Below are 63,077 nucleotides of genomic sequence, written 5' to 3'. Positions count from 1 at the left end.
CTCTCTCTCATTTTTTGTCCCAAATCAAACGGATCTTGAACCAAGCAAAGATTTAAAGAAGTTTTCAACGTCAAGAGAAGGATTCGAGGTAGGATTACTGAAAGAACCTCTCTTGAATCTTACGTTTTCGGATTTCAAAACCCATTTTTGGTTCAAACCGGATTTTGATGGTTTTTGAGTAAAACTAGAGTAGAAATTAGAGATCTTTGGTTCTTTGGACTTGTTTTAGGACTTAGAACTCAGATCTAGTGGTTTCCCTTTGAAAAATCTTGATTTGGGACTGGATTTGCAGGTTTTGGATTGATTTCCGCGAGCTTCTCTCACGCAGCTGATTCCACCGGTCGACCAGTGCGGTCGACCGGATCACATGGAAGGCGGTCAACCAATGCGGTCGACCAGACTGTAAGGCTGACCGGTCGACCGGTGTGCACACTACCGGTTGACTGGTAGTGTTGCACTGCTCTGTCACCGGTCGACCGGTTGACACGGGGTTTGACCTTGTTTGGCCTGAAATTGCTGTTTTGACCCCTGTTTTCAGGGAGAACCAAAATTAGCTTCATTTGGGGACTTGAGATAGATGGATTAGCATTGTTAATCCTTGTTTTGAGATTGAAAACCCTTGGAATGATATTTTGAAACATGAAAATGGATTAGGGCACACTAATAGGAAATCTTGGTTGGAAATTGAGATTTAGATTACTTTAGGAATGAGAATTAATCCTAAAATGTTGTCTTGCATCAGTGATCGCTGAGGATTCAGACTGAAGGGGCTTAAGGAAGCGGAAGTCGAAAAAGGCAACGCTAGTCCCAGGTTTGATAGTGCGAGGTAGGATTTCTATTCCTTTTCCTTGTGAGCCTGTTTTCAAAAAATGATTTTGGCCTTGAAATGTTTTAAAGAAAGGGATTGGTTTGCAAAAGAAAAACTCTTTGAAAACCATGACTTGTTTAGTCATGGAACCTCATGGCTTGTCCAGTCATGGGGCCCGCGGCTTGAGTAGTTCGTGGGGTCGTATTAACGATTTCAAAATGTTAATGAATGATTTCTTAAGCAAAGAGATATTGTGAATTGGTAATAGAGTCTATTGCTGTAAGCCTAGATAGGATGCGGAGAGTGCATCCTCGGGGGCAGAACCTGAAACTCGGTCCGGGTAGGCGAGGCACTTGGTTAGGTAAGTAATTTGTACTAATTACTTGCTGAAGCCTGTAAAACGATTATTTACAGTTACATTTCCTTTGAGAAAAATGATGTGAAGTTCCGGCTGTTTAGTCGGGACTGAATGTCTTATTTTATTTACTTATTTATTTATGTATTCCCTCGCACATTTATTATAACGTTTATTTCAAATTATATCCTACTGGGCCTTTCGCTCAGTTTTATGTTTTAAATGTACTAAACCCCTCCCAGGAGATTCTAGGAGCGGTGCACAGTAGCTGGATATTTGCTACGGAGCAGCTGAGTTATGCTGCTGTTGGAATCGAGTGAGGATCGTGGACATCCTCTTAGACAAATGTAAGGAATTTGAGAAATTCTGTAGACTTATATAATATTTGGATTTACTAGACTGTGGTTGATGTCTGTTGTAATGATTAATTACATGAGCATGTATATACGATACTGTATGTCCTGTGGGGTGGAGCCCTGTGTGTTAGAGGCTCCGGGATTCTGTAATTTATTTATATTTTAATGCAGTTAAGTGTGGGGCCCGGTCTGAGAATCTGCTTTATTAATTTCTAATCGAGCTCCACGTCACCCACCCCGCTTGGGGGGCGTGACAGTTATTAATATAATTTTGATATTATTTGTTACAACATTACTATTACATTATATTATATTATTATATTATTATATCATTGTATTATTATATCATATTATTAAAATAATTATAATATTATCATAATATCATATTGTATGATAAGTAATAATATTTGAGTTATTAATATAATTATGATATTATTTGTTACCATGTTACTTTTATAATTATATTATATTATATTATTATTATATTATATTATATTATATTACGAGTCTAAATTTTAGATTGAGAAAATTTTAAATTTTAAATTTCATTGAAAGTATTATAGGTGTTATGAAAGTTTTATTAATTGTACTATGCTGATTCCCGCACAATCTAAAAGTTAAAGTTATACTTGCTCTGTTTTTTATTTTAGCTGTAGATTCTTAAAAAATCTTTAAAAAGCACTTTTAAAAAAATTTACCAAACACTAAAATTATCTTTTACTACAAGCAGAAACTGATTTTAAGAACGAAAAGCAATACCAAACGCAACCAAAATGTTTTACTTACACTTTTATTAATCTAACTGAATCAGATCTGTAGATTTCTCCGTTTCTATTTTTAATTTTTAAATTTATGACCACTTTTGCCAATTCTTCGAACGGAATCATTATTTGATGGTATTTTGGTTAATATGCCCTCCATTTCACCACTTCAAAGAGTTTTTCGTTTTTTATTAATTAATTAATTAATTACTTTTTAAGGATGAACACTTCAAAGTGTTAAGAGAAGAAAACATAATCAAGCTGCCTATAACAATAAGCAGAGACCATCTTATTTATCCATGGTCAAAAGCAAGCTTTACAAAATGCGTAAAGGGGTGTTTCGGATACTTTATTAGGATAACATACAGCGACATCCATATAACGCAGAATACTTGTATGGATGTAGCTATTCAGAATTCTTGACACCCATAGTTTTACCGAACTATTTGCACATGCTCTCTTTACAACCAGTGATTCTTCAACTCTTCACATTTTGTCACTAGATTTAAGCACTCAAATTGGTCTCAAATTCATCAGAAGTTCTCAGGCACAGTAAAATCATCATAGTCAAGGGAACCATCACTGCTGTCAAAGTCAGGATAGTCATCAAATTCGCCATCAAGATACTCATCAAAGACGAAATCAGCAACACTAGAATACCAAGAACCGTAGTCTTCATCAAATGATCCATCGTCAGAAAAATCATTAGGTGCATTATGACCATCATCGTCAGGACCAATGCGAAATTCAAGGTCCTCAGTTGACTCATGAGGAAGCCGCAAATATTTAATCTGTTCCTTACACCTTTGCCCCAGTTTTCCTTTCAAATCAATACTGAGACACCGGCGCAAGTCAAGTGACTCAAGATGAGGGCATCCATCAAGAATAGCTTGCAATCCCATGTTAGTCATGGGATTTCCAAGAAGCTGCAGATGGCGTAATTCAGGAATGTGTTTAGCAATACCAATTGCCTCTTCATTAATCTCCAACTCCATATCAGGATCCACGAACCAAGATCTATAGGCTTGACAATGCAACTTCAGTGATCTTAGACGAGGACAATGGCGCCCAACAGTTTCAAGAGGTTCTGTTGAAAAAGCGCAAAGTGAAAGATCAAGCTCCTCCAACAAAGGAAGTTTTGCAATGGCCTCAATCAATCCCTCATTTGAAACATTATAGCAACAAGCGAGCCGAAGGCGTTTGACTTGACCACAGCTGTAAAAAAAGGTTATAGAACGAACAAGACTTCAAAAGTTAGCAATAACATAGACAATGTAATTAGACTTTTGCATGATCAAGTTTGTTATTGGAATTTACACTCCATTTGGTAGGAAGTACAGAAAACATATGAGACAATTAAAATGATAGAAAAGAAATTAGTTTTGGTAAGGTTGTTTAATAGATAGGTAAGAAAGAAAACCAGAGATTGGTACAATTAATATTACTCATGTACTGGTATTAGTTTACTTTGAAAAAAAAAGGACGAAAAGGCAATTTTGATGATCATTATTTGGTTTCAAGTTTTACACTCAAAACACCCACCCCAAAATTGCAAACATTAAAATTAGAGGGGCCACTTCAACTTTTATCCACCTAATTTTCCTTTCCTCTTTTCCTTCTCTTCCCCCTTCCCCCCACTTCCTTCATCTTTTCTATCCTACCAAACATAGCATTAGAGATAGAAGCTTCAATACATACGCTTTGAAGCTTATAAGGGAAAACCAGGGGAAACAAGCGCCTAGAAAGTTTTATAACAATCGGCAGTCCGCTGTTTCCCAAATCTAAGGAAGGCTTGCACCTTCACAGCCAAACTTACCAAAATAAAGAAAAGGAAAAATAAAAGATAACAGGAATTGATGCTTAATTGGAAAACTAATTAAGATAAGTTGTCGTTAGTTTGAAACCATTGACATGCCACAACATTTTCTAAGCAGCATGCCAGCCAAACATGCCAAAAATAAGGCTACTTGAAACAAAACAATTTAATCCCAATCTCATAAAACTCCCATGCTACTCACCAAAGACAAACCAAAGCAAAACTACAAATAATAAAAGATTGAATAGCACCGTGCAGACAAAAGCATTAAGGTCCACAATAACACAAAAATAAACCTTATGTGAAATTACAGATGAGATGTGAAAAAAGTCAACGGTTATGGAGCAGGTGAAAGAAAACCCTAAAATTCCAGATTAACAGACTAAAGTTAATATTCAAAATTTAAAGGATAAAAAAAAAAAAAAAAAAAAAAAAAAATTAAATTTAAAAATTAAAAAAAAGAAAAAAAAAAAAAAAAAAAAAAAAAGCAAACATTTTTCACCGATTAGATTCCAAATATAAAATTCAAAACGTAAAGCAAAAACCCTGAGATTTCAAGAAGAGAAATCATAACCTATCGGTGATATGCTTGAGGAGACCATCATTTCCCAAGTATTCGATGTTGATATCAACCAGATTTCCACGACTACGATCGACGGCGTGGCGGCACATCCTGTCCAACTCCATATTCAGATCTGCCTCGCCGATATTATACATGTTGATTTTGCGCCACACCAGCGGATCCTTGCAGATGTCGAACCACGACTTGCACACAAACTGAGTGTTGTTCAGGATCTCCGTCGCAACAAGCCGAGAGAATATCGATGCCGTTACCTCCCGCGGCAGTTCCAGCCAGTTCCGGAGTTGTTCTTCCGAAGAATCCACGCCGCTCGAGGAGGAAATCTCCTTCGAGGATGAATCGTCATCGCCTGAGGAAGAAGACGCCATTAACGAGGGTTACAAACAAGGGATTCGATAGCTTAATTAGGGTTTCAATCGGCGGGAAGAAGTAAATGGGAAGAGAAGGAACTTCGATTTGGGAAAATGACTTGTTACAAGGTTGAGGAATTGTAGCAACACTTGCGCCCACTTAGAGCCGTAGATAAACCCAAATAACTCGCAAACCCACCCCAACTCCAACCAAATCCTGAAAAAGGCAATTTACAGTATTATTTTTAAATTTAAAGTTACATTTGATTTATTGATTTAGAATTATGATTCATAATTTTAATTTTTAAAATTTAAATTTTTTATGAGTAAAGAATACTATAGTGAACTAAAAACTATAGTCCTAAATCAGATTAGAACCCTCGAAACAAACAGAGCATAAATGTCTGACCCGAAATGTTTGAGATGATTTGTGAGTTAGATCTATAATAGCCCGCATACCACAACTCAGACCGCACAAACATGCCTGACCTCTAAGTTCTAACCCTAGGCAACTCATTTAACATCTCTAGTCTCTACTCTCATCAAGCAACTCTCTATGGCGTTATACTCATTCCTCGACCTAGACTCTTAAGCTCTTCGGCGCCTACGGCCTCTTTCCACCTCTCCTCTCGGCTCTCCCCGCATTCTTTTCGCCTCTCCTCTTGGCTCTCAGGTAATAGCTTGGCTCTGATTTCTTTTCTCTTTGTCTCTCTTTCTCTGATTTTTGATTTCTGGATTTAATCAAAGTCAAGTAAGGCATCGTGCACTGATGGAATTATAAATTACTCTTTGTATTTAGAGTTTTTTTTTCTCTTGATGTGTTTGTTTGGACCATCATCAAGCAACCACAACCAAACTTCTAGAATTATTGCATCACCTTCCCCATCCCCTAATCCTACAAACCAATCGGTTGACCGTTAATTTTTTTTTTTCAAAACACCGGCCCCTAGATCACCAAAAAAAAAAGTGTGATTGATTTAGAAAATGAGGAGAGAGATGGTAAGAGAAAGCCCGTTAAGAAATTTGAGGTTTGAGATCATTTTACTATTAAGAAAGGGGGTAATCCAGGTGTGCAAGAGGGGTGTGTAATTATTGTTTGAAGGACCATGCTTGTAGTTCTAGAATGCATGGGACAAGTAGCATGTTGGTCCATTTAAGAAAGCAATGCAAAAAGAATCCCTTTAGAGTTGAAGATAAGAAGCAGAAATTGTTGAGTTTTCCTTTGAGTAGTGAAAGTGGGAATGGTTTGTTAGCAATAGGGTATAGTAAAGAAGCTTGTAGGAAAGCTTTAGCTAAGATGGTGATCATGGATGAGCTGCCGTTTAGGAGTGTAGAAGGGGAGGGGTTTAGACACTTCTACCAAGTAATGCAGTCCAAATTTATTCCTCCTTCAAGAATAACAGTTGCTAGAGATGTTATGCAATTGTTTTGTGAGGAAAAGGCTAAATTGAAAGCTTCTTTACGCAATGATTGTAAGAGGGTGTCCTTTACAACTGAGGGTTAGACTTCTTTGCAAAACATACACTATATGTGTCTAACTGCCCACTACATTGATTATGATTGGAACCTTCAAAAGATAATTATCAATTTTTGTATTGTGCCAAATAGAAAAGGGGAAACTATTGGGAGGTTGATTGAGCATTGTATGCATAGATGGCAGCTTGAGAAGGTGTTCACGGTGACAGTAGATAATGTTGTTGCCAATGATTCAACCTTGAGATTTTTCAAATGGAGGGTGAATGGGTGGAAGGGCACTGTTTTGGATGGTAAATTTCTCCACCACCGTTGTGCTGCTCACATTGTCAACCTCATTGTAAATGAAGGACTAAAGGAAATGCATAGCTTAATAGCAGCAATTCAAAATGCTGTTAAGTATGTCAAATCTTCTCCTACGAGGTTACGAAAGTTTAAAATTTTTGTGGAGCAAGAGAACGTTGAATATAAGAAGATGTTGGTTTTAGATGTCCCAACTAGGTGGAACTCAACATACATGATGTTAGATGTTGCTACTAAGTTCTAAAAAGGTTTTTGATTGGTATGAAGAGGATGATGAAAAGTACTTAAGATACTTTTTGAAAGAAGATGGTGGGAAGAGAAAAGTGGGACCACCAATAAAAGGAAGATTGGGCAAATGCTAAGATTTTTGTTCAATTTATTAAGATTTTTTATGAAGTTACTTTGAAATTTAATGCATCACAACATGTCACTTCCAACAAGGGCATTAGTTTTCTGCCAGGTGTCCCTAAACTTAGCACTTTTCTAGTTTGGTCGTGACTTTTATTATTATTATTAGAATGTGATCTTCTTATGTGATGAATTTGTTGGCTTCTAGATCCTTGGATGTCATGTCCCTTGAAGATTTGAAGCTCATAGGTCTAATATCGCTCTCTAGTATCTTTCTTGTATTACTTTCACCGTCTCTCATGTTTATCGTAAAGGAAACTCTGCAGTTGTTAAATTGGCTTCTTTTGATCTTCATTTGGATTGTGATTTACGGTGGTGGAATTCTCTCAAACAATTGGTCGTGATATGAAATGCCTAACCAAAGATTTATCCAGTAAGGATTTTAGTCATCTAATTTCTTTTGAATCTCGATAAGTTCATGCAATTTTTTTTTTTTTAATTTTAGGTTTTTCCCTTGGAATTCTACTAATTAAGGATTTTAATGAGGCCTTTATATTTATGATAGAAAAAGTAGAACACCTGAATGGTTCTGTCTCTTGTTTTTTCTTGATTTTGTTGTTTTTCTTTTGGCTTCATACTTTTTGTCTGTTAGTCGTTTTTCAATCTTTAAACATTTCTTATACTTTTTTTTTATTAATAAATAGGGAGGATGTAAGTGCCAACTTAGTTAAGATGTGCTTTCTTCCTCTGATATTAGTAATCTTCTCCCATTGTAAGTGTTCAAATATCACTTAACATAATTATTATTGACTAAATCTGGGTAAAAATGTCACTTTCATGTTGTAAATATTTAGCTAGAAAATTTTCTAAAGTAAGGAGGGGTATTTTTTGTCATCTTGAGAATTTTTAATGGTCAGAGTACACTTTTCTATAAGCTTTGACTAACGGAGGGTTGTCTCTGTAGTCTTTCCAAAAACATATGTTATGTTGACGAGAAAGTGTTTAATTTGGACAAATCAAAGAATGCCTTCCATGATATTTGGTAAGAGGAAATATACAATATAAAGGAAGGAGAGGATAAAACCCAAATAAGGAAAATAAAAAGGAACGAAAGAGTTTTGTTTTCATCGTGTTTGGTAGAAGGGAAAAAATGAGAGAAGTTGTCTGTATAGCATTTTACCATTTTACCATTACACCCTTTATGTAAAATGGGTGAATGAAGTGTAATTAAGGGCAAGATAATTATCTATACCTTTTTTTTTTTTTTTTTCTTTTTCTTACGTTTTCTTTTCAAAATTGAAAGGATTTAAATATGGCGGACCTGATAGATTTTCTACTTCTTTCCTTCCTGATTTCCTCATTACCAAAAAACTATTCCCTTTTCCAACTCTAAAATCCCTTCAATAATTTATTTCCTTCTACTATTAACTCTACCGTCCTTAATTGAACACGATAACTGACAGTTGAACAGAACACCGTTTTGGGATATAGACGGACACCACTAAGCGCCAAAAAATAACATACATAATCGTTGTTCCAAGAGAAAAAACTCCATGAATGTTCTAAACGATCTACTTATTGTAGTTCAGATTATACCAACAAGAACAAGCGTAAAAAGGTAAAAGTAAAAAATGGGCAGAACGATAACGAAACGTCCAAAAAATTTACCCTTTTATTTGTGCAGTATAGATTGATTCATGTAAAAGTCGTGAAGAATTTCCAAGCATTTAAATTACGAACTATTCTGTTATATTGATAAGTCCCAAGACTCCTATAGCGTGGATACATCATACGATAACACATCCCGCTATGAAATTTAATATTAATTCAATGATTGTTAATCAAAGGAATAAGTTTATACTGACACAGGAATCCCAGAATTCCTAACATCAGTACAAATTTTACACGTACAAATTAGTAGCTTAAAATGAGCATCTACAAACAAATGGTGGGACACAAGACCCTATTGTCATTTCATTCTACAAAAGCATGGCAAATACAAGAGACACTGGGTTACGTTTCATCCACAGCTCAAGCGAGATTCAGTGATCCGCATGGTTGTTTGTCGGCGCGGAATCCCAATTTCGCAGGCATTGACCCTTGCTGCAAATCGAAGCGAACAGAGTGATTCGCCAATTGAAGATGGATCTGGGGATAAATTTACGAACATCAATGTCTTGGAATCTCCCCCTAGACAAGGCTGTTCACACATTGAAATTAATAGTTAGCACCAGACAATATTTAAGCAGCGAGGTTTAATACATTGATGAAACGAGGAAAACTGACCATAAGTCTATACCTGAAGAAGATATGTTAGCTTTGAGTTCCTGAAAGGTACATGGTCCTCCTTTTTTGCTAAAGCAAATATAACATCACTCAAACATGCCAAACTTTTATTGATGGCCTGAAATTTTGAGAAAAGAAATTACCAAAATCATCTTGTGAGAATAGATACCATAAGGGTCATAAATTAGAAAGGAAACTACAAAAGATCATAAATTAGAAAGGAAACTAAAAAATTTAACTAACTACCTGTGTTTCCTTTAAACGGTCTCCAGTTGCACCACTCCTCGAGAGCCGCTCACTTCCAGCAAGGTCAATAAGGTTTAAGACCCCCTGAACTTGTTGTTCAGTACCCTGCCAAAGCATAACATTTGTCAATGGATATTTATATGCAAAACAAAACGTGAAAAAAGAGAAAGCTAAGTGCACAAATGTCACTGCAACATTGCAACAAACCTCATTTACGCCGGATATACGCAGCGTGAACACAAAATGACTCCTTGATGACTGCTCATTCATTTGTGTCCTGCCAACAGACCTGACGTTCCAAATGGCAATAAAAATGACGTTAAAAATTTGTTAGTCAAAAGGAAACTCTAGGGGGATCTGGGAAGTAAGGGGTGAATTGAAGTCAAAAATAAAAATCCATACTCTTTCTTCCTCTAAAATGTATGATAAAATCTAGATGAGACAAAGATTGAAGATTTTTTACTCTAGAAGTTTAACCTGTATGTTCCCATCTCCAGAGAAAGTATTATTTAAGAGCAAAGCAGAATTTGTAAGGGAAAAACAAAGCAAAAACCAGCATGCCTGATGCCAAAACATATGGAGCTTCCTAATGCTATCAACACTAAAGGCAAGAATATGTTACAAGATAGGACTAGGTGGAAAGCTTACTATACCTGCTCTGTGCCGCCTGATGTAGAAGAGAGGAGACCTCTTTTAGGCTACAAACATCAACAATGGTGAGATCTGAAACATGAGTATTTCCATTTGCATCATGTTTAATTGTAAACTGCTTTCCGAGAACCCCACTTTCAGTCCTCATCATATCTGCATTACTTGACCTGCTTGTTGATAACAAATCACGAATTGTTTCGTTGTATATCTCTAGCATTGAGGCCTGCACCAAAGTTTTATGGATAAGAAGCATGATCAGCAAATGTAAAAAGATGAAAAACAACATTTGCTACCTGCATCTTGTATTTCCAGCCTTGGGATTGAAGAGCCTGACTAGTTTGAAATATTTGTTCTAATGAGCGTGGTATTAGCCCTTTCTGCTCTGGGGTTTCTGGTCTACCCATCATGGTAAAGGTTTTGCCAGACCCTGTTTGACCGTAGGCAAAGATGCAAACCTAAAAGAAAAATCACCAGTATTCTTTATTTATTAACAGACACGTTAAACTGCAACTAATTTATCTCATGGCCGCTCAGTAAAGGAAAAAAAGAAAGTCACCCTGTAGCCATCAAGCGCACTCTGTACCAGCTGTGATATTTCTACAAAAACATCTTCTTGAGACGCGTCCTGGTTAAATACTTTGTCAAAAGTAAAAGGATATTTCTGCCCTGCAGACCAAAAAAAAAAAAAAGGAAGAAGAAGAAGTTGAGTTAACCTTTAGGGATGTGATTCTCATTTCAAGTTCTCAAGATAGACATATATATATATATATATATATAAATATATAACTACCAGAAAATTTGGGAAAAAAGGTTGGAAGGAAAGAAAATCAGGTCCATACCACTTTGTAACACGTCAATACCCCTTCCAAGAGCTTCTGTTGACGTAGGATAAGAAATGACAGGGTTTTCTGATCCAGCACTTTCATCCGGCAACAAAGGCCGCACCCGACAGAAGACTCTAATATTTCCTTTAAGCTCCTGTTGTTACAAACAATTTATTATCTTTAGCCACTGTTATTACAAACAATCTATTAACACTAAAACATTCCTGAAATTCAACAGAGTTAGTGAAGCTACCAGAATGGTGTTGTGCAGCTTCTTTCTCAACTTTTCTCCTTCAACTACTTGGAACTCAACATCTGCAAGGCGGTCTTGTAGCTCACTCAAAATTCTCTTCTGCTCTTCAAATTCTGCCCTTGTTTCTGAAGCTGATAAATCCGCCATCTAAATGAATAGAATAATCAAATTATAAATGTTTTTTTGTATGTAAATATCTTATGTGCCATGGGCACATTTTTCAAGTCAAGAACCAACTACAGCATAGGTGTTACCTTCAATTTTTCATTTGCAGCAGCTAGTTGATGCTCAAGTAGACGTATTCGCTCCCTTTGTGATGAACATACATCCTGGAAAAAGAAGAGAGGCAACTTATGAAACTTTTTAAGAAGGAATGTACAAGATATAAAGACGAAAATAAACCAACCTCCAACGCATTTGTTTTCATTGTTAAGTCATCTAACACTGCATGTGACTTCCCATAAACCTCTTTGTGTTTCTCCATTTCAGAAGTCAAAGCTTGCACTTGTGAAGCTCGGTGATCACGGTCATCTCTCACTTGTTGCAGCTCTCCTCGAAGGCATTTCAATTCATTTAGCAACGTATCTTTTTGCTTTATGGCATCATCTTGGGAAGCCTGCAACAAAACCATACACAAAAAACGTTTAAGCCACGTCCAAAATCAAGTGATTGTAGTGACAATAACATAAATACCAGGTCCAAGCAAATGACCACAAAGGAAATCAAAGAGGCATTTACCTTAATGGAACTCAACTGATCTTGCAATGATTTATAGTGACCCCTTAAAGTGCTAAGGTTTTCCACAATGGTCAGTTTCTCCATTTCTACTCGTTTAAGAGACTCACTGGCCGTTTCAAGATCTGTTTGGAGCTTGCTGTTGTACTGTTGAAGACTCTTGTTATACTCTTGGGCTCGATTGTACAAATCTTCACTTGTGGAAACCTGAAGAATCAGAAATAAAATAACCATTTAGCAAAATATGCAAATGCAAAGGTAAAATAAAATAAAATAAAATAAAAAATTGCTGAAATTAAGACACAAATGAGAGAGATCAAAACAAAATCTTTATATTACCCTCTGATCAGCAATTAGTTTCTCTTGCTTTACTTTTTCAAGAGCGTCTGAAAGAGAAGCTTGCAACTTTTCAGCACCATCCCTTGCCTCCTTTTCTCTTCTATGACAATTGATTGCGTCCTAGCCGTCAAACAAAACAAAAGGGAAACCAGACAGATAAGAATCAAAAGGGCATGCCACTTGATCAGGTAAATTATTTATATTCTTGGACTGACAAACTTACCAACTTATCAGACTCTTCCTTTGCTAGCTTCTCTTCCAACGTAGCAATAGTTTTCTGCAACTCCAAATTAATTTGGTTCATCTCCTCTACCTTGTTCTTCAACTCCAACTCTGCAATAATACAAATGTCACATAAAATTCCTTTCTAGAGGAAATAATATATCAAAAACGTGATAGAGCACACGAGTAAAGATTTGAGAATAAGAACTTACCAGTATCAAGGCATTTCTTTTCACTACATTCCAATGCATTGTGAAGCTTTTCCTGCTCAAGAAGGCTGCTTTCCTCAACTCTTTGAAACCATTTAACACAAAGTTTAAACCTCTTATTCTGATCACCCAATTGCTCCGCTTTCTTCTGCCCAATCAAATAACAGAATTAAAAAAAAAAAATAGTTGTAACAGAGTTCACATGGAATTAATTGCAAGAATAAAAAAAGCAGCAAACTCGTTAAGAAAGATGCAAACCTTGTGATCAAATTTGCTTGCTTTCAACTTCTCATTTAGCAGTGCCTCAACTTCTTCTTTTGTGAACTCGACACTCGTGTTCTCGGACTCAATACTGTTTGCATCAGCGGCAGTAGCTGTAGCATCCTGTCTGTTGTTTACTGACGAAAAGGGCTGTCTCCTAGGCGGCCCACTGCCCGTCTGTCCCGGCGCTCTCGTCACTCCTATTCTCCTACGCTTGTCGAACGGAACATCATCCACGCCTTCCTTTTTCTACAGACACAAACCAAAACAAAATAACCATATAACTATTCATTCAAGAGCAAAATTATTAGCAACCCTCATAAAAATGAATCCCATTTCATTTTATATCACCATTTCACTAAATTCATCATAGATAATGAAAAAAAAATCCCAATTTTGCAACATCTCGGAACCCTAGGAAGAAAAATTTTAACCCCAAATCACAATAATCTCAGAGACCCAAGACAGGACTCGAATTCAAAGACCCAGAACTTCTTTCAAGTTATCTTCGCCGTGAAAAACACAATGAGGTTTAGAAGAAAAGTTAGGGCTTACAGCATTGGGACTCCGAGGGGCTCGATTCTGGTTGCGAGAAGCCATTACTGCTCAAATCCTCCAAAATCGAAGCGAAAAGTTCTGGAGAATTAGTGTCGCATAGTCGGTGGTAGCCGCCAAAATCGAAAACTTAAGAGGTGAAGCAAAAAGAGAAAACTGAGGAGAAATGTGAGATCTGAGTTTTCGAACAAACTTGTTCGAAGTTGAATCTGATTTGTCTTTGGAGAGAGAAGCAGGAAGTTAGAGAGAGAGAGCGAGAGAGAGAGAGAGAAAATTTGAATTTGGATCTGGCGGTGCTTCTAAACGCTCCTGGAGAAAGACGTTGGACCTTTTGTGTTTGGGCCGGATCGGGTACATACCATGGGCCCGGTTTTTAACGATTAAGAATCCGAAGTTCTAACTAGTAACTTCCCATGTTCTTTCTACAACCATGTCAAAAAAAAATAATTTAAGAAAAAAACCACCCATATTCTGTTAGAGTGCGTTTAGTTGTAGTCATGGAATAGTAATAGTAATGATAATGGTAATGAGAATAAAATGGAATAGGAATGTATCGAAAATAAATATTAATTTTTTTATTTAGTTGGAGTTATGAAATGAATTTAGAATAGAATGAAATCAATCATGTTTTGCGAAAAATACCCTTGAACCTATGAACAATCTTTAACCAAAAAAGTGAAGCAACAACCCAAATCTGAAAAAACCATTATATGTTGTTCTCAACAAGACCTAAATCTAAAAACATATATTCCTCAAAAGTATTGTTGAAATTTTATCACAAACTTGAAAAATCAATACAATGCTCTGAGCAACCTAATCTTAAACTATGGAATTTATTTTATGCTATCAAAATTTTCTTCTTCCATGAACAAGAAGAGCGAGAGAAGAAAAAAAACTATGGAAAGATTCAAGCTTGATTGTGAGCTTCAATGTTGACGGTGGATCACCGAAGGCACTCAAAGCGAGCTCCGATGACTTCCGGCAGCCTTGAGAGCTCCAGAATGACAGAATTCTGGCGATCTCTGGCGGCGCTCGAAATGGGCTTTGGCAGTGGATGCGAGTTTTGAAGATGTATGGCGGCTTTTGACGTGGGCTTCGGACGTGGGCGTGGCGGCCCGGCAGTGCTTGACACAAGCGTCGGAGATGTAGTCTCACCGTAACTTCAGGCTGGATCTGACAAAGATATGGATGGGTTTTGATTTTGGATTAGTGTGTTTAGAAGATGAAAATGGTAGTTAGGAAAAAAAATGATTCCACCAGCCTCAGAATTACAATTTCACTTTTGATTAGATGAATGACCTTTCCAAGAAAGACATTTTTTATTTGAATTTCTCAACCAAACATAAGAAACAGACTTTACTAAAAGAATTGTTTTTCTTTCTTTTCCATTACTCCCAACCAAATGTGCCCTTAATGTTTTTTTCCTATAATTTTATGTTTATTACTGGGAAAAAAAACTAATAGATATAAAGGAAAGTAAAAGGAAACCCATGTTAGTATTTTGCATTCTAATGAGAAAGTGTTGATTTATCCAATGAAAAAATGTATATATATTTTTTAAAAGTGTGAAGTTTGTTATCCTAAAAAAAAGGCTTTTCAGGTTTAAAAAAAAAGGTTTTTCTTAGCATATAAAGAAAGTGTGAGGTTTGAACTTCCAAAGAAGAGCAAGTGGTTAAAAGCCAACAAATAAATAAAAAATAAAAATTGGGACATAGTTTGTTTTTTTTTTTTCAGGGTAGGGATATGAAGGCTATTATAAAGTTACTTCTTTTTTTTTTAAGGAAATTAAAGTTACTTTTGAGTCACGAAATTATAACTACAGTGATTTTTTTATTGTAAAAGCAGATTTTAGTGGTTATTTAAGACATTATTTCTTGGAAGAAATATAATAGCTTTTAAAAAGATAGAAATATAGACATTATTGGTTTGGTGGTAGTCTAATTCATTTTCTTGCATAAAGCTTTTAAACAGAGAGAAATATAGGTGCCTGGCCCTCTCATTGGAACAAGTTGGGTCGTGCTTCTTTTTCTTTCGTTGACAAATTATTTTTATATATTACCCTTGATTAATATTTTTATGTCAAAAAACTATATCAGTCAACAAATTATATCACTTAAAAAAATATTAATCAAGAAATAATAGATAAAAATGCATACTCATGCACTCATAAAAATAAGTTCAGTAATTATCTTTTTTTTTTTTCCTCTAGAGTTTAGACCTTCTAGATTTTATTGGACGGATAAGATCAAACTGTGGATTACAAAATTAGTCAGCAACTTGTTGCAGACATGAATCATTTTGGTTTGTTGGTTCGAATTGTATGTAATTTGAAAACTGAAAAATCTTAACCATGAATAAATTGCAATTTGAACTAGGAATAAAATTTAAATCCGTATTTGGGTAATTGTCTTACAAAAAGTCAATGACAATGGAATGTTTTAATGGAGCATATGAATGAGGTTTTGTTCGTCTATTTGCTTTGAATGCATAAACACACCAAAAAAAAAACTGTTTTTATTGAGATTGAAACAAAAAAAGTTATGACATTTACAAATTTAGGTAGAAGAAAGATAAATTATTATTCATTTAATCGGATTCTATGAATTTAAGGGGACATAAATTCAGATTTTTGCACTATTTGAGTAGTTTGATTTTAGATTTTAATTCAAATAATTTTTGCTCCAAAACACCAATATGAGTTAGAAATTTAACTCAAATTAGAATTTTCAACTCGAATCAATAAAAATAACATGCTCTAATCTCTCATTTAACATGGCCACAAACGTCTTAGCATTTTTGGCATTGGAGAAATTGCAGAGACCCTTGTCGAACTCAAATCTAGGCTAGCACTATTTCTATAAGGGTGCGTCACACTTTTTTACTTTTCTCACGTTTTTAAACCACCTCTCATTTTACTTATACATCTCTTAAAATTTAAAAAAAAGTCCCTACAATTAAATCACTCTCAATTTTACTTTTTATACACACATTTTTAAACCACTCATCATTCTACTTATTACATCCTTTTAAAATTTCAAAAAGGTCCCTATAAATAAATCACCCACAATTCTATTTTTCTATAGTTTACTGTTTCTTCTACAGTGAAATGACGCTTTTACCCTCGATTTACTGTTCTCTTCTTCTTCTGGTGCAAGGGCATTTTGGTCTTTCGTTGGCTTTTTGGTTTTGCACAGATCAGTTTACTGTTTCTTCTACAGTGAAAATGACGCTTTTACCCTCGATTTACTGTTCTCTTCTTCTTCTGGTGCAAGGGCGTTTTGGTCTTTCGGTGGCTTTTTGGGTGCGTTTGGAATTGATTCCAAAACGTTTTTATTTTCTGTACGAAAATGAAAATGAAAACGTTTTTAGTTTCATTTTTGAATTATTTCTAAAAATGCGTTTGGTAGTTTTATTTAGAGATTGATTTCAGTTTTAAAAAAAAACTGAAACTGCGTTTAGTGGTTTAATTTTTGAAAACATGTAATAATATATTAAATAATAATATATTAAATAAATAATATTATTAAATATATTATATAAATAATATTATTAAATATATTAAATAATAATATATTAAATAAATAACATTATTAAATATATTAAATAATATTATTAAATATATTAAATAATAATATATTAAATATAAATAATATTATTAAATATATTATTAAATATATTATTAAATATATTAAATAATAATATATTAAATAAATATATTAAATAAACATATATAATACAAAAACGGTTTCAGAAAAGAGGGAAGAAAATGAAAAAAAAAAAAAAGTGAAATCCGTTTTTCAGAAAACAGAAAATGAAAACGAGAAAATGAAAACACCTTTTTTTCATTTTCTGATTTCCACAAAAAGACAAAAACGTTTTTGGTTTTGTTTTTTAAAAAAAATTGCACCAAACACGTTTTTAACACCCGTTTTCATTTTTTTGCTTTGAAAACCATAAAAAACGAAAATGAAAACGCAAACAAACAGGCCCTTTGGGTTTTGCTTTTTGGTAATTTCCCAGCCCCTACAACTCTTATTTTCCTTTCTCCCTCGATTCTCTTACAGCCCGTTTGGTTAGAGGATTCGTTCTCTGATTCGAATCATGATTCATAGTTCGCTATAATATTTTCTCTCATAAAAAATACACATAAATAAAAAATAATTATAATCTCATGATTCTAATTCATGAATCAAACGGCATCTTATATTCTCTGCCCCTTCATTTGCTCTCTTTCTTGGTTGTTCGCATTTCGTGTGGGATGCAGCCCTAAGGGCTTCTTTCTTCTCTCGATTGTTTTGGGTCTGCCGCTTTCTATTCATTTTTGTTTGCTGCGTTGCATTGATTTTTCCTCCTTGCGCCCGTGTGGAGCCCTAAGGCTCATTTCTTTCTTTGCATTTCTGCTCTATGCCGCTATTGGGCCCCTCATTCTTTTTTTTTGTCCTCTTCGTGTGATTCTTCTTTCTCGCTTTGTTTTGGCCGGGATGTTGCGCCTCATCCTTTGGGGTTTTGGAGTGTTGATTCTATTATTGGGATTTGGGTGGAAATCTGGGAATTTTATCCCTTTTCCCTTTTGGATTCTTCTGTCGTTTCCATTCACGGTTTATGATCTATTTCTCCTCTGTTCTTCATTTATGTCTTTTTGATTTATGCTTCTTGCTTCTTTGGTGGTTTGATTTGCGTTCTTTGTTTTGGTTTCTACTTATATTTAATGGGTCATATGTTTTGTTCTTAATTTGTTGCTATTATTCTTATTTATATATTTCTTCATTGGGTTTTTTCTTCGGCTGCTTCATCTACTATATTTCTTTGTTTATGATTGTTTTTAATTTGTTTCCCTTTTTTCCCCGCGTTTTTTCCCTTACTGTTTTCTTTGTTGTAGTATTTTGTGCATGTACTTTATCTGCGTCGGTGGATTTTCTCTTGGCTGATTCCATGCCGTGTATGGGTAATTTTTGATTTTTTTCAGCATTTATTGTGTTGATGATCTGGTCTGTGTATAGTTGTGCTTTGCTTTGCTGGATTGATGATTTGTTCTCCTTTTGTTACGGACATATTAAATGATTTGGTGATTTTTTTTCCTTTGTATATTTTCTGGAATCCTCGCCATTCTCAGCTTGAATTATCTAGAATCCTTGGCAATTTAGGGAAGTAAAAAAATCTGTTACTTTTTTTAAAAATTTTGGTTTCTTAATTTTTGTAAGATGAATATGCTTTATTACATGTCATATTACTAGAAGTTACCTATTGTTCATGCTAATTTTTCCATTTAATATTTATCAATATTGCAGCTTACATACATTTGTGATACTTGTTTCTGTCTTCATCTCCTATACCTGTTATTTAATATTTATCTACTTTGTTTGCTTATCCTTCGACCTTTGACTGCTTTTGTTCCTTTCTGGTTGGTCCATATCTTATAGTTAGAGCAGTTTGACAGCGTTTCAGGTATTATTAATAGCTTTTACTTTCTTTTTTCTAATGTTATTATTAACTATTGTCTATTTGCTTTACAATTGCTATTGATTTATGGTTTTAGTATTTTATTATGTTCTAATGGCATTGATATGTATACTTGCACTTTATTGATTTCTTAGTAACATACTTACATATATAAATTTATTTAGAATGTTTTAGTTTCAGCTTCTATTTTTTTTCATGTCCTTTTTTTTTTTACTCTGCGTCCCTTTCCTGTGCCCTCCCAATCTCTTCCCTCTTCCTTCCAGCCTTCCTTTCCTTCGTTTCCTTCTTATTTTTTCTTTCTTCCTCCCTCATGGCGATGATGAACAAGAATAACCTTGCTATGTTGAATTTGATATGATTTGTCTAAAAATTATTGTGGATGTATCATTTTCATTCCATACTTTTTTTTCATCTACTTTCTTTCATTCAAAATTTTTGGCCGTTCCCTTTTATTAAATCTTGTTTTTTTCTTTGCTTTCTTTGCCTATGATATTTTTCCATGAGTTATGTTATTACAAATCCCTAATATTTTTACTCTCACCAATTCAATTGAGATTTATTTACTCATATAATAAGTTATTTTGTATCCTTTTCATCTCTGTTTTACCTTTTAACTTTCAATTATGTACTAGGAATTATCTATTGCCAAGGCAGGTTCCTCTCATTGTGCATAATGCACTTTCCAATATCTTTGGGTTTTCTCTTCCTGTTTCTTCTGATTTTCCCTATCCTCTGTTTCTTTTTTAGCTATATCTTTTACATGATTTTTGTTTTCTCTCTACTTCGTATAAGCAAGAGGATCCCTATTTTTTTTTCTTTTCCTTTTCATCCACTGGTAGTTCTTGGACAACTTTATATCTTACTCCGTCCGGTTATTCTTTGAAACATACAGACTATAATCTGTGTGATGGTCCAAATATCTTATTAATATTCATGCCTTTGTGTAGTTGCCCATAGTAGGCAGCCACAAATTGGCTAGAAGTATATAAGTTTATTTGTTCATCACACATTGATAAAAACATTTAAAACCTGAGCCATGATTCCTGTATAAAAATACTATGATGTTTATATTTTACAAATTTTTTAGGCACTTTTCCCCTTTTTTTGGTCACTTTTTCTTTTTTCATTTATTTTTTTTCTCCTTTCTCTTTTCCTCTGCATTCTTTCTTATTGAAATATCAATAAAAGTTTTTCTCTATATGGTTCCGATGATTGTTGTTGATACTAAATATATCAATTTGCTATGCCATTGATAATATTGGTTATTTACGTCTTTTTATCTTTTCTCGTATGCGGTTTGTCATTGTATTGATAGATAGTGTCAATCTATAAGGTTGATTAAAATTTAGTCCTATTGTTATCTATACTTATTGGTTTCCTTTCCACATCTTTTTAAGTAAATTTTTCTTTAAATAACATTTTAATAAAATGTTTCCTTTTCAAAACCAACCCTTTGATGAAAAATTCAGTACCTGAGTCATATCATTATATAAAAAATACTGTAATATCTATTTTTTTCCTTGGTCCTTTTTTTTGCCCTTTTTATTCTCCTTGCTTTCCTGTTTCTTTGCTTTTCCACTCACTTACTTATTTATATCCATTTTTTCAGGTTTCCTATCATCTATTGCTTTGCATTCCTATTACTTTATCCTTTTTTTGAGATTCAGCCTTGGTTGGCGTGCCTCTCCTATTTGGGCTGTTATTTACACGGCAGAGGTATTCCTAAAAACTTCTATTCATACATTTTTAATAAATGTTGCTAATGATAGATGGAGTAATTTTTTATAACATTATTAGTGTGTGAGGTTTTTTCAGGATTATCTGCATCCATATAAGCTTATCTTACATTTTAGTTAATATTTTCGTTCATAAATAGGTAATTATGGTATATTAAGTGTTTTCTCTATCATTTCCTAATTCATAAAAAACTTGTATATGTATATTGGCGATGATGATCATACTCAATTTTCATGTATTAAAGTTTGTTTGATTTGTTCAAAAAATGCTGTGGCTATGTCTTTCCTACTTTAGTTTTTACTCAACCTATATCTTCGTTCTTTGCCTTGCCTTCAAGTTCCAATTTACTTTTTCTTGCTTCTCCTTTTCTATTCCAATTGTCTTCCCTTTTTCATGCCTCTGTCTCGCTCAAAAAAATTTACAAATCATTATTATTACTATTCCATATACTAAAGGAGAGCTTCCGTTCACTGTTCATCTGCATATATTTTACTCTTCCCTATATAGTGGAGTGATTCATTTAATGACTGATTGCATGGTGGAGTGACGGCTTTGCCCTTTTCATTTCCTTCTTCTATGTGTGGGTGCTAGGTATTTTAGTGTTCTTATACTTTGAGTCATACATGGACACTTTTGTGTCTGTCTTTTTATCCTTCCCTTTGTCTTTGTCGTGGGCTTCTCAATCATTTTAGCAATGTAGAATGTTAACAGCTCCTCCTTTCTCAACTTCTATCTTTTCTGCCATCTTCATTTTTTTCTTTTTCCTCCTTTGTCTTCCTCTAATCTAGTCATTATAGTTAAAATCTTTTTATATTTTCAGTTGTATATGAACACTTTTGTTTCTGTTTTTTATGCCTTCCTTTGTCTATGTGGTCAGCTTCTCAATCATTTTAGGAATGTAGAATGTTAACATATTCTTCTTTCTCAACCTCTATCTTTTCTGCCATCTTCATTTTTTTTTCTTTTTCTTCCTTTGTCATGCTTTGATCCAGTCATTATAATTAATTTTTATTCCTTCAACTACTTTCTCCATGAAAGGAAGAAAGACAATGTAAGGAAATAAAATATATCATTACTTCTCCTTTTTTGGTTTAAGTCACCTGGTGATTAGACAAATCAACATCCTACTTTTACAAATCATTACTTAGAATATGTGTTACAACTAATATGATAGATATAATATTGCAGCAATATTTGTGCCTTTGTATAATGTAAACAAATTTATGCTACTATATTGTACATATTTATTTACACACATATATATATATAAATTACTTTTCCTTTTATACTTTTCCTCTGAATTTTTTCCTTCTTTAATTTATAGGTTTATTTACGTATTTATTTATATACATTTTTCCACTATTTTTAATTTCCTTTCTTTTCCTCCTATAAAATATATATGACCAAGTTTTATTGAAGACTTTTAATTTATTTGTTCATCTATAGAGAAGAAAACAACTATAGGACATGAAAATTTATATTTATTTATTCATTTCTATATGAATTTTATTTGTATATAAAAATTGTGTCCAAATCCCGCTATTAATATATCATCACTCTCTTTATTCTTGCTCTACCCACCTTTTCTCACTTAAGTCTATTGACAATCTCTTTGTTCTCTTCTTTTACTTATTTCAATGTCATTTCCTTCCCTATTTCCTACTATAATTTAAATTTATTAACAATCTATTTGTTTTCCTCTTTGTTTATTCCAATACCTCTACCTTTTTTTGTATTGTCGTCTCATTCAGAAATCATTCGCACTTGGTTCACTTCCATTTTTTTCCCAGTGATGTTGCCTTGACAACCCACTTTGCAATTTTATTCTGTTTATTCGTTTTAACTGTGCTTTGTTACAAAATATGCATTGCAAGCTATATTATTTTACTAACGTTAGTCCTTTCTTCCTCTTTTAGACTATCTAAACAGTAATCTTTTTGCAATACTGCAGTTTAGACTCTTTTGTACTTAGCTTCTTATCTACTTTATTTGCTCTTCACTTCCCTACTTTCCTTAATTTGCTACGGCATTAGATTATACTGACCACCTATCTCTTTATTTCCTCATTGTTTCCGGTTCTTTCACTTGCTATATAAATTGATTTATTTATCTTACGTTGATGAAGATATTTCATATCTAAGCCACCATTATTGTACAAGGATCATATTTATTCACATATTATCAACTTTACTAACTACTTTTCATACTTTATGTTTCGCATTTATTTGCTTGCTAATTCATTCACATTTTGATACATGTCATGTTCCTACTCTTCATTTTATTTATAAACTTTGTGCAGCGACGTCTTATTACAGATGATTTTTAATTTCTTTGCTCATTTACGATGAAAGAAGCTCAAAATACGCAGATGCATATGCTAATTCATTCACTAATGTAGCTTTCGTTGATAAATTTAATTTATTCACATTTGTATCTTATTATTTAATTTTCTACATAATTTTATATAGCAGTGTAAATTTTAAACTTTTGTTGTCACATAAATTTTTAATATTATTTAGTTCATTATAGACGTATAAAGATGCATATATGAATATTATTCAGTTTGTCTCAAACATAAAAAAATGCACATATCAATTTATTGCACAGTTTTTTTAAGTCATGTGCTTTTCACATGTTTTTGCTTGGCTGCTACTCCCTTAAGGCAGTGTTTTAATAGTGTTGATAGCATTGCAGGTACGGTTAATAACTATTGTCTAGATTTTATTAAATGTCTGCTATTGATATTGGATCCTGTGATCATCTTCTTCTAATTTTTTTCCAAATTTATGTTTTGCAACTAAAAAAAAAGGAGAGGAAAAGAAAAAAGAAGACCTGAAACCCAAATGCATTATAAATAACATCTTATAATAACATCATGAAGACATGTTCATGTATAGATATGTATATATAAATTAATATTCTTCTATAAAAATTATTAGCTCTTTACATAATATAAAATTCTTACCGCTGCAACACGCGGGGATAAGGCTAGTATTTACATAATTAAAGCTATGTATTTCCTTTTTTTTAGGGGAAAACTAAGTATTTTCAAAGGAAAATTAGAGGGCTATTGTTGCATACACGTGAGATTGGTTGAACACTCACGATCTCTTAATCCATGACCATAGTTGTTGCAAATCATGATATGGAGTTGGAGGAGCGACTTTCATTCACATCCCAATTTTGCAATTTCTTTGTTTATTCAATTTCTTTTTAATAGTGGGGTGTGTAATGAGTATTTTTTTAAAAATATTATTGTCTTTAAAAATAATTTTATTAATAGATAATTTATTAATATTAAAAGAAATGTATAAAAAAAAATGTCAATGTACCCTAACTTGTCTAAGGGTCTGTTTAGTTCGCTAATTTGAGTTTTTAATTCGAGTTGAGATGTGATTTTATGTGAGAATTTTTTACTGTAGTAAAAAAATTGTGACTTTTTGTAAAACTTTTTACTGTAGTAAAATTTAAATTCTAAATTCGAATCGGTGAAATGAACGGGACTTAACCCTTTAATAATTACACATGAGTATAAGTAACATTCCACCCTCTGCAATTACGGTTGTTCATTAGAGGTAGTTGATTGTTTTCGTCCATTCAGTCACCGATCGACACTATTGATTTCATATATTGAAATTGAGGATCGATGGAGAGGAAGGGAGGACTGATTGATTAAGATCAAAATTGGCCAAAGAAAATGACGTCAACGGTGAGACTCGGTTCTCCTTCAGCCATTATAATTTTTTATCATGATCAAAAAGAAACTATAAGAGAAAAATGCACACATTTAAAGAGTCGTTTAGTTCGTTGATTTGAGTTTTTAATTCAAATTGAGATGTAACTTTATGTGAGTTTTTTACCGTATTAAAAAAGTTAGATGTGACTGTTTTTAAAGCTTTTTACTGTAATAAAACTCGAATTTTAAACTCGAATCGGTGAAATGAACGAGACCTACAATTGTGTTTTTCTCTACCTCTCTAATTCACCTAGAAAACAGCGCCCCCTTTTTATAATGAACAGATCTGTAAATTTTTTTGTGTAAGATTATAAATCGTGAAGGTAATTCTCTATCTTCTCATTTGAGTTGAAATGTGACTTTTTGTGAGAATTTTTTACTGTAGTAAAAATGTTATATGTGACTGTTTTGAGAGCTTTTTACTATAACAAAACTCGAATTCTAAATTCGAATCGGTGAAATGAACGAGACCTATAAATCATGAAGGTAATTCTCTATCTTCTTATCAACGGACTTCTAATGTTCAGACTCACTAATCACAATGAACAAGTCGTGATTTATCCGTAGTTGTGCAAAAATAGGTTCAATCTTATGCTCTTTATACTTTTACTTTACATAATCTTTTTTCTTTTGAAATGGATATATGGTCATTTTCTATTTTCATTTTCTATTTTCATTTTCAGGACCTTTGTAAAATTTTCACGGTTATTAGAGTTCTTTCGATCTTAAAATAAGTAAAAGTTACAAACTTATTTTGGTATTTTTTATTATAGTGAAACATTCTCTTAGTATCTTATATTTTTTAATAATACATTGATATTTTTTAAAATATATTCTTGATATCCTAAAACTAATTTTTAGGACATACAAGTGCGTTTGGAACTCGTTCTAAAATGATTTTATTTTTTGTATGAAATTAGAAATGAAAACGTTTTCAATCTCAGACAGAAATCATTTTTGAAAATGCGTTTGGTAGTTTTATCAAAAGATTATTTTCAGTATAAAAAATTTCATTAATGTCCCTCTCTCTTTGCTCGAGAGAGGAGAAAATGGAAACAAAAAATGAAAAATGACTAAAAGTCGTTTTTCATTTCTTTCTCATTTTATACTAAAAATCATTTTCATTTCCGTTTTTTGTCTTCAATTGTGTCAAATGTCGTTTCTGTCTTGTTTTCATTTTTTCTTTCTCGAAAAATATGAAAAACAAAAACAAAAACAACTCCAAAGTTCCAAACACAACCACAATTTTCAAACTACCATTCTTATCAATTAAATATAAATTAGTAATTTTTTAGAAAAATCTAAAAATATTTTTAAACATTAAAATATGTAAAAAAACAACAAAATAAAAGACATGATTTTTTTCTATATGTATTAGTTTTTGATTAATTAAATAGAAAGGTATTAACCTCATTTGACATCTCAAATATTAACTTTAAGATATCAAAAAAATATTTTTAAAATTATCATTTATCACTTTAATATTATAAAAAAAACAGATTATTAAAGCCATATTTTATTATAACATAAAGTACTAAAATGATTTTATTCCTAAACAAAATGTTACATCATAAATGTGCTGCGGAAATGAAAACTTAATTAGAAGGGCCTCATCACTTCCACAGTTCCACTCAAAGACAACAATAGTCTGTCACTCTTAGTAGAATTGAGAGACTTTAGCCTCATTCGAGTTTTTAATTTAAATTAAAATATAATTTTATGTGAAAAATTTTTATTATAGAAGAAAAAATTAATAATAATTTATTATGAGAGTTTTTAATTATAATAAAATTAAAATTAAAAATTGAAATTAATAAAATAAACAAGAACTTTTATAACACAGAATCGTAATCTCATAAGTCCACGTGTCAATCGCCACAAGACCCCTCTCTGCAACAATATCCAATTGTCAAGTTCAAAACTCATTGAAGACACGTGTCGAGTTCCAGTTGGTCGAAGCCATATCCCGGCTTATCCAAGTAGAAAAATGGCAGATAAGGCAAGAGCCCAAAATCACTCTACATCACAAAACACGTAGCCACCAAAAAAATATATTTTCCACATTTCTCACTTGGCAACCAATCAGAGAGAGAGAGAAAGAAAGAAAAGGAATTAGGAGGAGGCTGGGGAAATGGCACACGCTATGGCTTCAATGGCGGGTCTACATGGCTCTTCGCAGGCAGTTTTGGAAGGCAGCCTCCAGCTAAGCGGTTCGACCCGCTTGAACGTCGCGGGCGGAATCCGAGTTTCGGTCAACAGGCCCGGGTTCACTGTCAGGGCCCAACAAGGGTCCACTGAGCCCGAGACCACCGGCCGTCGGGCTATGCTGGGCCTTGTCGCCGCAGGATTGGCTGCTGGGTCCTTCGCTCAGGTTGTGCTTGCCGAGGCCAAGTCCATCAAAGTCGGGCCACCTCCCCCTCCCTCCGGTGGATTACGTAAGTTGATCATCCATCCTTCTGTGGCATTCTATGGAACTAATTAAGCAAAAGTTTTGTTGAATTAGCAAATATGAACAAATTAACTTATTTCTTTTATCCTAAACAATATATATATATATATATATATATATTTCTTTTATATGAGATTGTGAATGTGGGCTGAACTTTGACAAATTCTCATATGATCTCATAAATTCCTAGTAATAAACTCAGGTGTACTTTTTTTTTCAAATAAATATTTAATAAATTATTCAAGTCAATTCATGATGAGTAAATGAGTACTTTTAGGACCCGTTTAATTTGTTAATTTGAGTTTTTAATTCGTGTTGAAATGTGATTTTACGTGAGAATTTTTTACTGTAGTAAAAAAGTTAAATGTGACTGTTTCTAAGAGTTTTTTACTGTAATAAAATTCGAATTCTAAATTCGAACCTTATTCATCCCGTTACATATATAGTGGGTCACATTAGGTAGGTAAGTGGGACCCATCTTTTGTGAGTGATGGGATGTATTCTATGGGGATGGATACCATTTTTCATTCATGATTTACATTGTTCTTGATTTGGTATGTTGTAATTCGAATCATATTATCTATTGAACTTTTGTTTTGTTACCTCATTTTCTGAATCACATGTATACATGTAACAATACAGTGTTTAAATGGGTGTCATAAAATTCTAAGAAGTCACGAGTATGATAAAATTATAAATTTAACTTAAAGAATTTTAGGTAATGGTACATAAGTGTAATAGTTGCAACATGATTAGTTTAATGAGGTCCAACTTGAGTCACAGTTGAGGAGTTTAATGACAACAAAAATTTGTGTTGGGCAGCTGGAACCTTGAACTCTGACGAGCCGAGAGACCTTAACCTGCCGCTGAAGGAGAGGTTCTTCCTGCAGCCACTGACCCCGGCTGAGGCAGCGCAGAGGGCGAAGGAATCAGCCAAGGACATTGTTGGTGTAAAGGAATTGATTGACAAGAAGGCTTGGCCCTATGTCCAGAACGATCTGAGACTCAAGGCCGAGTACCTTCGCTACGATCTCAACACTGTCATCTCTTCCAAGCCCAAAGATGAGAAGAAGTCCCTCAAGGAACTTACCGGAAAGCTCTTCCAAGACATCAGCAATGTAAGATTATTCACAAACGTTTTTCAGTCACTGATCACAAATCAAAATACATTTTGCTTTGCTTTTCTTTTCTTTTGTAAATATTATTGCTATCTTATTCTTTTTTCCTTTTTGGTTTTGTCCATTTAACAGCTGGATCATGCTGCAAAGATCAAGAGCAGCCCTGAAGCAGAGAAGTACTACGCCGAGGCTGTATCTACCCTCAATTCTGTTCTTTCCAAGCTTGGTTAAGAGGAGTTAAATGTATGTTAATGTAATCTTGTGTATGACATTTTGTTAATTTGTATGTTGTTTAAAAGGGAATCTAGTCGGAAATGACTCTTTCTGTATGTTTCAGTTTGTGATTTCTTCCTCTAATTCGCGTGCCAGAACTAGACCTTGAACCTTGATTAAGCTCCAATTTTTAGGATTCAATTAGTACATTACAATAATTAGTATATTAAACGTTGACATATGACATAAGATGTGTTTAGTTATTTACTAAGATCACAAAGAGAATGCTTCCATCTAAGAGCATAAAGTTTATTTTTCATCCATTATTGACACAAGTTGATCATATTTATTTGTAAAGAGAATAGAGTGATAGGTTCCTGATCAACTTTAGTAGCTTTCTTTTAACTGTCAATATTGCCAAAATCTGTAAGAAAAGACCCCATTCACAAGCTTCTTCAAAGTGGCTAAGCCAGTATTTATGATTTTGAAGTGCCTTTTAAGAAATCTCACATTAATGGGAATCTTAAAATTACAATTCTTATATCAAACATAATAATCTTTCAGATTTCAGATTCCTATTTCCACCCCAAGATTACTGCATACCATAGGTCACATATGAAGGGCAGTCAATTCACCTATTTCTGCTCTTTATTAATTTGGAGTGTCTCATTTATAGATTGCACTTGATTTTAATGAATTGGCGCTTTGGGGGAGGGGAAAAAAAGAAAGGAAAAGATGGTGCTGTTTGTAATCATAGTTGTGGTAGCAGCTCATTTTTTAAAAACAGAAATCAAACGACAGCAATTAGTAAGACACATTTTCATTAAGAATACAGTAACGAAAAAACGACACCAATGCGAAAAAGCGACAAGATATAATGATACTACAAATATACATTGAAAGTAGCATAGAACTTCATTAATGAAACCAGCAAACGACAGAAACTCAAAAACGGTAACAACAAAAAATGACGCAAGAACTTTTGAAATGACGAGGAAAAATTGACAGAATGAGATATAAAATCCTAACAAGTAAAGCCAACAGTACTAACAGCTAGCACTGAAAACGGCAATAATATGTCTGCAAAACCACGTATGACATGAAAACGACGTCCACAAGTAAAAGACATAATTGAAGGAAAAAGGAAAAGCCCACAAAGATTTTAAGAACGACATCAAGAAAAACAACTTTAGAACGACAGCAATCACAAAACGACATGAAATATAAAAAACGAGAAATGACCGAATAACTATACAACATCTTTTAGAAAACAACTACGGGTAGGAAGGGCGAAATGTAAAAGTAAAACATAATATTAAGGCCTGTTTATTTTCAGGACTCGAGGCATATTATTATAGTATTTTTTTTATAAAAATTTAAATTTAATTTTATTAGTAAAATATTTTTCTCTCGTAACTAAAAAAAACGATTAACTAGATTATGAAAAGTCATATTAAAAGGACAGCAATCAAAGAAGATAATATCTGAAAACGACGTACAACGAAAAAACGACAGCTGCAAGTAAACGACATAAAATATAAAATGACAACAAAATTGAGCATACCCGACGAGAGAGATTTACAAAACGACTACGAAAAAAACACACCTTTTTAGAACCACGGAAATATATATATATATATATATATATATATATAATCACAGAGACAGAGAAAACAACACTTGCATGAAATTTCTTTCTTTCTTTTTAATAATAAAAAGCGCTAAAACACAGCAATTCAAAATATCCGAGCGACGACAAAATTGAAACAACAACAACAAATGCTGCAGAAACTTTAAAAACTACAACGCCCTGAATAATTAAGGACACGAGTAACATAAACTACAACAACTGAGAAGTTCCATAAAACAAGTAAATGAGAAAGAAAAAAGATGACACATTTGAGGAAATGACAGTATATACATATGAATGCCAATGTGTTAAATTTTAATGTATAACTTAATCACCTGTGACTATTTCGGAAATTTAGTTTCTTGGTTCAACGAACTTCTTAAAACGCTTTTAATTTAGTCCTATTTAGAGATAACCAAATTCAACATGAAGCAGCAAGAAACAAAATCACTTCTTTTGTTTTCCCAATAAAAGATGGACCAAAGCGGCCGTAAAATATAGTACAGGTTTATATGCACATTCTCAGAAAAGTGCAAACATAAATCTCAAACATCCCTCAACAAAGAAAACACGAATCGTGCTGACAGATATGATTACGTAAGAGGTGTTTAGCAAACAAGAATCTAAAAAGAAAAGAACAAAATAGATATATAATTATAATGCTAAAATATTATCCAATCTTTAACCTTGGCTGTCTTCTGGTCTCATTCCTCTCAAAGCCACGAGACTTGGTTGATAGTAACATCCATTTTGGTTCACCTCTTTCGGAAGTATTTGTTCCTTGATTCTTCCCGTTTCCACGTCGCAACAAATTTCGACATTATCGTTGAATTGAAGCCACATATCATCAGCTCTCCCATAAATAATTCTACAATCATTAAAATTGTAGCCAATCTCTTGCAAGAATCTCCAAGGAAAAATGATTTTGGTATCGCTCCATCTATAGTTGTCCTCGTATTTTTTCAGTACAAAGATGTGAAGTTCTTCATCTCTTACATCAGCAAGAGATTGACAATCATCCCACATGATTGAGAAAATACCTCTGGACGAGACTGAGCGGAAACGTTGAGGCAGAGCATTAACTTGAAAAGTCTCCCTACATATATCCACAGAAACAACCTTTACATCCCAATGTGGTCGGTGGTTACCATACTGAATTCGGTCAACGAAATGAATGCCGCAAGTTGTATTATGATCGAGAAAGGAAAACTGAGGAAAAATGATAATGCTTCATTAACTTGATAATTACATAAAAGCTATATATAGCTGGAAAAACGGAGATGCTTCTCTAAATCTGGAAAAGACAAGAGAAACTAAATAACACTAGCATAATAAAACAACTTTCCAGCTCAGCATATTTAGTTACAACCAAATAACAAGCTTAATACGCCCCCTCAAGAGGGACCATGAATGTCCTTGATGGCCATCTTGCATAAAGAGGAATGAAGCAACGGCCAAGACAAGGCTTTAGTAAAAGGGTCTGCAAGGTGATGCTGAGATCGAATTGGCATGAGCTTCATCAATCTTTTAGAAACCATATCACGAACAAAGTGACAATCCACTTCAATATGCTTAGTCTGCTCATGGAAAATAGGATTGGAGGCAATATGAATCGCAGTCTGATTATTACAAAAAACTACGGTAGGAGAAGCCAAACTAAGACAAAAATCCGACAATAACTGTCGTAACCAGATTAATTTACTTACAGCCTTAGCAGATGATCGAGAAACTGTAGTTTGCTTTTTAGACTTCCAAGAAACCAGAGAATCACCCACAAAAACACAAAAACCTGTCACAGACTTTCGAGAATCTGGACAAGAACCCTAGTCTGCATCAGAAAAGGCCTTCAACTGAATCGGAGAAGCAGCAGAATAAAAAAGACATTGACCTGGACTTGCTTTAATGTAACGAAGCAAATGATGAACTGCCTGCAGATGGGGTACTCGGGGCTTAGCCAAAAATTGACTCAACTTGTGCACAACAAAGGTAATGTCTGGCCGAGTAATGGTGAGGTAAAGAAGCCGCCCAATCAGCCTTCTATATTGAGAAGCATCAGACAAAAGAATCCCTTCTTCGGCAGCTAATGGCACCTTGGCATCCATCGGCACAGTTGATGTTTTACAAGCAAGAAACCCCGAATCTTCAAGTAACTGCAGGGCATAATGTCTCTGGGAAAGCACAATTCCAGCATCAGACCTGGCTATCTCAATCCCAAGAAAGAACTTCAGAGGACCTAAATCTTTGAGCTTGAATTGACTATGAAGAAACCGTTTTAAACGATCAACAACCTCCAAGTTCGGCCCAGTGATGATGATATCATCAACATAAATGAGCAAAGCAATAAAGGAATCACCTGCACCCATAACAAACAAAGAGTAATCGGATTTGGATTGTACAAATCCGAACTGAATCAAGGCATAAGCAAACTTTGAATTCCATTGCCGCGAAGCTTGCTTCAGACCATATATGGACTTGTTGAGTTTACAAACTAACCTGGTACCCGTGGAAGCTTTCACCCCTTGAACACATAGCCAAGAGGAAGGTCCATGTAAACTTCCTCAAACAAGTCACCATTAAGGAAAGTATTATTGACATCCATTTGAAACAAGTGCCATTTCTAACTCGCAGCTAAAGCCAAGAGGACTTTAACTGTGACCAACTTAGCCACAGGGGAAAAACTCTAAAAAAAATCAACACCCTCCTGTTGTGTAAAACCTTTGGCCACTAAACGAGCCTTAAATCTGTCAACCGACCCATCTGGTTTATGCTTAATCTTATACACCCATTTACAACCAATGGAATTTTTTCCTTTAGGCAAAGGGACAATCTACAAAGTATGATTGGCTTCCATAGCCATTAACTCATCTCTCATGGCATCCCTCCAATCAGCATGCTTAACTGCCTGATGATAAAAACGTAGCTCTATAGAAGAAGAAACATTCATAACAAACTTCCTATAAGAAGGAGAAAGCTTGCTATAATCTAGTACCTTGGACAAAGGGTAAAGAACCGTGGATGTAGAATCAAACACCAAATGATTACAATGAAAATCTCAAAGGTAAGAAGGAGGCCGAACAGGCTTACTAGACCGCCTGACAGATGAATCAAGCACCCCTGAAACCATTGGGGACTGAGGAATTTCAGGAGAACCAAGATCAGGAAAACCAGGAACAACCTCATGATGATGACCAATTATGGGATTGGGTAAAACAAAATTAGGAAAATGATCAATGATTGTTTCATTAGACCCTATAGAATGAAAAGGAAAAATCTCCTAATGGAAAACCACATCCCGAGAAATAAGAATTTCTTGAGACTGTAAATCCAGCAACCTATATCCTTTAACACCAGGCGGGTAACCTAGAAAAATACGTGCTCGTGCTCTAGGCTGAAATTTTGTTCGATGAGCCACAAGTGTAGATGCAAAAACTAAACACCCAAAAACTCAAAAATGAGAATAATTAACCACATTGGCAAATAACAACTCATAAGGTGTTTTATTAAGCAACAAGGGTGAAGGAGTTCTATTAATCAGAAAGGTGGCAGTAAGAATACACTCACCCCAAAACTTGATAGGTACTCTAGACTGAAAGTAGAGAGCCTGTGCAACATTCAGCAAATGTTGATGTTTTCGTTCAACAACTGAATTTTGTTGAGGTGTGTCAATGCAAGAAAACTGATGTAGTATCCCAAGTCTATCAAACAACTCAGTAAAAGCCAATTCCCGAGCATTGTCTGTCCTAAACTTCTTGATAGAAACATTAAACTGAGTTTTTACCATATTGCAGAACTTAGGAACTATAGTAAGAACATTTGATTTCTGTCTAAGTAAATAAATCCATGTAAAACGAATGCAATCATCAACCAAGGTTAAGAAATATCTATAACCAGCATGTGAAGGAACATGATATGCACCCCAGATATCACAATGCACCAAATCAAACGCTGAGGCAGATAAATGATTATGAGAATCAAATGATAATCTGCGCTGTTTAGCTAATGGGCAAACATAACATGGACTTTCATTATTAAACTTGGAAACATCAACATCTAATTGTTTCTGTAAAACTGCTAATCTTTTGAAAGACAAATAACCAAGCCTAGCATGCCAAATTTTGGCAGTGACATTATTCACAGAAAAATGAGAAACTGGATTGAGATCGGTAGATAACAAACCACAATTATTAGCATCTAGAACATATAAACCATCCAGCCTTTCACCCCTGCCAATCGTCTTCTTGGTGTTGGTATCCTGAATCACAAAAGAATTAGACAGGAAACCCAAAGTCACCTTTGCATCAGTGGTTAGTGCACTTACTGAAATTAGATTGAATCGAAGTGGCACAAAGAGCACATCCTTAAGCAATATCTTTGAACTTATTCTCACATCTCCATACAAAGAGACAGGAATACTAGTGTGATTAGGTAGCATGACACTAGAGTTTTGCAACGGTTTCAAAGACATAAAAAATTCAGCTTTTGAACATATATGTCGTGAGGCTCCAGAATCAACAATCCAAGACTTTGAAATGGACCAAATTATATTCAAAGCAACTATAGAATAAGTACTTGTAGCACAAGTAATGTTTGATGTTTCAAGTTGATCATGAGAAACACTGGTGGACTGTGCCAGCTGATTGGACAGCAAGGCCAGCAACTGGTGACACTGGGCAGGACTCAATTGCTAGAGCAAATTGCCAGACTGTGTGTCCACCTTAGCCTCACTTCCAGAGACTTGATGTATAGAATTGCTCTGTTGTTCACCATACCGTTGCTTTGGCTTTGGCTTGTACCCTGGAGGATAGCCATGAAGCTTCTAGCATCTATCAACCGTATGGCCATGAAAGTTGCAGTGTGTACAAAACGGCCTCTCTTTCTTATAAAACTTTGAACCTCCATTGCCCTGTGTATCAGACTTTTCTGGCTTATGTTCATCAGATTTGGCAACAAACGCCATGGTATTAGTAGTGTCAGAACCAGCTGTACTACCAATAGACCGCTGACGTTCCTCTTGAGCAGCAAAGGCAAAAACCTTGTTGATAGGAGGTAGAGGATCCATGAGCAGCAACTGGCCTCTAATATGTGAATATGAGTCGTTCAAACCCATGAGAAAAGACATTATGTACTCCATTTGATAATGTTCATTGAGATTCCACACTCCTCCACAGGTACATCTTCCACAAGAACAGGAAGGACGGAAATTGCTTAATTCATCCCATAATGTCTTCAGCCGTGTAAAATATACACTAATTGAGTTATGGTCTTGCATCAGGTTCACCAACTCACAACTTAACTGGAAAATTCGTGGACCATTGCTCTGCTGAAACCTATCCCTCAAATCTAACTAGATCTCGTGCGCAAACTCAGAAAAAATCACACTAGCAGAAATCTCCTTAGAAACTGCGTTCAGAATCTACGAAATCACTATATTATTGTTCCTAATCCAGAAAGCTAATAGATTAGAATCATCTTCATTTGGTTTCGTTATGGATCCATCAATAAACCCTAATTTGTTCTTAACTGAAAGAGCAATCAACATTGCTCGACTCCACGAAGCGTAATTGTCCCTTGTAAGAGCTTGAGAAACTAAAAGCAAACCTGGACCATCCGAATGATGCAGGAAGTACGGACTTGAAGGATCGTCAATGGGGGACTTGCCATTTTCAGCTTTGGAGCTCGCCATCGGAAATTGAATCAAAGAAAAGAGCAACAATCAATCAAACAAATAATTGAACAAATCAATCGTAAATCAACGAAGCAAAAATCTGAAATCGATCAAAAAAATGAAGCGTGTTTTTCGCTCTGATACCATATTATGATTGAGAAAGGAAAACTGAGGAAAAATGATAATGCTTTATTAACTTGATAATTACAGAAAAGCTATATATATATAGCTGGAAAAACGGAGAAGCTTCTACTATAAGCTAAACCTAGAAAAGACAAAGGATTTGTTCATTTCACCGATTTGAGTTTTTAGTTTTAAGTTTCTACAGTAAAAAGCACTCAAAAATGTCACATCTAACTTTTTCTGTTACAGTGAAAAATTCTCAGAAAATGTCACATCTCAACTCGAATTGAAAACTCAAATCTGTGAAGTGAACGAGGCCAAAAGAAACTAAATAACACTAGCATAACAAAACAACTTGCCAGCTCAGCATATTTGGTTACAACCAAATAACAAGCTTAATAAGTTGTTCTCCAGATATGTTACGTCACTACTGACATCTTCTTCCTCACCCCAGTTGAGGGCTCTCCAATGCTCATCTGTTCCGACGTTAAGAATCTCCCACTTGTACTCAATTGAATCTTCCTCCCCCACGGAATATCTAGCCAGCAATTTACACTCCCTGCTCCGCCAGTCAAGAGCAGCCAACATTGAGAGGGTGATGGGATGTGGATCGGGCAAATCGACTCCTTGGCGAGTAGCGGGGTTCCTGATTTGGTACCTCCCAGTCGCAGCGCTCATCTCCACCACCAATCAAGTGCGATAATCGACCAGATAAAAACTATCGTTGTCGGTGTCACGAGTATAAGGCAGCAACACGGGAGTACCTCGCCATGCACGGTCAGTATGGAGTTTAATGAAGCCAGGGTCTTGAATCAACGAATGCCATTCCTTGCGAACGCGATTGAATCTCAGCAAAGATTCTACCGGCAACCAACTTAGTATCTGCTTGATCATATCGAGCGGAATCTCGGGAAGCTTGGGACGACTCTCCATCTTTGTGTTTATCTTCTTTGTATTAATGGCAGAAACTGAGATCAAGAATTGAATTACTGTGTGAAGAAGCAACTTCAAGAAAAACAACATTGACAAGAAAGTATACATACAAGGAGATTATAAGATGACTGAGTTTAGCAAATTTTATAATCTAATAATTACCATAAAAAAACAAGAGAATAGTAGTAGGGTTTCTTCAGAAATAAGAGAAAAATGAAAAAAAATCGGATGAAGAAAGATGGTTAAGAAAGTATACCGCCACTTAATGGATCAACAGAGAAGGAGAGTTTAACCGAATTGAAGAAGAGCTCGTGAGAAGTACATTGACAAGACATTATACAAATCAAGTAGATCATATATATACCTTTCAAGTCCCAATCCTCTGTAAATGTATCCACCGCAGTCTTCTCTTGTTACCACTGCAAAAAATAATATCCGCTAAACACACTTTTGTGCCGTTTGTTTCATGAAATCCATCTTACACACACATATATATACTTGACATACAAAATTTTGAATTAAGGCCCGTTTAGTTCACTAATTTAAGTGTTTAATTTCGTTTGTTTCATGAAATCCATCTTACACACACATATATATACTTGACATAGAAAATTTTGAATTAAAGCCTGTTTAGTTCACTAATTTAAGTGTTTAATTCAAGTTAAAATGTGACTTTATGTGAGTGTTTTTTACTTACAGAATTAAAGTTTTTTGTATATAGAGGGTAGACTTGTAAATAGTCTTTCTTTGTTTTTTGTCTTTTCCTTATTTGCTGAGCTGGAGGTTTGTTACAACAAACTCAGGTTGTCCAGCGTTTGATGTATATATTTTTTGGCTATTGGCCTCTTCCTCTAGAATGAGAATTTCAGTTCCTCTTCTCAGAACTTTTCCTCTGTAATATGGTATGAGAGCAATTTTTTCTCTGCTGTACTCTCTTCATCTCCCATCTCCCTCTGATGGCTCGAGGTATAAGAACCCAAAACCGTGTGGTTGTTGGAACTTCTCTTCCGTCGGCGATGGAAGATTCCACGAGCCCATACTTTCTCCACCATGGTGACCATCCGGGACTATCTCTGGTCTCACACCAGCTCGTCGGCCCGAATTACAACACGTGGAGCCGAGCTATGGTGATGGCTCTCACAGCCAAGAACAAAGTTGGGTTCGTCAAAGGGAGCATCCTTCGTCCCAACCCAGACGATTTACTTTATAGTGCCTGGATTCGCTGCAATTCCATGGTCATTTCATGGATTCTCAACGCCGTCGCTCGAGACATCACTGATAGTCTCTTGTACATCGACTCCGCTCGTGAGATCTGGACAGATCTGCGTGATCGGTTCCATCAAAGCAATGGCCGAAGGATTTTCCAAATTAAGACCCACATGGTCGCTCTGCATCAGGGATCCTTAGATGTAAGTACTTACTACACTCGCCTCAAAACTTTGTAGGATGAGCTTAAGGATTTCCAGCCGGTTCCTGTTTGTCATTGTGGGGGGATGAAGCCTTCGATGGATTACCAGCAACAAGAGTTTGTTATAATTTTTGATGGGATTGAATGAGTCCTATTCGCAAACAAGGGGCCAAATCTTGCTGATGGACCCTCTGCCTCCATTAGCCAAGGTTTTCTCCCTTGTCGTTCAGGAAGAACGTCAGGGGGCAATCAATCACAGTTTCCCTTCCCCTTCCTCGGAGTTTTCGCCTAAATTGGATATGACTCAACCGTCTGCGAACTTGTCCACTACAAGTTCTCATTTCAAACCTAAACGGGAACGCCTCTGTGTACACATTGTGGATTGCACGGACATACCATTGACAAATGTTACAAGCTTCATGGTTTTCCCCCGGGGTACAAAGTCAAGCCGAGGCCATCTCCGCCGAAGGCTCAGGTGAACCAAGCTATAGCACATCAGCCAATGTCTACAAGCACTGAAGGAAACTCTGTAGAGTCTTCGCTGAACTCTCTCACCGCCACACAGTGCCAACAGCTCATTGCTCTTCTAAGTTCGCAACTCCAGCACAGCGGCTACAACTTCTCGGAACCACAACAACCTACACCCCCCGTTTCTAATTTCAGTGGTATTTTCCCTCAAACCTCTGTCTCAAATAATTCTTCCATTCCTTGCACTACTTGGATTTTGGACACTGGCACAACTCACCATGTTTGTCAATCTTTAACCTGTTTCCTTTCCTCTTTTCCAACCAGTAATTCATTTGTTACTCTTCCAAATGGTCATTCCGTGCCTGTAGAACGTATAGGTTCAGTACAGTTGTCTAATAATCTTATTCTTCATGATGTCTTATTTGTGCCACAGTTTCGTTTTAACCTTCTCTCCATAAGTTCTCTCACTCAGAGTCATCATTTTACTGTTAATTTCTTGTCTGAATCTTGTGTTATTCAGGACCTTTCACAGGGCCAAGTGATTGGGATGGGTAGACGCGAAGGAAATCTATACGTCTTGGATTCAAGATTTTTGTTCCCTGTTTTTCCCAAAGTTACAGCAAAATGTAATAATGGAGTTTTTTCAGAAAATGAACTGTGGCATTTTCGTTTGGGCCACCCCTCTTATGTTAAACTTGGAACCTTAAGAAATGAAATACAAATTAAGCATGTTTCAGATAATCCTTCTCATTGTTCTATTTGTCATTTTGCGAAACAAAAGAGATTGCCATTTATTTCTCATAATTCCTTGTCTAAATCTACTTTTGATCTAGTCCACTGTGACATATGGGGTCCTTCCACTCCCATGACTCATGAAGGTTTTCGCTATTTTCTTACGATTGTAGATGATTTTAGCCGTTTTACTTGGGTGTATTTGTTACGTGCCAAATCTGATGTAATAAAAATTTTCCCATAATTTTTTGCCCTTATTCAAACTCAATTTGCAACTCAAATAAAATCTGTTCGGTCAGACAATGCTCCAGAACTTTCATTTAGTGATTTCTTTCAGGCCAAAGGCATTGTATCCTATCATTCTTGCGTTGATACCCCGGAACAAAATTCAATAGTAGAGCGTAAACATCAACATATTTTAAATGTTGCCAGAGCACTACACTTCCAATCTCATGTTCCTTTGGCCTATTGGGGGGATTGTGTTCTTACTGCTGTCTATTTAATAAACCGGCTTCCCTCTCCACTCTTATCCAACAGTACCCCTTTTGAACGACTCTGGAAAATCAAACCAGGATATTCCCACCTGCGAGCTTTTGGTTGCTTATGTTATAGCTCCACATTGGCCCGTCATAGAACTAAGTTCTCTCCACGGACCATCAAGGCTATTTTTCTTGGTTATCCTCCGGGTTATAAAGGGTATAAGCTTCTTGATCTCACCACGAACACCGTCTTCATATCTCGGGATGTTGTGTTCCATGAATCTATCTTTCCTTTCCAGTCCATTTCCACTGAGAGTGAGTCTTTTAATTTCTTTTCTTCTCGAGTTTTACCGATTCCTTTACCTGAAGTTCCCGAGTCTACAATTATACCTACTCCATCTTCTCGTCCTCCAAACTGTCCACCTATCCCTGCTTGCCTCTCTCGACCAAGCCGTGTTTCTCGTCCACTACCTCATCTTTGTGATTATCACTGTTATTCTGTCAATCATTCCACATCTTCCACCGCTCATCCTTTTGCCAAAGTACCATGTTATGACAAATTGTCATCCTCACATCAAGCCTTTGTCTCTGCCCTTTCTTCCCATTTCGAACCTGCCACATATAATCAGGTTGCTGCTTTTCCGGAATGGTATGAAGCTATGTCTGCTGAGTTGCAAGCTCTTGAGAGTAATGGCACATGGACACTCACTTCCTTGCCTCCGGGCAGACATCTTGTTGGTTGTAAATGGGTTTACAAGGTAAAATTGCGAGCAGATGGTACTTTGGAGGGTTACAAGGCTCGTTTAGTAGCCAAGGGTTACACCCAGCATGAAGGTATAGATTACCTTGATACTTTTTCCCCTGTTGCCAAAATGGTCACTGTTAAAGTTCTCCTAGCCTTGGCTGCCATCCATGGTTGGCATCTCACACAATTGGATGTCAACAATGCTTTTCTTCACGGTGATCTCCTGGAAGACGTTTATATGTCTTTATCCCCTGGTTACCACCGTGAGGGGGAGCCTTTACCAGCCAACACAGTCTGTAAACTTCACAAGTCTCTTTATGGACTCAAACAGGCCTGTGGTTTTCCAAGTTTTCTAGTGTCTTGCTGTCCACTAGTTTCAAGCAATCGGCAGCAGATAATTCACTCTTTATTAAGGCAATTGGGGCATTTTTTTTATAGCATTGTTAGTCTATGTCGATAACATTGTAATTGCAAGCAATGACCTCAAGCATGTGGAAGACCTAAAGAGTTTTTTAAATAGTCGTTTCAAATTGAAAGATTTGGAAAGTTTGAAATACTTCCTTGGCCTTGAGGTTGCCAGGTCCACGAGAGGTATCTTTCTCAACCAGCGACATTATGCTCTTCAATTGCTGTCAGAAATAGGAAATCTTGGCTGCAATACTAGGACAGTTCCTATGGATCCTAACACAAAGCTTTCCCAAGATGATGGCGAGTTGGTGGAAGATCCATCACAGTACAGACGCTTGATTGGAAAACTTCTTTACCTCACCATAACCAGGCCTGACTTGTCATTTACAGTAAACCAGTTGAGTTATTTTCTTGCCAAACCAAGACTTCCTCATCTTTAGGCAGCCCACCATGTGCTCTAGTATGTTAAGAATACTATAGGACAAGGTATATTCCTATCTTCTTCCTCTTCCACTGAGTTGAAGGCTTTTGCAGATTCAGATTGGGCATTTTGCCCCGATACTAGGAAGTTAATAAGCGGATTCTGCGTGTTCATTAGAGATTCATTGATCTCTTAAAAATCCAAAAAACAACATACAGTCTCTCGGTCTTCAGCAGAAGCCGAGTACAGGTCCATGGCAAATGCAGCCTGTGAAATAATGTGGCTTTTATCACCGCTCAAGGATTTACGTATTGACCATCCTCATCCTGCAGTGCTCTACTGTGACAATCAGGCAGCCCTTCATATAGCTGCTAATCCGCTCTTTCACGAGAAGACAAAACATATTGAGATTGACTGTCACTTGGTGCGAGAGAAGTTATCGAGTGGACAATTAAAAACTTTACATGTTTCTTCTCAGCATCAAGTAGCGGATCTGTTAACAAAACCTCTCGGCTTAACACAATTCAAGTTTTTATTAAGCAAGATGGGAGTTCTCAATATTCACTCTCCATCTTGAGGGAGAGTATTACAGAATTAGAGTTTTTTGTTTATAGAGGGTAAACTTGTAAATAGTCTTTCTTTGTTTTTTGTCTTTTCCTTATTTGCTGAGCTGAAGGTTTGTTACAACAAACTCAGGTTGTCCAGCGTTTGATGTATATATTTTTTGGCTATTGGCCTCTTCCTCTAGAATGAGAATTGCAGTTCCTCTTCTCTGAACTTTACCTCTGTAATATAATAAAAAAATTAGATGTGACTGTTTCTGAGAACTTTTTAATATAGCAAAACTCAAATTCTAAACTCGACTTAGTGAAATAAATAGGACTTTAGTTAATACATAGCAACAAAACGTTATTTTGTCTTCACAAAATTTAAAAGATATACTTTTTGAGAAGATACTGACACCTTGGTTTTTTTATTCAAGTAATTAATTTAAGTTTCTTTCTTTTTTTTTTACTTATTGCTATGTAGATTCTTTAATGGAAAGAATTTAATCTCTAAATTAATTTTTTTTTGTCACAGTTTGACCATTGAATTTTAAAACGTTACAAGTTGCATTTTAAACTATGCTTCTTGCCTTATTTGATCCTTCAGCCACGAAAACGGTTAAACACTCAATGAAATCAACCATATGAACCTCACAATACTTCTTAATGGGGAGTATTTTAGACAATTTATATCTTTAATATGAATTTAAATCAATTTAGCCCTCACATATGTTGTTTGCCAATGAGCTCGTGTAGGAAGAACATAACTTTTTGGATTATTATTACTAGTGTCCCTATGAAGTTTAGGGTCATTCCCAATTTCTTCTTAAATTTTAAAAACCCTCACTTTGTCCCTTGATCTACCCTTTATGTTACAATTTCTATTAAAAGCAGACGGAAAAAATAGAGGTTGTGTTGTTATGTGATTCTTATATGTTTATTTCTAATATAAATTCAAACAGAAATACCACGTGATTGCATTACTTTCTTTTTTTTTTATCAATTTTTAACAGAAATTACAACTAAAAGGGTAAAGTGGGAATAATTTAAAATTCAAAGGGTAAAATGAGAGATTTTAAAGTTTAAGGAATAAACTGAAAATGAACTTAAAATTCAAAAACACCAATGATAATAATCCTACTTTTTCTTTTCCGTTTGTTCTCAATTTTTAAATTATTTAAACGTGATTTATTTAATATACACTTCATTAACTAAGCATGTGAATGTCACATAGTCAACTCTAGAGTCAACTCTATAGAGTTCTTTTCTTATTGAAGGTCTAAATGAAGAACAATGAGTGTATATTAGGATTCGTTTAGTTTGTTGATTTAAATTTTTAATTCGAGTTAAAATGTGATTTTATTTGAGAATTTTTTACTGTAGTAAAAAAATTAGATGTGACTATTTCTGAAAGCTTTTACTGTAATAAAATACAAATTCTAAACTCAAATCGGTAAAATGAACGAGGTCTTAGACTCCGTTCATTTCACCGATTCGAATTTAAAATTTGAGTTTTATTATAGTAAAAAGCTTTCAGAAACAGTCACATTTAACTTTTTTGTTATAATAAAAAATTCTTATATAAAATTATATCTTAACTCAAATTAAAAACTCAAATTAACGAACTATATAAAAAATTGAGTGGGACACATGCTTCTACAGTTCCACTCAATATAATGTGGATTTGACACTGCAGTGGAGAGCCAGAGGGAATGGGCCCTAGCTGGGTGATAGGGGTGTGTGGCTCGGACTGGGTGCTGAGGGAAGTTTCAAATCAGAGTAAGGGTTTTTTTTTTTTTTTTTTAATGCTTTCAAAATATTCTCGTAAAGGGTATTTTTTAAATAATTTATATTTGGTTAACTAATTTAAAGTGTATAAGAATATTTCATATCTTAAAAGTGGCTTAGCGTACAAATTAACATTTTAAAATTATAAGGAAACCATATTTATATTATGAAAAACAAAAAAGTATGAAAGCATTTTTTTAATAAAAAATTGCAATGTACTAAAATAAAAGAAATATTAGCAACACTTTTTCTATCGCTCTCTCTATTACTTTTTACATTTACAGTTTAACACATAAATTCTACTAATATTGTATATTATTATCTAAAAAGAAAATAAAATAATAAAATTCACGTGTCAAATTAAATGTAAATAGTGATAAATAAGTGATAGAAAGATCAAAAGATGTGCTTGCATTTCTTCTAAAGTAATTGTTTTTCAAAAATAAAAAACATATAACTGAAAAAGACAACGAAAGAGAGAGGGAGAAAACAAAACTCGACAAGAAAATTAAAGAAATATGGACATGAGAACGTTTGAAAAACTGATAAGTGATAACCTCTATGAAACGACATAAATACAACATAGAGACCCAAAAACAACAACAAACTGTAAAACGCATGAATGTTTTATTCACTTCTTCCTCTAATATGTGTGCGTCTCTTTGACGGGAGACATAAATACAACATAGAGACACAAAAACAACAATGAACTATAAAACGCATGAATTTTTTATTCACTTCTTCCTCTAACGTAAATACTAGAATTCAAACCTTAATTAAACTTTCATTTTTAGATTCAATTGGTACATTACAATAATTAGTATGGTAACCGTTGACACATGACATAAGATGTGTTTTACTAAGATCACCAAGCTTCTTCTCTTTTTAACTTTTCCTCTTCTATTTTTTTCTCCCCATATAAGCATCCCACTTAATTATAATTGGAACTTGAACTATGATACCATGTGGAAATTGCACTTATTAGGTTATGATACTATGTAGAAATTGAATTGGCCAATTTTTTTCAACCGTGAATGTAGCAAAAATATGTAAGTAAAGACCACGTTCACAAACTTCTTCAAAGGGCATAAGCAAGTATTAATTATTTTAAAGTACCTTTAAGAAAATTCAGTTCAACTTCTATAATTTTAATCACATATGAAAATCGGCCAATTCGCTTATTTAGTATTATTTACAGACAGCCATATTTAACATCAAGAAAGAAATCACTTTCTTAAGTTTTATTTTGTTTTACCCATCAAAGGTGCACCAAAGGTCCAAAACCGTAAAACATAGTAGAAGTTCATCATCGGAAAAGCGCTTATATGAATCTCAAACATCCCTCAAGTGTATTTAGTTGGTGGATTCGTGTCATAATTCGAATCGTGATTCGCTACAGTATTTTCTCTCACAAAAAACACACGTAAACCGAAAATAGTTCTAAATCTATATTTTATATATTTTGCTAAGAACTATGCATAAAATTATTTTTCAAATAAATTTCATCGGCTGTAAAACTATTTTTTGAATAGGAGTATGGAATAAATCTTTCACTGAATAATATATTTGCAAACGTACACGTATTTATTTGAGGACTCATAGGAATTTGAGAATTACATGCATTTATATATAGATGCAAAAAAAAATTATTTTGAAGAAAATGAGGTTGGAGTTTTGCCAAAATTTTGAAAGAAAGCTTTAGAAAATAAGTATGGAGCAGAGAGACTATAACTGGATGCAATAATGTTAAACTATTATCTTTTTTTTCCCCCTTAAACAACGTAGGAATAGATTGGCAAAAGAAACTAGAGGTGAATTCGACATGAAAATAGGAAAAAGATATTTCTTAAACGTTTTTAATTATTTAAAAGTCAAAAAGCAAATTCAATCTTTTTTAAAATGAAACTTGTGTACTATTTTGTAGTCAGTTTTAACTACAAGAAAAAAAAAAATTAATGTTGCTGAACAAAAACACCTAAGTAATAAAAATTTTCAGACTGAAAAGAGGCCTAATTATAAAGAATTAACAGACGTTTACAACTAAAATATACTAAGCTAATGCTATTAAGTCAAATATTTCTAAATGTTATATACATAAACATAATTTCTAGGTATATACAATCTAATGGGCCTTTGCTCTTGGTGAGGCCTAAGGCTGTTGCGTCAGCTGTCTTACCCTTGAGCCGGCCCTGGTCTCATTCCTCTCAAAGCTACAAGACGTGGTCGATATTCGAGTCCATATTAGTTCTCCTCTTGCACATCTAAGGCTTTTACGCTCGTATGAAAATGTAAATGAAACCGTTTTAAATCTTAAATATAAATTATTTTTAAAAATATGTTTAGTAATTTTATTAAGAGATTATTTTTAGTATAAAAAAAATTCATTAATGTCGAGAGAGGAGAAAATGAAAATAAAAAATAAAAAACGACTAAAAGTCATTTTTCACTTCTATTTTATTTTAAACTAAACCAAAAAATCATTTTTATTTTTTATTTTTATTTTTATTGAATCAAATACCGTTTTAAAAACATTTTTATTTTTTTTTTCTCAAAAAACGTGAAAAACAAAACAAGATCAATTCTAAAAACAGACTTTATCTTTTATAGCAAAAAATACGCATTTGTCCCACCAGAAGAACCAAATACCCCTGGAATACGAGCCTTAAAAGCAATCTCAGACCGCCAAAGAAGTCCATCAAAACTCTCATTCCATATATAAAATGAAACAACTTTCAAATCCGAATCTCGCCCATTGGTCTTCTGAATTCCGACGCAATAAACGGTTCGTTATGTTTTCATTAATGCTGCTTGGCCAAGTGGAGGGCTCTCTAATGCTCATCTCTTTTGATGCTAAGAGTTCGTTTGGTATAAGAGTTTAAATTAGGGTGATTCTAATTTTAATTTTAGAATTAGAATTATGATTCATGATTTTAAATCTAAATCATGGTTCTGAAACTAAAATCAGAATCATAAGTTTGAACCACCTAAAATTAAGAGAGTGGGTGATTTTAAAATCATGAGTGATTCATGGTTTAAAACATTACATCAGAGTTCAAACCTTGAATTAGAACCATCCAAACCAAATATTGATTCTGAGTGAATAAATCAGAACCACTTTTTATTTTTTGTAAACAAACATGGATTTAAACACAGAATCATGATTCTGGGTTCAAAATCCTTACAACATATACTCAATTAAGGGTTCATTTGGTATGGATGTTCAAAATAGGGTAATTCTAATTTTGATTTTAGAATCATAATCTTGATTCATGATTTTGAGTCTAAATTATGGTTCTGAAACTATAACCAGAATCATGGGTTTAAACCACTAAAAATTAAAGGGGATGGTTTTAGAATTAATGGTGATTCATGGTTTAAAACATTACATTAAAATTTAAATTTTGAATCAGAAACATCATAACTAAACATTAATTCTAAATAAATCAAATCAAAATTATTTTTTATTTTTTATAAATAAACACTAATTTTAAATTAAAATCATGATTCCATTCACTTACACCGGACAACACCAAAATATTGGGCCCCGTTTGGTTCCTATATACTTGAATCCATAATTTTCCGTCTAACTTCAACTTCAATGCGTGAACCAAACCGACCCTTGCTTTTCCACGAGACATTAGCGATCAATTTGCACTCACTGGCCCACGAGTCGAAAGCGTAACCGTCGAAAATGTGATATGATGTGGATCGGGCAAATTGAGTACTTGGCGTTGGCGTGTAGTCAGATTCCTGATATGGAACTTCCCAGATGTGACGTTCATCCCCTACGCCAATCCAGCGAAACACTGGATTGGGAAAAAAAACTCCCGTCGACGCGATAAGGCAGAAACACAACAGTGGCTCGACGAGTATGGATTGCGATGAAGTAGGGGTCTTGAATCAAAGAATGCCATTGCTTGGTATTCCAATGGTATTTATCCCATGGTATTTAACACCTGAAAACCACAAAATAAAATTTATCCCATATCGAAATACTAAAAAGCGCTAATGTGTTTAATTATTATTACAATAAAACCAATAAAAGAGCCAATCAATGTGTTCGTATAGCTATAGAAGTACGATTTGATATGGGATTGGATTGGTCTGACAAGTCCAAATTCAATCAATCTGTGTACATGGCAAGGATGCAATCTCGCGGAGTTATACACATGCTAAGTTTTATTTTTTTTAATACAATTATTTCATTGAAAATTTTACTCTTTTTTTCTCTAAATTTAAATTTAAATTTTTAGACCTTATTCATTTTATTGATTCGAGTTTTGTTACAGTAAAAAAACTTTCAGAAAGAGTCACATCTTACTTTTTACTATTGTTATATGAAAAAATGTGCGCTGACACATGAGATATGTGGGCCGGCGATAGCGCTCCACGTGGCTTTATGTTTGCCACGACTGGTAGCAGTCGACGTCTGGGTCTTGTTTTCCTTCTAAATGATTAGGAAGGCTAAATGCATGGACGAATCCTTAGACCGCTGACCACTCGAGAACGTCGAGGCCTATATGACGCATGGGAAGCTCCACAACAGTCAATTAAGCGAAGAATCTAGTTCCTTAGATAGACGTCGAGGGTAGAGTACGGGTTGCGGAGTGCCTCAATAAAGATCCTTGACACATGCAGGTTGCGTCTGGTTGAAAAGGTGTTAGTAGCGCAGAGATTAATTATGAGTCCCTAAGACCGCCTGTAATGAACAGTTGAAGATTACGGGATCTGCAGAGCCGTAATAGGAGACAAATTGAATGAGTAAACAGTACAAAAGGTGTTGACAGGTTATGATCTGGGCTCATAGGGTAGTAGACCACTCGAGTTAATAGGCATACAAAAAAGAACTGCCCACGAAGTAATCGTTGGGCTATAAAAGGGGCAGAGCCCCAAAGGATGAAGGGGATCCTTTTATGTAACTACAATAGAAAAAAAGATATACAATATACAGTGAATGTAGCTATTGATTAACAGAATGAATCACTATAAAATTTGCGTGTCTTTTATATTCATACAAGCACTACTTCTGCACTTCTAAAATTATCATACCACAAACAACACTTTAGTAGTATTACACCAAAAATATAACGTTTATGCCGGTAACCCAACAGAGTACCAAGAGGTAGTTCGGCATAATTCTGTTGGCGAAATTCAACCGCCAATAACTATAATAAAAAACTTTCATATGAAGTCACATCTCGATTCAAATTAAAAACTTAAATTAGCGAACTAAATGAGCTTTTAAATAATAATATTTAAGATAATATTTAAATATTCTTATGTCATTTAAAATAATATATCTTTTAAAGGTAATATTTTACTTTATTTTATTTTAAAAAGACATTTTAGTACGCATAGCCTATCAAGAAATTATATTTTTCTAATCGTTAAATCTGTGTATTTTTTAATTTTTACGTGGTTTTATATAATTTAATAGACAAAAAATTTAATTTATCAGTATGTTAATATATCAGAGAAGGTCCTTATTTTTTAAAACTTAAGAATAATTTTTGGATAGTTTTCAAAACATGAGAAATACTTTTTTGTAAAATTTTAAATCCAAGGGGGGAAAAAAACCAATCTTAGCATTTAGATGTGCAAAAGCCTTTGGATCGAAGTCGAATCGGACGGTCACCCTTACGCCTCCTCATCGTGTATGATACGGCAGCTACTCTCTCAGATCCCGGATTGCTTTGACTTATTTCTTTTCTCTCTGCCGGCGAAAATCCCCAATTCCATAAACCTAATTCCCATTTTCCTCTCTGAAAACCCTCGTCTCCGTCCATGGCACCAAAGCGAGCACCCCATCTGGACGATCCTCCGACGGTTTCTTCTTCTTCCGACGAAGAGGAAGCCTCGTCGGAAGAAGCCTCCGGCTCCGAAGACGACGAACAGGAAGTCTCGGACTCGAACGTCAAGCCCAAGGAGGAGACTCCGCCGAAGGCCAAGAAGCCCAGATCGAAGCCCTCGGCGATGCCGTCGAGGCAATCGGTGAAGCGGACCAAGAAGAGCGACTCCAACGCCGAGAACGGCGGTTCGGAGGAGGAGGAGGAGGCGAAGATGTCGGGAGGAGACGACTCGAAGAAGCTGCTTTTCCAGAGGCTGTGGAGCGAGGACGACGAGATCGCGATCTTGAAAGGGATGATCGACTACGCCGCGAAGACCGGCGCGGACGCTGCCGTCGCCGACATGAACGCGTTTTACGATTTCATTAAGAAGTCGCTCCACATCGACGCTACAAAGACGCAGCTGAGCGATAAGGTCCGAAGGTTGAAGAAGAAGTACGTGAACAATCTCAAGAAGAAGTACAACCCGACGAAGCCTCACGAGCTGGAGGCTTTCCAGCTGTCGAAGAAGATTTGGGGCAGCAGAGAGCCGAAGTCGAATGGCACAGCGAAGAGTAACCAGAAAGGCAAATCGGAGCTGCTTTTGTCGCCTGCAGCTCCGGCGGAAATCGAAACAACGGCGATTGATCGAAAGGCGGGTCCTTCGGCGAGTTTGAGCGAGCTGATTCGGTTCGATAAGAGCTTACCGGAGCATGTGGTGAAGCAGGGACTTGATTTGATTTCGGAATCGAAGAAAGCCGAGTTGGAAGCGAAGTGGAGGATGCTGCACATTGCTGAATTTGAGCTTTTTGTTAAGAAGAGTCAGTTGATTAGCGAACAATCCAAGTTGATACTCGAGGCGATTAAGCCGTCTGATGATTAGCGTATTCATCAGGTATAACTTATGATGGCTTTTCGAGTTGATAACTCATGCTAGGAGTTTCCATTTCTTTGTCTCTGTGTGTAGTGTTTGCTAATTCTGAAATTTGTAGTTAATAACTTATGGTGACTTCTCGGCTTATTAGGGAAAGAAAATAAAAATCATGTTTAGGAGTTTCTATCTCTTTATTCAAGTGTTTAATAATGTTGAAGGTTGTAGCTTTTAACTGTGTAATTAGATAATTAATTATGTTACAAATCTTGCTTTATGTTACAAATCTTGGTTTGCTTGTTGTACCTGTTACCTTTGTTCATAAAGTTGCTCCTTATGTTCGATGTTATTTTTAATTTTTTTGATTAATTGTGGGTATCATTTTTCCTTGTTTTGTCATTGTGAATTGCACTGATTTACCTGACATTAATATTCTTATTTTGCTTGTTTTAAGTATTCAAAGTTTCAAAAGAAGAGTGGGGCTTTAGACAACTAATTACTTGCATGTCATTTTGTTGTCTTTGTATAAGTTAACGTTAGTATATCAAGATTAAGTTTTTATTTGTTGATTATTATGGCTATCTCTATTGTGATATTGAATCTATTGCAATAAAATTCCTTTTCTTCTAATGAATAGGGTAATCGGTTTTTCTCTTTTCAATGGAGTCTTATACTAATTCTGTATATACCTCATTTATGTTGCTGGTTGAACATTTTTTATTGTTTGTTTAGTGTTTGCTTAGAATGTTTTAGTGGGGATAGTTGTCCCATCCTCTCTGGACATTATTTTTTGCTCAATATTTTGGTATTTTTTCAGTGTTTTCCCCACATTTACTGGCTCATTAGAGCCAGAGGCTCCTCGTTTGTCTGAACCATCTGGTTATTCTAGTCACGTTGAAAATCTTTCATTCAGTTTCCTTGACTACGTATGCACTTTAATCCATAAGGCCTGCCCTGAAGATCTATATGTATGTCCTTGGATACATCCATATAACTAATCGAAATCTTCATAAAAATATTCTCTTAGAACCTAAAATTCTCGATAGCTGAACGCAAACTTTGAATAGGACTCTCTTTCTCAAACGAGGGACTGTGATGGTTCACGTTATTTGTAATAAACTCTTTGGGACATTTGGGATGTGGAATTTTTGAAACTGAAACTAAAAAGGCTATTTCTTGCTTTAAGGGTCTAACATGAGAGCTAATGCATAGGTGAACAAGAGTGAAGCAGGGACAGCAGGCAAACAATCAAACATTGAGGGGGGAGTTTGGTATCGTAAAAGCTTCCTTTCAGTTTACATCTTTGTATATAATTTCTTGTTCCCTTTAAATTTTGATTCTTTTCCTGGGAAACAAGGAAAGTAGAGCATCAACAAGCAGGTCCTCCCTCTCCAGTTTTCGACTCCCAATTCATAAATAATTGAAAAAAGTTAAAAGAAAATATCCATTAGGTAGTAGTACGAATGCAAAATAATATCTTTGAAAGCAATGATTCCTCTCATGTCCACACAAATGAAAGGCTATAATGATCTCACTAACGTTACATTTGTTGAATGTCACCATATGGAATCATTCAAAGAATTTGAAGAAAAGAGAAACAAAATAAACAGTCAAGCAGAGGGCGTGGTCTGGTCTTGCCGGCTTTTCTTTTCTTCTCTGATTGTGGCTGCCGCTGAAATGTAATATGCTACGGTAACGAGTCCATGAATGAAACATAAAATCCCACCAATTGAGAAAAAGCGATGGTGGGCAAGCCCGCATGATTTTCTCGACTTTGAATTTGCCAATGTTCCTATCATCAGCAATGAAAACGCAGCACCCAAAACAATCCTGCTTCCAGAAAAATATATTTATTATCTTCATCGAAGTTGTGAAAATCCCAGTTCAATTATACTGGAGAAATGCATCACAATTAACACATACCATGACAGAATGAGAGAGCCAACAGCTAATTGCTTGTTTGCAGTTGCTCTTTCATATTCTGCTCTGGACCAGAAGCAAATGCATCCGCCAAGCAAGTTGGCAATGACATGAGAAAAGGCCAAAAGCACGGCTGCAGCCATTCCTAACTTGTACGCTTGATAGCTCGGGTCTCTACACTCGAAAATCCACATCCTCAGACTTTTTACCTGTTGGGGGAACAACCAAAAATGAAAGAAGAAGAGCACAAATGTTGTTAAGGAATACTTTGGAAGATTTTTAGTTCTGTAATGATTATAAGAAATACCTTGTTTTGAGCTATTTCAGCCTGAATCCCAAGTATCCCGGCGACGACATCCATAATCATGATCATGATGCAGATAAGAGGGCCAAAGTTCCTTGCCATTTTTACAACTAGAGAGCTCCGGTACAGTTGATTAAAGATTGAGTATAGAACTTACAGATTTATAGTCATTTCGTTTGTAAAGTCATGTAGGCCCTAAAATATAGCGGGAATAAGAATAAAGCAAGGCCAGGTATACATTATACACAAACAGAATTAACGTTTATAAACAAGTGAACTTAAGGAAAAAGCTTCTTTTTGCGCTTTATAGTTTTCTACATTCATCTTCTCCTTGTGCCTCTCTTTACAAGATTCATTCATTCATTCTTTACACAAAGAGCAAGGAAAGTGGAATATAAGTATAATATAAGCAGAGAGGAAAGGAAGGTTTAACCGAAAGGAAGGTTTAACCTTACTTCCATGGACTCGGATTATTCTCCCAAGATTTTACTGTCTTTTGCAGGTGAGTTCTTCATCCAGTTTTTAGTGTAGCAGATTCAGCTTTGCGCCTAATTTCATGTACTATGTACTATGGTTGAGCCGCGGATAGAAATGTGTACCCTTTTCAAAGTATTGAAGACGGAAATTCAGTGAGGCTACAAAAGATACTAAGTTAGGAACGAATTACAAAACTCTTCTAAATAAAAAACGACATGTCTTCTCACGGACAGAAACAACGAATTCTGTAATTTGAACGACAGAAAAAGAAAAAAACAAAAACAAAAGGTGTGTTTGGAATTTGTTTAAAAATAATTTTATTTTTAATAAAAAATAAAAATGTGATTATTTTTAGAATCATTTCGGGACTGCTTTTAAAATTACGTTTGATTTTTTAAAAATTGTTTTGAGTATAATAAAAAAGTGAAATCATGTTTATTAATTAATATATTATCAAAACCATATGGCTTATGTTAAGCTAACTTCTCGACCAAAAACATCTCGTTTGAAAAAGGCGAAAACACGCTTTCAGTATCAAAACCATATGTTTCTCAAACCGGATTTTCAAAAAAAATTGTGCGGAAACTTAGTATCGATCGAATCACATAAATCAAAATTTAATGCTATCATTATTTTAGTTAATTTAACTACTAAGATATTAAAGAGAAGAAGAATAATTTTACCGTCGCTCGATTAGGACGTTAATCTTAAACTCCTCTAACTCCGTTTTAAAAACACCATGGTTCTTTCTCAACGTATCTCTAAATCAACGTGAACTTAAACGAATGACGTTTTCATAAGTTTCTCAACACATAAGATGGATGAATTAAAAAAATCACTTATAATTATCATTCGTTTTTCACAAATATATGATAGCACTAAGAGATTTTCTTTAATTTTTCTTTTTTTTCTTCCGTACTCTTTTTTTTTCTTTTTCTAGAAAACCCTTTTTACTGTATTTTTTTCGCAAAAAACACATATCTTTTTCAATCCTCTTCTTTTACGTTTCCGTGCAACCACCTCTGAAAATGTGGGAAACTTACCCACGTTCTCCATCTTTTTATTTATTTATTTATTTATTTTGTTTTTGAGGGAACGTGTACTGCCACACGTTCCCTATCCTTTTAATGTTTATTATATATATATATATATATATATATATATAGGAAATGTCTTTAGTCTGGTAGGTATAAAATGGCTAACTGATCCGCTCAGGCAATTGTGACCGTTAGATTGGAATTAAACGGTGTAGATTTGTTTCTAAAAAACCTCTCCCTTTCTCAAATGCACGAGCGAGCATTCCCAAACCTTATTTTCTCTCGACCTCCCTTGACCTTCCTCGAGCTCCTTCGACCTCCTCCGCAGCCAGATCGGCGTCGACGAGTTCTGACAGGCGGACGAGGCCGCGTCTCGACAACTCCCACAAGCAAACCCACTCCTATCTCCTCCTCCACCCTGACATTTCCTCTCTCCTGAAACACCACCACTTCATCCTCTGTCTCCGTCGCCGCTTCCTCGAACGCCTCCGCAGGGATGTTGCCGGAGGTGACTTCCGACAGGCCGACAAGGAGACCCGCCGCCTAACGACCACTCCTACAACCAAACCCACTAACATTTTCTCTCCCCTCAAACACCACCAGTTCATCTTCACCGCCTAACACTTCGTCGACGGAGATACTCCCGAGGTAATCTTCCAAACACTTTAAACTGTATAGCATTTGTAAAAAAGAACTTAATTATACCTCGATTGTAGACTCGAATTATCTGGAAAATGGAAAAAATGGTTAAAAAGTCCCCTATTCTCCATTATCAAGTTACGCAGAAAATTGTAAATAGAGGGGACGTTTTGGAAGATAGAAACACTATGAGTGGGTCGAATTTGTGGTTATTTGAAGCTAATTTTGATTCGTTGCTTCGATTTGGTAGTTATAGGGTTTGTACATGTGGTAAACAAAAAACCTATTGGGAAAGTGAAACGTCCCAATAGTAGAAAACTTATATAGATGTAGTACAAGTGGATTCATTTATTATTTTTCTGAATAACTATGAAACCAAAGATGTTTACAAAAAAGTATTAGTTGATTTAGTTGAAAGAGTATTTTACAAAAAAGTGAAAACCTAGATTCATGCAATGCAAGTGGATTTATTTTTGAGTTTTCTGAATAAGTATGTAGGCGTGGATGTTTGTGGATGCTACAAGCCAGTATAATTTATTCTAGTTGAAAGAGTTTTATACTAAAAGTGGTATTAGGTTATAGCGTGTGCTATGCGATATATCATGTAAGTAGTATGAATAAAATTGTGTGATTATTGCTATTGTCATCTTGGTGTTTCTTGTGGGTTATTTATTTTTAATCTTTTGGACAAATGTGTTGAGGACAGATGCATCCTGTGACATGGGAAGCATAAATTAAGCTATGGTGACTAAACGGGGTCGTAAAAGGCAGAGTGTGGATCGGGGAGAAGAGGACAAAGAGCATTTGTCCACTTCGGTTTCTAACCAAAAATTAAATGTACGATGCTCCCCACTGCGGTTTGGTAAGATGTGTGCTCATCTTAGGGAGCGTAGAAGGGCGTTGGTTAAAGGAATGGGGTTTGGGGGGTTGTTGGAAATGGCTAGAGTGCACATATGTCACAAATTGATTATGTGGATGGTGGACAACTTTAAAGAGGAGGATTGCTCATTGACTATTTGCGGGAAGACGTTTGTCCTCACAACGGAGTTGTTTGGTGAAGTTATGGGGTTGTCTGATGGGGGGGACGACTTTGAGCAGTAAGGCACCGATGAGGAAGTGATTAATCGGAAGAAAGAAATAATGGATGGAAGGAGGCACGTACAGTTGTCTGATTTGGAGGATGACTTGTTAGATGATAAGCATCCTGATGACATATTTATTAGGAAGTTTTTACTGTTTGCTAGTGGAACTATCTTAATGCCAACAACAGTTGTTGTGGTTGGAACAACCATACTTTCTTTCATAAACGGTGTTCATAGTGTGAAGAACTTAAATTGGGCAACACAGTGTCTTAGCCATCTTGTTAAGGCAATAATGCATTATAAAAAAAGGAAAGGGGAATTCATTGGTGGATGTGTGCTATTTCTACAGGTAAATGCTAGATTACTCATGTTCGAACTTGAATGTTGATGATTTCTTTGGTTGGGACGCACATTATTTGTGATTAATAATAATCTTAACTTCCTTGTAAGGTGTTTTACTTGCACCACTTGGAGGGTCACTCTCAATTCATCGATCGCAGTAAAGTACCAATAACTGCGTGGACAGAGAAGAAGACTAGAGCAGTTCTAAGATGGATTAAGGCTTCCGGCGGTTACTCTGTTAAGAAGGTAACAAAGTTAAATGACTTGTATTGCAAAGGTGTTTTACTTGTTTTTGGTTTCAATTTTAAGTTAATTTGTTTAAATTTGTACGTGTATACTAACGCTTTATTGTCTTGATTAATTGATGCAGATGCGGTCATCAATGGTCGAGGAATCAGGTGTTGGAAGAAGGACCATTGAAACGCATGCCTTCAACATCATGACTGAAGTAAACCGAACGAAGGATGTGGTCAGTGAGTTGGCTCAGCAACTCTCTAAGTTTAAAGAAGATATGTTGGATGTTATTAGGAGAGAAGTTCGTGGTGTGACTTCCGAAGCATTAGACGAGGCTAATTCCAATGCAGGGAAATCCGATGAAGTAAGGAGAAGTGTCGCCAACAAGAGTACGGGCACGGAGGGTATTCAAAATGACGCCCCGTTGTGTGAACCTCCAATTAAACACGTAGCAGGGGCAGCAAATGAAGGGACATCCATTTCTGAGATAATGCGTGGAATGGATAATATCGAAGATGAGTTTGCAAGCGTTTTTAAGTCACTCAATAGGATACACTCAGGACAATCGAAGCGGAATGTTGTTGGTTCAAGTGATTTGAAAACCAATGTAAATGGTTGGTTGGCTGCCATAGATCCTCCGGATAGTTTGCGAAGCGATGAAGTTGTTGACGTGACAATGGAGTGTACAGAAATAAGTGATTCAGAAACCCGTATTGCTGAATTCGTTAGACAAAACCATCCCCGTGACCCGACTTGTCTTCTTAAAGAATACGTAGCAAGTAAGGGTCGAAGAGTAGGAAACTTTCTGTTGCGATTTGTCGTTAAGCCAACTGACCTATGTGTTGCTTTGTATGTATATGACGAGTCATTGAAGAATAGGTAAGTTTGGAAACCGGTGGTTATTATTAATCTAACCATTTCATTGCTTTAAATAAATCAAAATAAAATAAAAAATACATCACTAATGTTGTGGTAGTCCTATTTTCGTATGCAGTGAGATCCTTGACTCGTTTGGAAGATTTTCCTTAAGGCGGATGCACCTTGTTGAGTTAGCTCCCGGCCGAAATATTAGCGGCGTTGTAAGTAAATGATAGTACTTATGTCCTAATTCGCTATGTATTTGAAGAAACACATTGATGATGATAACCCAGTTACATCGTAATTAAACTATGATTGTGATGTGCAGATTATTGATTGCTATGCCCGTTGTTTAACGGAGGCTTTGCGAAGGGAGTTCCCCAATCCTATGGAGCAGCCAGTTTGGGTCCTTCCAACTCGAATTTCGGTATTGAGCAAGTTAAATATAATAAAATAACCAACATTATGGATGCTAACACTATGCATCTATACTTTGAAAAAACTGTAAAATTTAACAAGTATGAGAAACATATAAAATTTGTTTCTACGGGAGTTGTAATTTGGTTTGCTGTACTATGTTCACAGGTACTTTATGCCACACTTAAGGAAGAAGGCATCCAGAAGCACATAAAATTAATGCATTATGCGGAAGCTGAGGAATGGCGTCGTAATTTTCTTGGTGATGTTAGAGCCTGTGATAAGGTATGCTTGCCCAACAAACTATTTATCATGTTCGATAAGTGATGAGTTCGAGCTAGAGCTATGTTGTTGTTTGTAAAATTGCAACAAAAAAACAGAGACAACTTTGAAGGAGAGAACAATGAAAAACTTTTTAGTAAAGAACACTAGAGATAATTTCATTGAATTCATTACTTACATTTAAAGGCTTAAAAAATAACAACCAGTAAGATCATGTCCTATAATCAGGCCACGATTGAAGACATAAAAAACATAAAAAACAGAACATTAACAACCTCCTAGAAACTAGGAAACAAACTTTGAAATATTCAAAAACAGAACAATAAAATTAAAAAATATTTTCCAAACGTGGCAGCAGTCCTAAACACAACAGCTAACATTCCTCCTTGCTTTAGAGACTGCGAACACCAAGTTTCATTCTCAAGAACTTGAACTTGCTAGCTGGTAAGGGTTTAGTAAAAACATCAGGTATTTGCTATTCTATTTTGCAATAAACAAGAGTTACATCACCATCCTTCCGTACTTCTCTCAAGAAAAATGGCTTGATGTTGAAATGTTTAGTTTTAAAACTGGATTATGAGAAATAGCTATTGCAGCTTGATTATCAGTTTGGATGAATTGAATCTTCTGTGTTGCTCTCCACGCTGTTTTTGGAAATGGTTGTCTGTGTTGCTTTCCATATTGACACGCTTGGCAGTGAGGAACATGATCTTCTAAAACAGGTAAATCCCTTACTAATTGCTTTGTTTGAAGTAGTAGTAGTCCTTAATGATGCTAATTACCGAGCCTTTTGTGCCATATCTCCGTGACACTTTCCTTGGTAGGAAAGGCAGCTTGCCCTTCCTCTAATGGATTAAGTGTGAAGCTCTTTCCTATCATCTTCACGTTGAACATCTCTTGAGCAGAGGCATTATCTCCGTGACACTTTCCTTGGTAGGAAAGGGAGCTTGCCCTTCCTCTAATGGATTAAGTGTGAAGCTCTTTCCTATCATCTTCACGTTGAACATCTCTTGACCAGAGGCATCCTTTATCAGGCAGTATTTGTCTTCAAAATGTACTTTGAGCCTTTCTCTATCAACTGACCAACACTTAACAGATTTTGGGAAATTTCTAGAAACATCACAGATAAGTTTTTTACCTGAACAACTTGCATTTGCAATGGTGCCTTTTCCCTTGACTGCTATATGCTGTCCATTGCCAATTTTGACTTTTGTAATCTCCGTGCTTCTTAATTCCTTGAACAACTCCTTGTCATGTCTCATATGATTAGTGCAACCACTAACAATTAAGCAGCTCTCACTTGAATCACTTATTGAGAAGCAAGTAGCAACAAAGAGCTGATCCTCATCCTCTTGATCAGCAACTTGGGCATCTGCTTCTTGCTGCTGATTTTTTCTTTTGCAAAAAATAGCTTCATGACCAACTAGGTTACACCTGCTACATTTTGCATCAGGTCTCGTGGATTATTTGAAAGGAGGATGACCCTTTCTGCCACAATGTTGGCATCGAGGATAATTTCCCTTCGGACCTCCGGTAGTTACATTTAAAGGCTTAAACAATAACTAACCACCATGTCCTATAATCAGTCCACGAGTAAACACATAAAAAACAGAATATTAACAACCTCCTAGAAACTAGGACACAAACTTTGAAATATTCAGAAACAGAACAATAAAATTAAAAAACCATATGCAAACGTGGCAGTAGTGCTAAACACAACAGCTAAAAAGCTATATTATATGTGAATTGAAATCATGAGAAGTCTATTGAAGATTGTGATACCATGTTATTCGTCGGAAGATCTGCACTGGTTTTTGGCCGTTTTGGACTTGAACCATCAACAAGTTGAGATTTAGAATTCACTGCCTCATCCTAGGAGTAGACATCGCCGGGGTTGTATTGCCATGGATTCGGTAAGTTGCTTTAACCGCTATCTAAAATTTGTTGGAGTATTTTCGTGTGATATGTTTGAAAATGCTATCATGCAGGTTAGCGTGCTTGCCAACTTACTCGCAAGTGATTTGGAATTGGCATATGATGACGGACTGAATCTTAGTTCGTTCAAAGTAGTGCATAAGAAGGATATACCAACTCAAGCGAATGGGAATGACTGTGGCATCTTTGTACTAAAATTCATGTGGGCTGCTGCAACAGGGAACACCGTAGATAGTAAGGTATCGAAATTAATAATGTTCAGATGCATGCAATGAACATCCATATTTATGGTGACACGGTTTGTTCAGCTTGCAAACCACATACTTTCATGTGTCTTAACTCTTGTTATATAACTGTCATTGATAGTTCGATTTGGAGGAGGCACGGTTTTTTCTCAGTCTTGAACTTGTTAGATCAAAGATAAAAAATGTTAGGGAAGGCACTCTGAATGCAGTGTACAAGCATTCAAAGGACGTTATGTCGAGGTACAGTCTGCAGGAGTTGAGCACCACTACGGAGGAGAAAGTAAGTGCACCATCAGTCGTTGACCCAGAGCCTGGAGTGCAAAATTTGGCGTATGCGACAAAGAAGAAGAGGGCTTTACGCTGGGGTCGCAAGGGGTAATGTCCTGCTACCATTGCATAAAGAAGAAGTGGACTGCAGAGCTATAGGATTAACATCTACCACAACAGTTGTGTATTTTTTCCGGATTTGATCCAGCGGGTTTGAAAGGCAAAAAATGGCCCGTAGAAACAATTCAAGGATATAGTATGAAATAAAGTATACAATCATGCTTCTGTCCCATAAAAGTATTTTGGTGTTCAATTGATTGTTGTTTTGATGTAAATGGGACTCCTTGAAGCCTTTTTCCCACGACATCTTTTATAGTTGTGACAAACAGTAGGTCAACAACTATATTAGGTTACTGTTTATCTTGTTTATCTTACTTAACCTTTGATGGAATTCATGTGGACGTTTACATATATATATATATATATATATTCGGTTGATCAGCAATATTCGAATTACGTTGTGGTAGGATAATTCTTGTTATGTTATAGGATGCACTTCGTGGTAAGGATTTGCAATTCATTTAACAGGGTAGTTAATATCAAAATCAAGAAACAAACAACCCAAAACCACGGACGCTATGAGCAGATTTGTTTATATAAATATACACTGCAAAATATTACACAAGCATGCTAACAAAAAAAAACTGAAGTTCAAATACATTACACCGATAAAGGCAGTTAGCTTGAACACTGTTACAGTCAGTGTTATGCAAGGTAAATCAACCAAGCCTCAAAAGGGACATAATATAACAATACATGACCTACGCTCCTCCCTCTGTGTCAGATTCACCTTCGGCAACCACATGACCAACGTGTGGCATCGACAGCGACATTCGAAAGTTGACGTGCTCTGAATACCTCGTCAAGCACTCGTTCCTCAGGAAATCAATGGTTTGGTTAAACTTGTCGTATGTTGAATCAGCTTCAATTTGAGCAGCAACTATATGGGCTGCTTGTGCGTTGATATCATGTTTCAGTTTCTCTACCTCCGCTGTCAAATCCGCAAGTTTCTTCTTCAGGTCGGCGTTCTCGGTGAGAAGTTACTGGCGCTGAGCAGACAGCGAGTTCTCTGCCTTCATAGCATTGTTGAGAAGCTGCAGTAGGTCGTTCATATATTTTAAGGGCTCATCTGGAAGCTGCTCAATGGGCCACTCAAAAATGTCAACCCACTGAAGCTCACTTCGTGCATCTGTCGTTGAAGGTCGAGGATTGGCATCAGAAGTAGACCCCATAGTTCCTTTATGTTTGAATCTCACACGCTGGTTATATATTTCTACTTTTTTGTTTCCTCTTACGCGGTGTGGGTTGTGAGACGTTGGGGAAGTTCACAAACGGGTATAGCCAACCGTGAACCATTTAAAACGGCAGATCAGGTTTGGTGCAATAGCATAAACTAGTAATAAATGCGTTGTCATTCCTAGCATGTGCGATTTTTTTTATGACCATTGAATGAATGAGTGTCAAGGACGCAAGGTGATATCATGCAGAATGAAAATTATGCAAAAAGATTTGTTACAAGTCTTGACCGAACCCTTGCCAGCGTTTTCAACCTTTTTTTTTTTTTGGCCTTCTAAAATTAATATCTGGATTTTAAAAATTAATTCAACAAGATCACCATTTTTTTTTATGAATATTCAATTTTTTATGAATTTTTTCATTTTTCGTCCGTAAAAAATATTAAAAAATTAAAAGGACGTCAATAAATAATAAAATTGTGCAAACACGAGCCTTACATTTTTCTAGGCGTGGTAGAAAAGAAATCGCCTAAAAAATTGATGAAAAAAGTAAGACGTGGTAACAAAGCCCATTCGGTTGTCATAGTTAGCCGCCTAAGGGCGACTTGAGGGCCCGGGATGGTTTAAAACCTTTTTTTTGTTTTTTTTTTTGCCTTCTAAAATTAATATCTGGATTTTAAGAATTAATTCAACAAGGTCACCATTTTTTTTTTGATGAATATTCAATTTTTTATGAATTTTTTCACTTTTCGTCCGTAAAAAATATTAAAAAATAAAAACGACGTCAATAAATAATAAAATTGTGCAAACACAAGCCTTACATTTTTCTAGGCGTGGTAGAATCAAAATCGGCTCAAAAATTGATGAAAAAATTAAGACGTGGTAAGAAAGCCCATTCGGTTGTTGCAGTTAGCCGCCTAAGGGCGACTTGAGGGCCCAAGATGGTTTAACACCTTTTTTTTTGTTTTTTTTTTTGCCATCTAAAATTAATATATGAATTTTAAGAATTAATTCAACAAGGTCACCATTTTTTTTTTATGAATATTCAATTTTTTATGAATTTTTTCACTTTTCGTCCGTAAAAAATATTAAAAAATAAAAACGACGTCAATAAATAATAAAATTGTGCAAACACGAGCCTTACATTTTTCTAGGCGTGGTAGAAAAAAAATCGCCTCAAAAATTGATGAAAAAAGTAAGACGTGGTAACAAAGCCCATTCGGTTGTCGTAGTTAGCCGCCTAAGGGCGACTTGAGGG

General features: G+C 35.3%; 6 protein-coding genes across 6 annotated transcripts; 3 read left to right on the top strand and 3 right to left on the bottom strand.

Moving 5' to 3' along the window:
* Positions 1-2,533: 2,533 nt before the first annotated feature.
* Positions 2,534-5,236, bottom strand: LOC21397969 (F-box protein SKIP19). The gene is made up of 2 exons (XM_010089799.2): positions 4,671-5,236; positions 2,534-3,495 (listed from the first exon to the last, which is right to left on the bottom strand). The coding sequence occupies exons 1-2, from the start codon at positions 5,042-5,044 to the stop codon at positions 2,814-2,816; spliced, it is 1,056 nt and encodes a 351-aa protein (XP_010088101.1). The 5' UTR covers positions 5,045-5,236; the 3' UTR covers positions 2,534-2,813.
* A 3,671-nt stretch (positions 5,237-8,907) lies between these two features.
* LOC21397968 (kinesin-like protein KIN-14C) lies at positions 8,908-13,975 on the bottom strand. The gene is made up of 17 exons (XM_024169152.1): positions 13,732-13,975; positions 13,174-13,425; positions 12,919-13,063; positions 12,708-12,817; positions 12,485-12,604; positions 12,149-12,352; positions 11,817-12,026; positions 11,665-11,739; positions 11,411-11,557; positions 11,173-11,311; positions 10,890-10,999; positions 10,627-10,788; positions 10,336-10,556; positions 9,890-9,971; positions 9,683-9,787; positions 9,450-9,554; positions 8,908-9,350 (listed from the first exon to the last, which is right to left on the bottom strand). The coding sequence occupies exons 1-17, from the start codon at positions 13,774-13,776 to the stop codon at positions 9,171-9,173; spliced, it is 2,412 nt and encodes an 803-aa protein (XP_024024920.1). The 5' UTR covers positions 13,777-13,975; the 3' UTR covers positions 8,908-9,170.
* A 12,707-nt stretch (positions 13,976-26,682) lies between these two features.
* LOC21397967 (oxygen-evolving enhancer protein 3-2, chloroplastic) lies at positions 26,683-28,617 on the top strand. The gene is made up of 3 exons (XM_010089797.2): positions 26,683-27,099; positions 27,936-28,231; positions 28,364-28,617. Exons 1-3 carry the CDS (start codon positions 26,796-26,798, stop codon positions 28,460-28,462), a joined length of 699 nt encoding a protein of 232 aa, XP_010088099.1. The 5' UTR covers positions 26,683-26,795; the 3' UTR covers positions 28,463-28,617.
* Positions 28,618-49,463: 20,846 nt separating this feature from the next.
* Positions 49,464-51,771, top strand: LOC21397964 (probable transcription factor At1g11510). Its single transcript, XM_010089794.2, has 2 exons — positions 49,464-50,509; positions 51,698-51,771. The coding sequence occupies exon 1, from the start codon at positions 49,574-49,576 to the stop codon at positions 50,495-50,497; it is 924 nt and encodes a 307-aa protein (XP_010088096.1). The 5' UTR covers positions 49,464-49,573; the 3' UTR covers positions 50,498-50,509; positions 51,698-51,771.
* A 115-nt stretch (positions 51,772-51,886) lies between these two features.
* Positions 51,887-52,955, bottom strand: LOC21397963. The gene is made up of 3 exons (XM_010089793.2): positions 52,713-52,955; positions 52,409-52,614; positions 51,887-52,315 (listed from the first exon to the last, which is right to left on the bottom strand). Exons 1-3 carry the CDS (start codon positions 52,809-52,811, stop codon positions 52,096-52,098), a joined length of 525 nt encoding a protein of 174 aa, XP_010088095.1. The 5' UTR covers positions 52,812-52,955; the 3' UTR covers positions 51,887-52,095.
* A 2,870-nt stretch (positions 52,956-55,825) lies between these two features.
* On the top strand, positions 55,826-61,023 carry LOC21397962. The gene is made up of 8 exons (XM_024169267.1): positions 55,826-56,293; positions 56,395-56,532; positions 56,657-57,399; positions 57,515-57,599; positions 57,707-57,805; positions 57,964-58,080; positions 60,066-60,251; positions 60,379-61,023. Exons 1-8 carry the CDS (start codon positions 56,003-56,005, stop codon positions 60,634-60,636), a joined length of 1,917 nt encoding a protein of 638 aa, XP_024025035.1. The 5' UTR covers positions 55,826-56,002; the 3' UTR covers positions 60,637-61,023.
* Positions 61,024-63,077: the final 2,054 nt, after the last annotated feature.

This window comes from Morus notabilis, unplaced genomic scaffold (genome assembly GCF_000414095.1).
Source record: "Morus notabilis unplaced genomic scaffold, ASM41409v2 Scaffold457, whole genome shotgun sequence".
Lineage (NCBI taxonomy): Eukaryota > Viridiplantae > Streptophyta > Magnoliopsida > Rosales > Moraceae > Morus > Morus notabilis.
The sequence above is the reverse complement of the archived record's forward strand: the minus strand, read 5'-3'. Positions and strand labels throughout refer to the sequence as shown.

Coding starts and splice junctions, on each gene's coding strand:
- LOC21397968 (XM_024169152.1), bottom strand. CDS start 13,776: ATGGCTTCTCGCAACCAGAATCGAGCCCCTCGGAGTCCCAATGCT. Junction 12,818..12,918: donor AAAGAAATGCCTTGATACTG/GTAAGTTCTTAT, acceptor GTATTATTGCAG/AGTTGGAGTTGAAGAACAAG. Junction 11,740..11,816: donor TGAAAACAAATGCGTTGGAG/GTTGGTTTATTT, acceptor TTCTTTTTCCAG/GATGTATGTTCATCACAAAG.
- LOC21397963 (XM_010089793.2), bottom strand. CDS start 52,811: ATGGCAAGGAACTTTGGCCCTCTTATCTGCATCATGATCATGATTATG. Junction 52,615..52,712: donor CTGAAATAGCTCAAAACAAG/GTATTTCTTATA, acceptor TTCCCCCAACAG/GTAAAAAGTCTGAGGATGTG. Junction 52,316..52,408: donor GGCTCTCTCATTCTGTCATG/GTATGTGTTAAT, acceptor TTCTGGAAGCAG/GATTGTTTTGGGTGCTGCGT.
- LOC21397969 (XM_010089799.2), bottom strand. CDS start 5,044: ATGGCGTCTTCTTCCTCAGGCGATGACGATTCATCCTCGAAGGAGATT. Junction 3,496..4,670: donor CTCAAGCATATCACCGATAG/GTTATGATTTCT, acceptor CTTTTTTTACAG/CTGTGGTCAAGTCAAACGCC.
- LOC21397967 (XM_010089797.2), top strand. CDS start 26,796: ATGGCACACGCTATGGCTTCAATGGCGGGTCTACATGGCTCTTCGCAG. Junction 27,100..27,935: donor CCCTCCCTCCGGTGGATTAC/GTAAGTTGATCA, acceptor TGTGTTGGGCAG/CTGGAACCTTGAACTCTGAC. Junction 28,232..28,363: donor TCTTCCAAGACATCAGCAAT/GTAAGATTATTC, acceptor TCCATTTAACAG/CTGGATCATGCTGCAAAGAT.
- LOC21397962 (XM_024169267.1), top strand. CDS start 56,003: ATGGATGGAAGGAGGCACGTACAGTTGTCTGATTTGGAGGATGACTTG. Junction 57,600..57,706: donor GCCGAAATATTAGCGGCGTT/GTAAGTAAATGA, acceptor TGTGATGTGCAG/ATTATTGATTGCTATGCCCG. Junction 60,252..60,378: donor GGAACACCGTAGATAGTAAG/GTATCGAAATTA, acceptor TGTCATTGATAG/TTCGATTTGGAGGAGGCACG.
- LOC21397964 (XM_010089794.2), top strand. CDS start 49,574: ATGGCACCAAAGCGAGCACCCCATCTGGACGATCCTCCGACGGTTTCT.